Below are 60,948 nucleotides of genomic sequence, written 5' to 3'. Positions count from 1 at the left end.
TTGCTATATAATCAGCGGCGGACTGAGCTACTGTGAATTTACACAATGGTATCACATATAATTAATATTCATCGAGCTGGTACAAAATAATCCAACGTATCTCTATTAAAAATATTATTATAGACAGTACTCTTATACGAGTACATAAGTATAAAAATAATAATATATTAGATTCAATGTTATACAATTTTGATTCCCTGCGTATTACCATTGTTGATAAAAACCACAGTACATCCAAAAATATAAATATATTTTATTTAATTGACGGTTTAAAAATTAAAAAAATAAAGAAGTAAAATGTTTTTGTACGCTAGGGGTTATTGTCAATTTATATTATAAAAGTGTGTTTTTGTTTTAAATAATATTTATAATAATATTACAATGAAAAGTGCAAGTTAGGTTATGATTTTTTTTGGAGATAGTGGCAGTGACTGGACCCCATTAAATGAGATTGAATATGATTTAATATTAGCTTTTGATAGCGATGAAGAAATGTACCAACAATTGAAAAAAATCAAGAATCAAATTTTTATATTATTCTGACCACTTCGTCGTTTCCAGATTTGGAAAAAGTTAACACACCGACTAGAAAACGTAAGCGTTTAACCAAAAAATGGAAGAAAAATATCATGCGTTAAAATAAAAATTTAGGATTACTGTACGAAAATTTACAAAAAGCAACTTATTGATGCTAAATCAATGCGAGGGCCATGTAGTACAAATTGGATAGTTAAATGTACGAGTAAAATAACTAAAGAGCAGAGAAAATGTGTTTTTGAAGATTTTTAGAATCTGGCAGATTTATCAAAACAGCGTGACTTTGTAAGTAGGTATATCGACAAAATTAATCCAAAACATAGATATAGCATAACATAGCAGGTAGTTTAAGATCATTGAACTATGGTTTTTTTATTTTTTAATATTAATTCCACATGAGTGAAAATATGTAAAACTTTTTTTTTTTAATACGTTAAGTATTTCAGATAGAATGATTCGAACTGTTAAAGAAGAAATGAAAATGGTTTTCTAAACGAAGATGATAAACAAAAAGCAATCGATGGTTTTCAGTTTACCGCTTGTTTTGATTTACATATATTGATTGCACCAGACGGTGAAGTATCAAGCTTTTATTACTAAAAACGATTAGCAACTGTAATGATAACACTGTAACATATTATTATTATTATTATTAATTTGATGTTAATTCTATACTTCTTTTCAAAAGAGAACATACCGTTTGCGCGACTGATTTTGGTTCGGCGGCGCGCATCCCCCATCAGTTGATACAAAATAATAGTAATATCAATAAAAATAAATATTACGCGCTGATTTCTATATAACTGTACATGCTACACCACCGCGCCTGTCAGATATGGAGTAACTGAGGTCACTACGACTTAGTTAAAACTATTTTATAGTCCTTTCCATTACTTATTTCCTTGAGCGTGGTCGTAAACAACTATTTACTAACATATTTTTATATTTGGAGACGGGTTTTTAGCTAACAAGATTAAATGGGGTTTAGATAGTAAGAATATTTATATTATTTTTGTTATTAGCTAACTGCTTAGAAAGGAATAGTTGTATAATTTTTAAAAAATTAATATGTGCTTTCAATGTGTTACATAATATAGTTAACACTCTGGTGGTTTTAACAATATATATTATGCATATACATTTGTATTAACGTTGCCATGTACACAAGTTACTTGTGAAAGAACATTTTCAAAATTAAAAAATATCAAAACCAAATTAAGGTCAACATCAAGAAATGATAAATCCAGTTGGAGAAGTTATGGTTGATATGAAATATAAGAATAAGAAGGAGCAATGTAATTTACTAATAGTAGAAAATGGATGTAGAGTTCTATCGGGAAGAGATTTAATGAGTTTATTTGGTATACAGTTGGTGGATGTGTCAAATATTACAGTAAATAATTTAGATTTTGGTGTAAAAAAATGGTTAAAAAAATTTGAGGGATTGTTTAAAAATAAATTAGGAAAGTATAAACAAGAAAAAATTACCTTAAAAATAAAATAAGAAGTAATGCCAGTTTTTTGTAAACCAAGGTCTATTCCATCTGCGTATATTGAAAAAGTTGAAAGTGAACTTGAACGTTTGGAAAAAGAAAATGTGATTGAGAAAGTGGAAAATGTCCAATGGGGTACACCTCTAGTGCCTGTAATAAAGCCAAATGGGACAGTAAGGTTATGTACAGATTATAAGAAAACTATAAATAAGCATTCAAAAGATTATAACTACCCATTACCGAAAATCGAAGAACTGTTTGTAGCTTTGGAAGGAGGAAAATTTTTTAGTAAGTTAGATTTTATAAATGCTTACAATCAATTGGAAATATGTAAAGATACTCAAAAGTTATTAGCATGGAGTACACACAAAGGTATATATAAAGTAAAAAGATTGCCTTTTGGAACAAAACCGGCTTGTTCAATTTTTCAGCAAGTAATCGAAAAAGTCCTACAAGGTTTTAAAGGTGTAAAGAATTTTTTGGATGATACCATTATAACAGGAGTAGACGATGAGTATCATTTGAACAATTTATATACTTATTAATGCCAATAAATACAATTTAGTAATGTTTTTAGTAAATAAAATAGTAAAAAATAAATAAATAAATAGGTACCTTGTATGGCTACGTTTTACCTAATTATAAATAGATATTGATATTAAATGGTTATTTTATTTTTGTGTTATAGATTTTTAAGTAAAATATTATAAGTCAAAAAGTATCTTAAAATGTTTAAATTAGTGGAATCTGATAATAATTAATTTCGTTATATTCGTTGTATTCATACTGTAGTTTTAAGCATATATATACATTAGTATAGTCAGCAATTAATGCTGAGGTGGCACATTCTCTATGTCGAGTGTGGCATATATACGAATATTATAACACAGCTATACGGAGACAATCTGTCGAGATATGCGACCGATTGCCATTGTGTATCATTTTATTATTCACGATATTAAATTGTTTATTAATTTAACCTAAACGTGTCTGTATCTACTCATAAACCGATTCCACTTAACAGGTTATGGGCCCAGTAGCCAGACAGTAAGAAGTTATAGTTTTTCTTAATTAATAATATTTTTTTTTAATATAGTCGAAGTGCGTTCGCGTAGTAATATTGCGTCGATCGTGTTAAACGCAGAAAACGTTTTTTGTTATTACATTTATAGTGTACAGACAGTGTACAGATAATTCGTCATTATTAATAACGAATTTAAAAAATTAACAAATTGACTGGCAATGAAAATTGGGAAATACGGAAATTCCAAATGACAGTGAAATTGAAAGCAGCCGATTTGTTTGACGTTGTGCCTGGTAAATCAAAGAAACATGTTTTTACAAAATTTGGTATAGAAACTGAGGACGATGCAAGAAGGAGTTATAGCGTTGATTTTTCAATATTCAAAAAGGCGTACAATAAGGCTCAAAAGTATATAGTCACGTCAGTGGATGAGCAACCCCTACAATATATAATGAATTGTGACACTGCTAAAGTAATGTGGGACAAATCGCTTAGCGTGTGCGAACAGAAGTCAGACTCGAGTGTAACGCTAATTCAACAAAAGTTCTACAGCTATGTTATGAATCCAGACGACAACATGGCAAGTCATATTTCAAAATTGGAAGGACTAAGCAGAAAATTAAAACAACTTGGAGAACCAATTTCAGACTCAATGCTTAAGACAAAAAATTTGATGACCTTGCCAGAAAACTACAAGCACTTCTACAGTGCATGGGATTCGATACCAGATACAGACAAAACATTGTCTAATTTGTCATATCGACTCATGGTGAAAGAAACTAGGCAAATTCAAGGGCACGAAGCTCAGAGAGATATTGCAGGTAGTAGTGCATTTTCTGCAAAGAAGACGTTTGTATCTTATAAAGAAAAAAATATGAAAACTGGAAATTCTGAAAACCAATGAAATAATGATAAAAAAACCAGGCAAGTGTAATAATTGCAAAAAACTTGGGCATTGGAGACGTGATTGTAGGATTTTCATAAATAACAAAATGAAAAGAATAAGAACTGGTAAAACATAGGTAATGCATTGGTTGGAGTACAATCAAAGGTCATCGAAATCAGCGAGTCAGAAAAATGGTATGTAGATTCAGGCGCAAGGAATCACATGATCAGCCGAAAAGAATGGTTCAGTATTTATGAATCATTTGAAGTTCAATTACCAGTCCGTATCGGTGATGGCAAACATATCATGGCTATTGGTAAAGCTAATATAAATGTTCAAGCGAAAATCGGTAAAAAATAGGTTGACAGTCATTTGTCAAACGTTTTACATGTACCTGATCTTAAGGTAAATTTGTTTTCGTGTGGAGCGTGCCTTGACAAAGGTATAAAAATGATAACAGACAGTGACGGCTGTACGTTTAAAAAGGACAATTGTATAGTTGCTATTGGAGTTTGTGAGAATAAAATGTTTTCAATGGCTCTGAGAACAAAAACATTACAAAATGCTGAACAAGCAAACATTGCAGTTAAAAATCTCACGTTACTACAGTGGCATGAAATGCTAAGTCATCAGAATATCCAACATGTTCGAAGCTACTTGAAACATATGCGGATTCAATTTACAGAAACGAAAAACAAATTTTTCTGAGCTTGCGTTTATGGCAAACAACACAGTAAGCCACTTACACTGAGAAATACTAAAACTACAAAACCAGGTCAGTTAATTCACTGTGATGTATGTGGACCCATGGAGATAAACGGTACTTTGTTATATTTAAGGATGATTTTTCTAATTATACATATGTGTATTTTATGAGAAAAGTCAGAAGTAAAAAATAAATTTGAACTATTTGTAAATACAGTCAAAAATCAGTTAAATATTTCTGTGATTACTTTAAGAAGTGATTGTGGTTTAGAATATAAAAATACTGAAGTCAAAGCCATATTGGATAAATTTGGAATAAAACATGAGACGAGTGTACCATACACACCTCAGCAAAACGATAAAGCGGAAAGGTCAATGTGAACAATTGTAGAAGCGGCCAGAACTATGGTTTACAGCAAAAATTTGTCTAAGATACTTTGGGCAGAAGCAGTGAATACAGCAGTATATACAATAAATTGTACGGGCAACACAGACCAAGAAGGAAAAAAAACTTACGAATTATGATTCAATAAATTACCAGATATAAATAATCTGAAAATATTTGGTACCGAAATCTACGCACATACACCAAAAGAAAAACGAAGAAAATGGGATCAGAAGGGTAGAAAAGGTATTTTCGTTGGATACTCAGAAGAGACAAAAGCATATCGTATATGCTTTAATGGAAGAGAAATTTCATTAAGCAGAGATGTAATATTCAAAGAAGAGTCTCACCCACCTACAGAAGTACATCACAGCTACAGAAGTAAAAATCATAAAGAAGAAGAAATCAATTCAAAAAATGCAGCTGGAAGCGAGGAAGACAGCAATGATGAAGAAGAAAAATTGGACGATGATGAACAGATACCAGTGGGAGTAGAAGAGCAAAAACAGATGATACTCAGGGATAGAAAAAACTCAATAAACCTATAAGGTATACGGATGAATTTTTTCAGTGTGCAATGATCCAGTTACATGTGATGAAGCTATGACAGGAAATAATGCAGACGATTGGAAGGCAGCAATGGACGATGAAATGTTATCATTAAAGAAAAATGAAACTTGGAAGTTAGTAGATCTGCCGTTAAATAAAAAATTAATAAATAACGGGTGGATATATAAAACCAAGTACAAATCTAATGAAGAAATAGATCGATTTAAAGCTAGGCTAATTGTAAAAGGCTGTGTACAAGTTTTTGGAATAGACTACCAAGAAACATTTAGTCCAGTGGTTAAGTATGATTCGATTCGTATGATATTAGCTATAGCAGCAGCAAAGAGACTAGTTCTTAGACAATTCGACATAAAGACAGCATTTCTCTATGATGATCTAGATGAAGAAATATACATGAAACAGCCCATAGAATATGAAGAAGGAAGCACTCGAGTTTGCAAACTCTAGCGGAGTCTGTATGGACTGAAACAAGCACCCAGATTCTGGAATAAGAAGTTCAAAAATATGCTATTAAATTTTGACTTGGACGAAATAAAAGCAAATCCTTGTGTATTTGTGAGTAATAAAAATAAACAATTTCTGATTGTAGCTATTTTTGTAGATGACGGGATCATAGCAGCAACAAGTGATGACATGGGGGACATGATGGTGAGATACCTGAGCAACAACTTTGAAACAAAAGAAAGTAAACTTCCTTGGAATTGAAATCGTTCAGAAACCAGATGGCTCAATCTACATACACCAGTCATCATATTGTAAGCGCATTTTGGAGAGGTTCAATATGGGAGAAACCAATATCTTGCATATTCCTGCAGACCCACAACACTCATTAGATCCAAATCTGTCAGAATCACTACAAGCAGGGGAAGTCCCATATAGAGAAGCAGTTGGAAGCTTGTTATATCTAAGTCAAATTACAAGGCCTGACGTAACATTTTCTGTAAATCTTGTCAGTCAGTATTGAGAAAAACCTTTGACAGTTCATTGGAATACGGTTAAACGAATTTTTAAATATTTAAAGGGAACTGTTAACTATGGTTTAATTTATGATTCTAGTGTGAAACTCAGTTTGCGTGGATATAGCGATGCAGGCTATGCCGGTGACACAACTACGAGACGATCAACATCGGGATCCATTTTTAAGATGAATAGAATCATAGCTTGGTGCTCACAGAGGCAAAAATCAGTAGCACTTTCAACTACAGAGGCAGAATACATAGCAATGAGTCAAGCGGTTCAGGAGCTGACTTGGTTGACACTACTTATCAGTGATCTTCTGGAGACACAGGAAGATACACCTGTTTTGTATGCGGACAACCAAAGTGCAATCAAATTGGTGAAGAACCCAGAATATCACAAGCAAACTAAACATACCGATGTTCGTTATCATTACATTCGTGAGAAGTTCAATACAGGGATGTTTTCACTGGAGTACGTGGCCAGCAAGGAGCAGTTAGCTGACATCTTGACTAAGCTAACAGCACGCACAAGGTTCCAGGAATTAAGGACTATGTTAGGGATTAAAAATGTTAAGGATATATAAATTTTTGTAAGGGTATATTGTTAAGGGGAAGTGTTGAAATTAAATAATACACCCAGTATATTTAGTATATATTAGTTTATATGCATACTGTAGTTTTAAGTATATATATATATATATACATTAGTATAGTCAGCAATAAATGTTGAGATGGCACATTCTCTATGTCGAGTGTGTCATATATACGAATATTATAACATAGCTATACGGAGGCAGTCTGTCGAGATTTGCAACCAGTTGCCTTTGTACGAAGTGCGTTGTGTATCATTTTATTATTCATGATATTAATATATTGTTTATTAATTTAACCTAAACGTGTCTGTATCTACTTATAAACCGATTCCACTCAACAAATATGTTTTCCGGACAAGATATGTGTAACTGGATTAGTATTCATAGTAAAAATACTAATACAAGCTGGTGTGTGAAAACATATTGGAACGAAATAAATTATTATCAAATTCTACTAATTTAAATATTTTAAGAAACTTTTTGACTTATAATATTTTACTTAAAAACCTACCTACAAAAAGTTAAAATTAAAAACCCTTTTGAAGATTATTTATAATCACACTTTATAAAAAAAAAAATAGTAATAAATATGCATTGCAATTTGATAATATTAAATAACACATAATACTAGATAACAGTTTTTAAAAAGAGTGGCAAAACCAAACGACCAATCAGAAAGCTAATATGTGTACCATCTCAATGGGTATCAGTTATTAAGTTGGCAAACCAAAAAAAAAAAAACCTACAACGTAAAAGAAATGTCTACTGAAGACTTTTTAAATTTCAAAAATTTAAGCAAAGATATTGGTACAAATTTTAACATGGATGTAAATGGCAAAAAAATCTGTGGAATGACATTAAAGAAATTCATATCGACAAATCAAATCCATGCACATTGAAACTAAGAACATCATTTAACAATACGGATTACTAAATAGTAAAGGTGATTATAATTTAAATTTAAAATAAATTTATTAATATAATATAATCCGAAGAACTTATTTTTTTTAATTTTATTGTTTATTAGGTGAGGAGGGAAACACGCAATAGCAATTTCAACAGTATGGAACTTAAAAAAGCTTACGACTTTCCACCTGAAATAATTGCAGCGAAAAAATCTGATTTGCTAGAATTGTATAAGCAAAACTTAATACCCTAACTATATCGTAATTATTTTAAAAGTATTTAAACAAGACATTTTATGATTTTTGTATTGTAAAAAAGTACCTGCCGTGCGTGCCGCAATAGACACATTTTTTCTCTATTTAGATATTATAGTTTTATTTTAAGAGTACTGTAACTAATTAATTTCTACTTATGATTTATGACTTAAATTGATATATTTTTAAGCTTACGAAATGTTAAATAAAATTGAACGCAACAATTATATAAATTAATAGTACATGTCCCCTTAGTTATTACAAATAGACCCAAGTCAAAGGTTATGATAAAAAAAATAAAAAGTAAAATAGACATAACTAATTTTAATATTAGACCCCAAAACTTTTTTAAATGTTTAGGATATATTTTTGATAAAGTATATGAATCTGAATATATTGGTGTAAATACCAAGTGTGTAGAATGAAAACTTTAATTTTAATTTTTAGTCATTATGATTTTTACCAGTGCTGTATAATTGTTATATTTGAGTTGTGTCGTTCTTCTTCTGGATGTGCGATATATACTTACAATTAAAAACTGTGTAGACAATGTTTCTTTGTCTCATAGGAAACTTTGCCACTAATCGCGACTGGATATGAAAAAATAAAAGAAGAAATACATTTAGCAAATCGGCCGGTTTTAACAAAGAGGTAATTTATTAATTTTTAATTCAAAATCGATCATAATTATTATGTAATAATGCTCTGGGCTATACATTTATTTATTTATTTATGAGTAGGTACCTATTAAAAATTTGCTAATTTTTAATTTTAATTCAATTGTTTATTGTCTTATTAATTATCAATAGTTATACTCATAGTATTCGTAGTAGCATCGACTTAGTAAGGATCCGCATTGGACAATGAGCTAACATTTTAGGTTTCATTTTCGCGATGACTGCGATTGTCCTCAAAAAACAATAGTAACAAACTTAGAATTTAAACAATACACTTCGACAAAATATTAAATTTAACATTAAAATGAATACTTGTCAATGGTCATTTGAATATCGATTCATTTGATTGGTTTTGACACATAGTAACGGTAGCGTATACTAATTTTAGTCGTCGCTCAAGTGCATTGTAATGTGGTAGAGTAATTAGAGATATTGTTTCGTGTATAACCAACATATTTTGCAATACGTTTGTGAATGTTCCTCCTTTTATAGACTTGAGTCTTTCCCACGTCTTCTGGCGAATTCTGATTATAACATATAAACATTACAATCATCATTTTCATTTTAAAATACTATATATTTATAATTATAGCACTTTACTTACATGCAACACTGATAAAGCGGAGCCAATATATCAGTATGGTCTTTGTAAGGGTTCCCAAAACTGTTAAAAAAGTTTTTTTTTATATTATCAATGGTTATTATTAGTGATGGGAATAATCGAATAATTAGCAATCGAAAAAAAAATAATCGAATAATCGAATGATTAGTAGTCGATATCAAAATAATCGAATGGATTTTTCACTCTAATGATAAAATATTCGACCAGATTTTTTATCCCACTACTTGTACTACTGACTAGTGACTACTTTATAGTCATTGGTTTTATAAGTTTATAAGTATTGATATAGTGTATTGTGTATACCAATAATATAATAAAATTAAGTAACATTCAGTACATTCAGTAGTATTGACTATTTTTTTATAATTTTTCGAATATATCATCAGGAATTATCTATTTCATGTATCTAGATAGAGAATTAAAAATTTAAAATGGAACAAATATTTAATTATAAAATTTAAAATAATCATAATATAAAATGAATACCATAAATATATAGTTTACGCTAGAGAGCCTTAATATCAATTTAATATCAAGGCTCTCTAGTTTACGTCATACGGGTAAGAAAATTGAGATAAGAAAATCATTCAATTATTTGTATCATACGAATGTTTCATTCGAATGATTTTATTCGAATAATTATTTCATTTGATAAATTCGTTCAAATGATTCATTCGATTATTTTATTATTCGAATGATTCAATCGATTATTTTATCATTCAAATGATTTTTAAAATAATCGAATTGATTCGATAATTCAAATAATCGAAGGATTCGATTATTTCATTCGATTATTACCATCACTAGTTATTATGAATTAACTAAATACTCGTAATGGTTAAAAATTAAATAGTTACATGGAAGTTACGTGTTTACTCAAGAGACACAATCTATTTTATGAATTCCTTGGTCTAATATAACAATTTAAATTAAATAATTACAAGTTAAAAGTTTTAATTTTTCTGGATTGTGTACTTATCGTGAAAAATATAAAACATAGTGCAACTGGCAATTAATCAAAATTGTAGGCTTTACATGTAATGGAAAAACAGCTGCTGTATTTTGCCAATATCATATGGAAATTTAAAGTAACGGAAGGAGTTTCTAAATTATTATTTATCATAATATTAGTCATATAAATTTTATTTTACTTTTAAGTATATATTTTAAAACAAAATTGAAAAAAATGTTTCTAAATTAAATATTTAAAAGATTATTTTTAAAGTTAGTTTTAATAAATTTAATAATGTAAAATATGAATTTTAGATATACATCTAAGTCATTTTCAATCATATATGTTAATTATTAAATGTAATTCATATTGAACTAATTATATAAGCTTTCAGTTAATTATAAATCAAACTTAAGTTTCAATAATAATTTATAACCAAAATAACTCAAAATATTATATAGATACTTATTAACTCATATAATTTATCTAGATTAAATATGATATGCAATGTATCTCATTCCATTTTGTTTTACGAATAACCACAAATTACAATATTCAAGTGATATATATACATACATACCTTTTTCCATTATCAATTAAGATAATGGTATTATTAAATTGTTCTATAACTTCATATCGATGTCGATCCCCATTTCCAATAATAAAATCAAATATACAGATATCGATAAAGTCCAAAATTCTTTCAGAATCAAATGTAGCTTTAACATAAGTACAAAAATTATTATCAGTTTCCCATCTGAAAAAAATTGTTTTATTTTAAACATTATGCATATAATGCATTGTATAGTAAACATAATTAATATAATATTAAATTCCCGATTAAAGAAATTTAATTAGATAAACGTTGGTATGATCCATGATTATTTTAATTTAAAATAAACAATTGAGTTTACCCATATAATTAGATAGTTCAAATCAAAATTGTTAACCTTGCTGTCTTATTTTCATTGTAAGTTCTTCTCCAAGGATGTAAACGTTGTTTAAGCTTCATATATGGAGGAAGATGAAAAATAGCTGCACCTTCAAGTCGTTCACTTTTTGTGCATACTGGATCTTCACGTTTACAATAAAAACATTTTCCATATAGACACATTTCTTTGGTTGTTGCTGATTACCATGATAAAATATGTACAGAAAATCAAATTTATTAATTAATTAATTAATAATTATTTTATTTTATTTTATCATCGTGGCAAAATTTCTAACTCTACTAATAACTCTTACAATAAATATATACTATATGTATGTAGGTATATTTGGTGTTTATACGTATATACTATACTAAATATAACCTGAACTAAATTTGTGTATATTTTTAAAATATAGTAGTTTATTTTAAAAAAAAATTAAGTAATATATAACTCACAATTAATATACATTGTTTTCTTTAATCCAATATTTGCTGTTTTGTGTATTTCTGTAGAATCTAAAATTCGTTTCACAACAATGGGTACACGTGGAAATCCAAGAATAAGTGAAATGTAAAATGCCATTATTTCACCATTATAGCGATCTTTGCCAGCGTATACATCTCCATATATTATTTTTGACTCTGAATACCTTAAATAGAAAACAAAGAACCAATTTATGTATCACTCTGATATTAAATAATCTTATAGGTATATAATTAACAATATTTTATATTTTTTATGAGGAAAATAATCTATAAGAATTTATGATATGCACAAAATTGAATTGAAGCTGAAAACACATTTGTAAATAAAAATAAATACATTAATAGATTTTTGAAGATACAATACTTGAACAATTTAAAAAAAAATAATTATAAAATAATGATAATAAAACACTACAATCCTATTTCAAAATTAGAAAATCCAAGAATACAATTTTTTTTAACTATTCAATTATTAATAATATGAGTGCTTAATATAATTTCTAACCACAACAATAAGTTTAGTGTAAAGAAATTACTAATATTAATTACATAAATCTATAAGAAAGAAAGAATAAAAATGTTTTGACTCATATATTAGGTTATCAGCTTAATATAATTTTAAATTTTTCTCTGCCTCAATTTAGCAGTGGCAAAATTTAATTTTTTTAATAACAAACATATTTTATGCAAACCACAAATACAGTATAGAATTTCTCATTACAAATTCAATTAATTAATCCACATATTTTCCAATTTTCCTTATTAATATCATAAAGTAATAAGTAAGTAAGTATATTATTATTAATAAATAAAACATTAAATAATGAAAACAATACAATTTTTTTAAATTTTAAATTTATCTATGTATGGTACAAAAAATATTTGAAGCAGTCCAAACTATCATAAAATTCAATTTTAAATAATTGTTATTAGTATACCCCAAATTATATATTGTATTCTAAGTTATTAAATTATTTTTATTTATAAGTACCTATAATTTATTGAATATGTATTTAAAGAATTTTTCACCATCATAGTTATTATTAATTATTTATATTCAAAATATTTAATGCCCATATTAATAAACTAACTCATAATAATGTAGGTAATAAAATACTTATGATTTACATTTTCCAATTTCAATTTCTGTATGTCTTATGCAAAAAATGAAGTACTTACCATTTAGGTTTAAATAACACTTCCTGGTTATTTTTAAACATAAGTAGTAATTTTAATTGAGTTCCTTTAAGAGCATTATAAGTCTTGATTATTTCTGATGTTTTTAATAAATTTATAGTTGATCCAAGATATGGTGTACCATAAAGAGGCATAAGTCCATCTTTATTCATTATCTATAAAATAGGTATGTATATACTTAATATTTTATTATTAGTAAAAACTTTGAATAAGGGAAAAATTAAATACTTACATTTATAGTAGCATTAAACAAATCAATATCACCATTAAATTTTAATTTTAAATTACTTAAGAGTACTTCAAGTTCTTTTAAAATACTAGATTCTTCAGTTGGTATTGGCAAATCATAATCTTTGTCGAGTTTGCTTAATGAATTTAAAATATTCTGAGTTGCAAAATATGATGCATTATAATTTAATAGAGTTGATTTCTAAAATATAAATCATATTGTTTATAGAAGACTATAAATAAATTGAATAATATTTACTAAATCAAATAATGATTAAGTTAATACAACTATGTAATTGGTACATAAATAATTATAGTTAAACTTATTAATTAATGTAAAACAGCTTATTTTAATAATACTACTAAAAATATTTGAACTAAAATTTTCAAGGGAAATAACATTTAAAAATATAAAAACCTCTATCGCTAATAATAATAATTATTTTGAATAAGTTTCCAAACATTTACTTACTCCTATACTTGTTTCTTCTTTTAAAAAAAAGAATACTAAATAAATATTCAAACATAAAACTAGAAAAATACTTAATAATAATACATAATAATACTTAAAGTAGCATCTTAAATATATCATAATTATTTAAAAAATTAAGTTTTAATTAGTTAAAGATTTCTAACAACTACATTTTCACATTAACACAAAATTTAATTGATGGCATATTAAAGATAATTTGAAAACTGTTATCACTTATCAAACAGGATATTATCAAATAAATGTCAATGAACTCTACGAGCATAATACATAAGTAAAAACACATTAATCAATGAACTGAATTTCATAATATTATTATACAATTCAGTTCATTGATGAATGTGGTTTTTGTGATAACAAATAAATAGGTATTGTTGATAATCAAAGTGAATTTTTTTAATTTTATTAACAATATTATTGCATATGCAGGCATTCCGTACTAGTTTTTTACGCAACGATTTACGACGTACTTACCTAATACAGATAAAATATATTATAAACACTAAATAATTATTTGAGTGTGTAATTCATGTTATTAAACACTAATTAAGGTTTTTTTTCTTAGAAAATGATGTGGTATTAATATGTTAGTAATATTCTGTAATAGAAATATTAAATCTATAATATTTAATTATAAAATTATAAAATAATTATAAAATTTAACTTTAAGATTTTATTTTACTTTATGAAATAAAGGACTACACGTTCGAAATGGTATAACATCTAGTTACTATTACACCTCTAGTACTAGTCTCCTCGTATACCATACGTATTATGCCATTTCGGACATGTAGTCCTTTATTTCATAAAGTATAATAATATCTTAAAGTTAAATTTTTCACTCTACTCGACGTCCGTTCTCGAAGATAGTATTTTTGTAAGTGCCCAAGCACTATGTAAAATATAATAATATAATAAATAAATTTCTATTGATAAATGTAATATATGCATTTAATTTTTCACCTCTCTTTAATTCAAATTAATTTTTTTCCCTGGATTACTTGAACACTTGGTAAATCGAAAACCTTAATAAATTGAATTTTTAGCTTAGTCCCCTGAATTTCGAATTATCGAGTGACTACTGTATATAATTAAAATAAATTGTATTTAAAATTTAAACTAGTTCACATACTCGTAAGATTAAAATACGCTTTAGCAAAAATAATAAAAATTTACTTTCAGAAAAATTCAGATCATTTGGACTTTAAAATGTTACATATATTATATTATACATATTTTATACGTAATAATGTTTACTGGACAGTAGGGCAGCTTTGTAAATAATTTACAATATTTTTATCACTAGTTTTTACAAATTCAATTTCAATATCAATACCTATAGATTTATTTAGAACACAATTATAAATTATTATAAGTAAAAATAAAATATTTCATTAAATAATTTAAATAAGCATTTTAATAGAAAATATATCTATATGTTTAACTTCAATAACACTTGGAATTATTTGAATTACTTTAATTAATATTTGGTTTTTATTTTATAAATATTAATCGTAGACACTCGAACATTTATAGTTGTAATTTTTTAACTTAATATAATTAATTAATATACAGTATTTAATAAATTTATTATGTACCTACCTACCTGGGGAAATATCCATAATAGCTACAGCGTTTGTAGCAGATTGAGTTTTAGTTTTCTTAAAATAATTACTAATACTGCAACTAAAGTTACGAAGAGTTTTTTTTCCTACACATCTTCATGTCGACTCCAATTTTTGTGGAATTCACATTTCCACGCTTCTTTTCACAACCACATATTATATAACTCATTCCTATGATGAAAAATAATAAAATAATTATGAATGAACAACATTACACAAGTACACAGTACACACTAATAAAATTAGTCCCAAATTTAAAACATTACTCAGGAAGAAAAAAGATTTGAACGCTAATCAAGTAATTAACTTGATAATTATGAACATCAATGGTGGTTTTATGAATTTTTTCTGGGAGGAGGGGTCCTTATACATTATCTTATAATATATGAAGACAAAAAATGTTTGACCCACTATTATTTGTATTACTTAAAGTCTTAAAATGTAAATCTTACGTTAGGTAATAAATAAAATATAGTCTAGCATTTTAATTTATATTATAATATAAGATATAATATATAATAATATCAAGTATATAAAATATAATATATCACAACCTAAACGCGTGACCTGGGGGTCAACACCCCCTATACCCCCTCCTCGTTAAAAATCGCCATTGGTGAGCACCGAAGTAGGTACTAAACACACAATTTAGGTACTTTAAAAATTATTTATAATATACAGATTACCGATACCGGAAATTATACCAATGATTAAAATTAAAATAAATAATAATACATGACCGATGAACGGTCGACTTCTTAATTTAGTACCTTAGGGGCAACAGAGGCGGGTTTTATCAATAACCAAGGGAGGGGCTAATGGAGGTTTAAGAATTTAATTAGTTGGTTTTGTAAATCTATATAAAATTTTAAATTACAGAATATGTTTTTGAGTCCCTCATAAGTAAGTCATTTTTTTCACAATAATGACAAAGTTTAAATAATTACATTATTGGTATTAATTTTAATCTGAAACCATTTTAAAATATAGGTAAATACATACAGGTATAATTAACAACAAAAGTGAGCTATTTATTTATAAAAAATATATATAAAATAGGTAACATATTCATCAATGACCATTGACGATATTTTATTATAACTATTAATATATAATAATACTTTGCTTTGTAAAATATATAGCTTAGTCCCAAGGGGGGGATAATGCCCTTTAGCCGCCCCCTTAAACCCACCCGTGATGGGCAATGAGTAAAACAAGCAATTTTTTCGAATGATTCAATTAATTTGCTTTTGATAAATATGTTTGATACCATTATTTGGATTATTAAAATATAAGATTATTTTGATAATCAAAAAATAATCGAATGATTCGATTATTCCCAACACTAATTCCTAGTGTTTCTACGGAGTGAAATTTATACCTAATTATTATAATAATTTAGGTTTTGAGGTATCGATTTCCGTTAATGGTGCTAATGTTTTTCATTTAATAAGATTAACCTCTGCACCGCTGTCGATAAGAAAACTGGCTTCCTACTTGACGGTGTCAAGTACATGTGATATGATCGTTCGTAATTGCCGCGATTAATTTAACGTCTTGTGCTCTTGTAATATATGACCTATTTGAACCCAATGTGTTGGGTTTTGATTAATTATTTTGATTGTAATGTGATGATGCTTCAGTGGCGGCGCCAGGAATTTTTCCTAGGGCGGGCCATAAGGAGGCCTATATATATTAGGGCTTCTTTTTTTTTTTTTTGTTTTAATACCAAAATGTGGAGGACGACGACTAGTGTAATACTTCGTCGCAGCTTTGCCTCGTTTATTGATATATATTAATTGAACTTCAATTTAGCATAATTATTGTTATTAATATTTTATTCGAATAATACATTATACTTTCCCCTTTTTCCTGTCGTTTGGTATTTAATTTTTGTTACCAAGAGTGAATTTTCCATAATTAGATTTTAGAAGAATTTTAATTTCCTCAAAAGTAGTAACTTTGACGATGTCTAAAAATGAGTTGAGCTTTCCCTGTAATTTCAATTAATACTGCTTACAATAACAATGGTTTATTTTCCTCAATAATATTAATAAAAATAAAATTGTATTTAGTTTCGTAAGATGTTTAATTTGATTCAGGGGACCCATTGAATTTAGGAACTATCCGTAAAGCAGCTTCTAAAGTTAACCTGGATGTTTCTATTAGCATTTTTCTAATAATAATTTTGATTTGATTGGATATGCCCTTTAAGAGGATATCGTACGGGAGTTTTTCAGTTATAAAGACATGCTTATTTTGATTAACGATAAGTCATTCCAAAATGATTTTAGGTTTAAAACACCCATTGTAAAAATGAAAGAAAACTACATTTTGGAGGGCTTCATGAAGTTTTGTTTAAAATTAAATTCCCTAAAAGTTAGTCATTTAAAAATGTTGAAAATATTATTTACTCGTACAGGACTTATTGATTGTCGTATTTGGATTAACGAAAAAAGGCTTCGTCGCACCCTCAAAAATGCTGTTCTCTTTAATTTTTATAATAGATATTTTCGTCTCAAAACCATTCTGGATTGACTTACTGTCAATCATTGACGTATTTACTATGCGGAGGGTATGAGGGATAGATCCCCTTAACCTTTTTTTTATAGGTAATTAAGTTATCTTATTTTCTGTGTTTCTCAATAAGATATTACTTTTAAATATGTGTGCTTTCTTAAAAATAAATTTGAAAGTGATTCTGAGATGTAAAAATATTAAGAATCATTTTTCTTAATATTAAGAATATTAAATTTAATATAAAGTAAATAAAATTAATATAAAATAAAGTTATATTAAGTTCTAATCAATAAAAAAAAAGTGCATGATTTAATAATGTTAAATACCATAGCTGAAGTTATTGTAGTTGCCATAGCTGTGACTAGAATAATAGATTAATTTTTAATTGACTCGAATTTTGTATTCATAAAAGGTTTACTATTGTGACCCAGAAATCACCTAAAAAATATTTTATTCAACATTATTAAGTTTAGTACTATAAGTTTTGTTATGACGTAATCAGTGGCGTATTTATGGTGAGGTTCCATGGGGTCTGGACCCTTCCTGTTGACCCCATAAATACCCATTATTTATTTAATTTATTAATTCTTATTAGGTATTTTCGTTTATAAATAAGAAAAAATAAAATACATAAAGTTTGGATATAAAATCTAATATTTTAATAGGATTGAGCATATGTTAATGGTATAGAAATAACCAAAAAATGCACAGCAAGAAAACAATTAGAGTGAATCCTCAAGTGTCTTCTGTAGAAAATTATTATAAAGCAACAGTTTTTATGCCATTTATTGACAATTTTATCAACCAACTATCAACTCGATTCTTAAATCATAAATCCGTTTTTGTTGGTATAGCTTTTGATTTATCTATGTTAAAATAAAAACCGGTACCTATTAAATATCATGTTTTGTATATATTTTGAATAGTTATTTCGTTATACATTTACAGATGTAGAAAGGTTATCATTTAAGAATTTGGTTGAGTTTAATTTACTACCAGTTAAAAATGATAATGCTTTTTTTTTAATTAAAAATATGGAAAATGAAAATAACCAGTCAAAATATTAGTAACAAAAGTGGATTAGAAGCGCTTTTAAGTAGCCCAAAAACTGATTTTCCTAATAAACATTTTTTAATTCAAATATTTTATACATTATCAGTGTCAATAATACCTGAAAAATCTGTTTCAACTTTGACAAGGCTGAAAACATATCTTAGAATTGATGAAATTATCATCATGCACGATTTCATACATGATGAAATTATTGGAGCTGTTAGAAAAATACAAGTTAGCTTTTATTGAAGCTCATAAAATCGTATAAATCATTACAACTATTCCAGTTCCAAGTGCTGGGTGTGAGAAAACATTTTCTTGTTCAAGAAGGCTTAAAAATTATATGAAATCTCTTATGACAAATAAAATGTTAATATAGTAAGACATTAATATTTAAATACCTATGTAAAATAATATATCTAATAAGCTCAAATAATTATACACTTCTACAAAATATATTTTATTCCATACTTTTTAAAATGTTATTATATATAATATAATTATCTAATTCATTCATAAATTCAAAAAATATCCCTTTGAAAAACAATCAAGCTGGGAATTTTTTTTTATAAATTATAAGCATCTCAATTAATTAAAATTTAATACTACTTATGTGATGATAATTTTTTTTAATTTATTTTGTTGTAGGTTGAATAATTTGGCTCTGTTATCAATTAAAAAACATATTTCAAAATTATCAGATTTAGATGAAATTTACCTTTAAAAACAACCCATAAAAAATTTAATTAGAGTATATAATAAAGTAGTTTTATTTAATTAATTTATAATTATAATTTGAATCAAAACAATATTTAACATTTTTTACAGTAAAATATACGTTTTTAATTCTTATAATTTTTCATGTCATTTTTTGAACATTTTTTTTATTTTATGGATTTTTTTCGTGCATTTTTATATATTTTTAGATCATCAATTTTTGGGCTTTACTCACACAATTAACTATTATATCATAAATTCAGTAAAATATGCTAATAAGCTAAAATAAAATGCACCATTTTGTGGCTTCCATTCTAATACATTTTTATAGACTTCTACTACATGTAATATATTATGAACATTTTTATAATTATATAATTCATAAATATTACAATACTAGCCATGACAATGCAATATCTCAATAATATTGATAATATTTTTATAAGTATTTGAAAACAAACATAATAATCATTGAAATTATAACTAATGGTATACCCTACATCCATATATATTTATACTTATATACATATATATTTATACACTTATACCCAGTCATATAAATAAATTGTTACATAATCATAACAAAAATATATAAAAATATTTAATTATTCTATTTTCATAACAACTGTAGTTTTAAAAATTTAATATTTTAATACAAACACCTCAGAGTATGATTTGAAAATATGTAGATAGATATAACCATTTCCATAAAATTGTATAGACGTTTATGATAAGTATTTAGAGTCTTGATTGCATACCACCAGAAATTGCTATAGTTTCACCAGTTATAAAGGAAGAAGAAGACGAACAAAGAAACGATATAACAGATGCAACTTCTTTTGGGACACCAAATCTAAAAATAATACATTTTTAATAAAATATATTTATTTTGATTTGTAACAAGTAATATTCATTACCGTTTCATTGGCTTCATTTGTAATAAATATTCACTAAGAGCATCATTTTCAGTAAGCTAAAAATATTAATTTAAAATATATATTGATATAAGTTCATTGAAAGTGCTATTATTATAAAAATAATTGAATATTATTTATTTTATATAACAGGTCATTATTGTCACATAATACTATTTAAATAACTAACAATTCACAAACAATTTTAAAAATAAATAATAATATCTAAATTTAAAAAAATAATTTAAAAATTAAAAACTTACTGATGATGCAAATTTTGTTTTTATGACACCAGGAGCTACACAATTAACTCTTATATTATTTGCTGCCAAATCATTTGCTACTACTTTAGTCAGTCCAAGAAGAGCAGTTTTACTCACAGAATATGCTCCCAATAGCTATAAATCATGAAAATTATTTAACAAATATAAAACAATTGTACTTAAAATATTTTAAAGATTATCTTATGCTAAATCATAAAATATATTTAAAATAATAAGTACATTCAGTATAATCTTTAGTTTTCTAAATTATATTCGAACGAATTAATTATTTTAGGATTTACCGTATTAATTTTAAAATTGAATATTTTTATTTACCGACATAGGATTGAGACCAGTTATTGAAGAAACATAAACAATAGAACCTCCTCCTCGAGAAATTAGATGTGGAACTACTTCTTTTGTAATTAAAAATGCACTTTTAACATTTACTTCAAATATTTTATCCCATATTTCTTCTTCGCACTAAATTTCAAATTATAATTAGTATTAATTTATTATTAAATAAGCAATTTAAATAACAGTTGATTAAAACCATACATCTAGTACTGAACCTGATGTAGGATTTGTTGCAGCATTTGATACAAGAATATCAATTCCACCAAAGATTTTAATGGTCTAAAAAAATAGTTTGTAATACATTTTATGCACTAATACAAAAAGAAATAATATAATATATGAATTAACTCTAGCCAGTAAAAATAGTATACATATAATTGAAATGAAGTATTATACCTCTTGGATTAAATTAAATCTATCATCTTTTTTTGAAACATGACATACAACTCCATGAACTTTAGTAACACCATATTCTTTTTGAAGTTCTGCTAATGCACGTTCAACATTATTTTGTTTACGACTGCTAATCATGACTGATGCTCCATGACTAGCTAATTGTTTAGCAGTAGCAAAACCAATTCTAAAGAATGTGAAAATCCATTTTTTTATAAATATAATGTTTGGACCAGGGATGCCCGAAGACGGTGGTCTGCTGTGGGGTTATCGCCCCTTCTAAGATTTTTCCTGTCAGTTACAACATTTTTACCTATTTTATACAGTACATAGGTGTAAAATGGGGGGCAAGAGGGGGCAATAGCCCCTAGAATAAATTAAGAGGAGCAGTGCCCCCTCTGATATTTAAAATATCTTGTTTTAAAATAAGTACAAAACAGCTGGTTATAGCTATTACTATACATTTTTTTTTTTTTTAATCTTAATTTTAAATTTTCGCTTATTTAACATAATGTTAGAAAATGAATAATTTTATATAATAATATGTAGGTAGTAAAGTGGTGTTTAGCCTCGGACACCCTTTTCGTTAGATATGTAATAATATTTTACAATGACTTTTTTATTATATTTCAGCACCTTACACCATTTAAAGACATGAACTAGAAATAGGATGGGAAAATTAACGACTGAGTAGCTTGAAGTTAATTAATATACATTGCAAAAGGTATGATAATATGTATTATTTATTATTTTTTAATCAACAAATTGATGATTCAATCAATTTATTTGCTTTAAATAACAAACAACAAAGTGAAGATTATCATTACTTTTTGAATAAAATAATTAAATATGATGTAATTTGATCAAATAAAGTTGTTTTTTAAACTTTATTATGTTCTTTCTTATAAATATTTGAACTAAGAGTGTAATTTTAAATTAACTTAAATTAGTTTAGGTTTTTAGAATGTTATTAATGATAATATTACAAAATATGAGCATATGAAAGAAGTCGTGGTAAATCTTCCCGTAGATTATATTTACTTATAATTTTTTTTTTTTGCTTTCCCTGAGATACATTTCTATGGGCGTCCCTGATTTGGACAAAAAGATTCAAGTATAATATTTACCCGTCAGTAGATGCAGTGATTATTGCTACTTTGCCATCCAGTGGCTTTGCTATGTTCGAAGACATTTTTTTTAACTGTGTTCTAAATGAAATTGTAAACGGACTACTAAATTTAGAAATACAATGCATTGAAATTGAGTTATATTACGAGTTCAGTTAGGAACGTTGGTTCACTAAAGCAAAATCGTTTAAGTGTTTACGTTTCGATTATTTAATTGACAATAAAAAATAGTGCTGAAAAAACACAGGAGATAACGAGTGTATAGTCTATAGATAACCGTGATCATTTGAACGTAATCATTTCTTATCCTTTAGCTTATAAAATTTAATTGTTTATCATTAGATTAATTATAATTATTACAACCAGTTCACGCATTATATTAGTAATTCCATTTTTTCTATCGTTTATTAATCATTCGATTATTCCCATAACTAATTGCAAAGTTATTTATTATCATATCATTATCATGTCTAATCTGTGATATGTTGACCAGTTGATAGACCATTCAATGATTTGTGTCAGCATTGACACAGACCGAAGTGATTGACAACTATTTTATTTTTCTACTTCTTTCCACAGATTAATAAAATAAATTATATAATAATAGAGCTATTATCAGATATTTATGTGATATATTACTGGTTATCACCTAATTGATGGTTATTGTCGTCTGATTATTTTCAAAAAAATAATTATAAATTACAAATATAATAAGTTTACAGTATAATATAATTCTTAATGAAATACTACATTTACGAAAATGATTATTGGACTTTTATTGCAAATGCCAATTTCTAGTTCTGTGAAATGCATATTAATAAATATAATCTTTTGAAAATGATAATTCGAAATAAAACTTTGATTAAATTATTTTTTTTATTAGTTTTTTGTATTACAATTCTATATGTTAGTAAGTTTAGTGTTAACAATAGTTATGAATTTGTGAAAGGTAAAGATCTGTTACAACAAGCGATCGAAGCTGCTCGATTGGGTGGTGTTCAAGTAGCTTCTATTCATAATGAACATCTGGTTAGTGCCAAATCCAAAGGAAAAACCGCTGAAGGTGCAAATGATCCGGTTACTAATGCTGATTACACCTCTCATTGTGCTATGTATTATTCGCTGAAAAAAAATTTACCAAATGTAAAAGTATGTATAGTAAATACCTTAAAAATATTAATATTATTCAATTACAATTTAAGTAAAGAAGAAATATTTCTTTAACACTTGCTTATAAGAATTTTACATTACAAATATATTCATAATTTAAATAATCAACTTAAGTGTAGTTGAGTTTATACTTTAGAACAATGGTTCTCAAACTGTATTCCACAAAAGAAGTTTAAGGGCTCCGTGGACATACCTGTATTAAATAAATTTAAATATTTTTTTTTTTTATTTTTTTAGTTATATTTTTATATTAATATTAAATATTATTTGGATCGTACCAATGTATGATTTGAAAACTTTTAAATGTTTAACAACTTCTATTAATTTAGATAAAATATTATAATAGGTTATATCAGAAGAAGAATTATCTGAAAAAGACTGTAATAAGTTAAATATTAGAGAATTAAAAGATTATAAAAATGAACTTGTAATACACAATGAAGAAGAATTTGAAAGGAAATATTTAACTATATGGATAGATCCACTAGATGCAACACAAGAATTCACTGGTAATGACATTTTGATAAATATATAGTTTGATATTATTTCCTTTATTATTTTAAATGTGTTTATTAAATATTATGTTCATACATTTTCATTGTATTATTTATATTATGTTAGTATGTATATGTCCAATTTTATGTTTAGAAAGTTTGACACAGTATGTAACTACTATGGTTTGTGTTGCGTACAAAGGTAAACCTATTATGGGTGTTATACATGAACCATTTACATCTAAAACAACATGGGCTTGGTCTTCCAAATCAAGATCAGATAATTTCAACAATATCAAAGTAAATAAATTAACTTTAAATAAAAAAAATAAATAAATATTTTTATTATTAATAATATTTACTATAAATATTATTATTTTTAAATACTATTTATTGGTTTAAATTGGGTCATAAAAACATAAACATTTTAAATATAATATAAAATAACAGAATAAAAATTGTTGTTGATTTTTTAAAATTTTAAAATACACGTTTTAAAATGTTGATATTAATTTGAACTGATTGAAATGTCATAATATAATATTTCAAATATTAATTGAATAATATTTTAAAAAACAGATACAGTTATTATTCTAAAATAGTTTATTATTTAGTTTTTTCGGCATTCTGTGATTTACTGCAACAAATATCTACCATACATATCTTATGTTCTACTGTATGTTATATATATTTTACAAACTAATATTTTAATAAATAATTAAAATTTAGTTGTAAAATATTAAATGGTTATTACATAATATAAATGCAAATTTTTATTAAGTTGCATTATTAAAGCAGTATAACTTAATAAACAGGTATAATTTTGTTACGTTTTCTGAATATCCTTCATGATATTGATGAAGATATCTTCAAAGTTATGTATTGATCTGTATAAAAGGCTTCAGTTAAATTACCATTTAAGATATGATGAGTTGTCTCATTAATTTTCTTTGGCATTTTCGTTTCTAAAATTGACAAAAACATTCAATTGGCTGAGTATTTATTAATGAAAAGTTTAATAAACATTATTTATTTAGTTAATAAGAAATTTCAATACACTGAATAAAGTATTATTAGTAAAATATTTTTTTTTTTTTTTGTTCTGGTATTACATCATATAAAATTTAGAACAATTTAGAAAAATACCAGCAATTAAAATTACAATTTGGTTGTGTCATGTAGATTGTACATAACATTTTAAATTATGTGGTAAATCATACATTGATATTACATAGTACCTATTTTTATAATGTTTTGTTTGTATAAATTCAACATTGGCACATTATTTAACGTAGATTTTATAATTATAAAATGTAAATATTTTTTACTCTGTTATTTCAGATTTAAATGTATTGTGTATATTTAAGAACAACATTTTTATTTTATTAGATTTCGAAAAAAAGATCAATTATAGTATCAAGATCACATAAAGGAGACATAATGAGTTTATTGGATCGACGTTTATATGGTATACCAGTTGTTACTGCTGGAGGTGCAGGGTTCAAAGTTTTACAAGTTTTATTTGGGAATTCATCTGCTTATATACACACAACCAACATTAAAAAATGGGATATATGTGCTGGACATGCATTATTAAAGAGTATAGGAGGTGATATTACATCCCTAGAAAACAAAGATATTACATATGAAAAATATACAAGTATGATACATGTTGGAGGAATACTTGCTACTGCCCGTGACCATCTATATTTTATTAATTCCCTAAAAAACGTACGAGGTGTTTGAAGGCTTTTAATATTAGATATTATTCAAATGAAAAATTGTTAATGTGTTTCTTACTTATGTAAGCACTTTCAACTTAATAGAAAATAATAATAAATTTGGTGGAGTTAAATTTGTGAAGTTTACAACAATTCACTTTTATGCTCAATGTAAAATAATTATTTTATTATATGTTTTGTGATTTATTTAGCAGCTTAATTATAATAATATTATGTTTATGATATATTCAATAAATTTGATTTAGTAGTTGTATTGTTATATTGTTTAAATTATATTTTACATTCATATATAAATAAACAAAAAAAATATTCAAGGATCGACTCTAGGGTTAGCAGTCTAAAAAAAAATGTTAGCTGCCTTAAAATAAGTACATAAGGAAAACTAAAAAAATTTAAATTATGTATAATTTTGTTCTACTAGAGTTGTTTTCACTTCTTTTTCTAAGTTTACAAAGTATACTATATTAATTAATTGAATAATTTTACTCAGTATTTTTTTTATACATGGATATATTCAACACTTATACTTAATATCAACAATTGATCAAAATTATTCTTACTGTTTCCAAATAAATATTTTTGTTTTAATAAATATCACTAATATAACAAATTACATACACATATCATGTAATTGATTTCATATAAGCTTTTACAGTTGTTCATAAAATCCAATATTTGGAAATTTCTAAAATTTCTAAAATCTACAGAAAATTTTCAAATTTCTCTAGTACAGGGTCATCTGTAATATAATATAGTTAGTAGTTATATTATCTGTTGAATATATTTTTGAAAATGTACCTAAGTTTTGAAATATGGTAGAAAATACTGGATACAAAATATATAAATGAGTTTAAATTAAACATATTTATATAAAAATATCAACTATATAGGTCTTACCGTATCAATTTTATACTACAATATTACATAAGTAGTAAAATAATGTACAAAAAAATGAATATAATATATATAAAAAATATGTAGACATATATTGAATCATATAACTTTTATGTTAATGTAATATAATTAAATATTATATTATTTACTTACTTTCTACTTATTCATTAAATTAGCTAGACAGGTACATTTTTCTTACTAAAATTAAATTATTTTTTTTATAATAAACATTATTACAACTATAAGAGGGAATAAAAAATGTTATCACTTGTATTAAAAGTGGCTACATTTTATTTTAATTAAAAAATTAAAGATCTTTTAAGAACTGTTTATTTATTATATACACCTATTGTTGTTTATATTAATTAAAATTTTTTTTCCAATAATAATATTAATAAGTATAATGAAATTATTTGTTTTGAATAAATATTGCTTATATATGTTTAATATATTCTAATTTATAATATATTGGTATATCATACAAGTTTTGTATAAAATTAAAACAGTAATTTTTGAGGAACACTTGTCTAAAAAAAAAATATTCTACATATTAAATAAATTGTAGTCATTTATAAAATAAGATCAATAACAAATGTTGAAAAATATAAAAACTAGCTACTACTCATATTAATCCAAATATCTTATTCATTATTGGTTTTTTTTCATTGAATTGAATTCATTTTTTCTATCCAGCCATATTAAAATATATTGTTTTTAAACAGGTTTGGTACTCATAAGTCACAAGAAAATAATTTAATCTTTTTACAAAAACAAGACTGAAGTTTAAATAATGTATATATATATATATATATTATAAATACGATTTAAAATTAATTTTTCGTGATTATCATTACCTAAAGGTTAATTACTATTATCAAGAAATACACATTCGTTGCACCTTAATTGGAAAATGTACTACAATCTGTCTACGAAATAGTTATTTTTAAATGTACAAGATGGAATTGGTAATATGGTATGATTAATCTAATTAATTAGTAGTTATTATATATATAAATATTTAATTTACACATTTTATGTAGGTACCTAACAAGATATTTTTTTTATCATCAATTATTGATGGTTTCCTATGCTTCATAAAAATCAAAATTATAAAGTTAAATTAATGCATTATACATTTTTAAAAATTATTTGAATTTTATATAAATCACAATCATAATTATTCTATAAGTAAATCAATATATACCTGAAACAATATACTCGTAGATCTAATATTTACATTTTATCTCTAAAATATTATAAATTATTAAACATTTTTAGATTGTAGTATACAAAGCGATAACTAAAACGATATACAAAGAACGACATCTAATAGGTACATTTGTTTGTATGACCTATACGAGAGGGGGATATTGCTCGATGTTTTTATTTTGTTATTACCATTTCAGGCTACAACTGCTTAATTATAGTTAGTTGATACTTATCACTCGAGTCTGTTTTATTTGTCACATGTGTTTGTTGTTTAAAAGGTGAACCAAATAAAATTTTATAACAATGTGGTAAATATTCTTTGTTTAATTGTTGTTTAAATATATTTTTGTCTAATAAAATACCTACGTACAAGTAAGTTAATTTTAATTATTAATTATTTAAATTATATTGTTCTATTAATTAGGTAGGTAACACGTGAAAATACGAATATATTATCTGATTCATTTTGTAGAATATAATTCTGTTATTTTTATTTTTAACAAATAAATTTATTTTTATATTTTATATATTTTTAATTATATACATAATTTATTCATGTATATTTTTCTTTTGGTTTAATTTGCTTTTATTAAAAAAAAAAAACACACTAAAGCAAGGCAATTAAATACGATAACTAAATAAATAAACAACTAAATACAAATAAAGAAATTTTTTTTATTAAAAAAAAGAAAATAGGTAATTTATATTACCTATTTAGGTAATATTACACATAAATATAATACATATTATATTATATATTTTTAAATGAACCGACTATTACACATAAATATTTAAATATAAATTTCTGTTTCTATATTTTGAATGGTTATTTTCGAGTATAAAATAATAATATTAACTTCTCGAAATGTAATCTTTTTTTATTTCGTATATAATTTTAACGTACGTATTGTTGATAGGTACCTACCTACTTGAAAACGCATACGGTTCTGACCTAACTAGTTTTCGTTGAAATTTTTAATCTTTTTTTTTTTTATATTAATTATTTATTCCTACTACTGAGCTGTTCAGAATATATTGCAATTCTATATCTTTTAATAATATGTATTTAAACAATAAATATTTTGATAAGAACGTATATTTTACCAGTGGATTCTAGTAAGGTCAGTAAGTTAAATAGTTTGAAACAAATGAATGTATAAACATAAATCTTGTACCTACCTTTTTTGAACGACTTGTAGCCTGATTCCGGTGGTTCTATAAATAGATAGATATAAGTCTATACGTATAAACTACTATTTCAAGTAGATATTTGAAACAAATCGGATCGTATATCATATGATGTGCCAATAATTTTATTAGAGAAAGTAAAAATGACAACTAATGATTGAACATATATGTAATTTAATACTGAATAGTCATTAAAACATGGTTAGGTTTTGTAAGTATTGAGTTGTCACAGTTGTGTAATACCTAGTGGTTTCTTTGATAAAAAAAAAAAAAAAAGATTGTAATAATATAGGTACTTTTTTCGACTATTGGTTCATTATTCAAAACTTGTTAGTTTTCTTTAAAATAAATAACTATATAACAACTAATTGTTCAAATAAAAATAGAAGCTATTACATAGTTTATGAGTTTAATGGGATTTTAAAATTTAACCTATTACTATCTATATTACTATTATTTACTGTTTGGAATGACATAAATTGCTTGTAGGGCAAATTTTGGACTTATTGTTAGTGGCAACATTTTTGGGACCGTTAAGACTTAGAAATGAAATATTGAGACTTCACGATAGATACATAAAATAACCACACAAAATTGTATCAGGTCACATACAAATTCCAAAATCAGCACTATCTATAATTTTTTTAAATTATTTATTTATGTATAAACAAAAATTCAATTTTTTCAGATAATAAATTATCGTTTTCAAAATGAAAATTATTGTATGCGTATTTTGGTGTTGTGTTTGGTGGAGTTCACCCGTTTATAGTTTGAAAAAAATACTCGTGGGTGTAGGTGAACCAAATACGCCAGAAAATAAAAATGTCAATGATGTCAAAGACAAATGGTTTATACAGAAATTAGATCACTTTAATCCAACGGATGGTAGAACATGGAAACAAGTATTTTATTTATGTTACAATAATAGTTAACTTTATATACCTAGAAAATACAATATTATACTAATATGAATATTAAAAAAAGAAGTAAGGAGAAGACGAATATAAAAAAAAAAAAAACATAAAAGGGTAAACGTACAGGTTATTATAATATTATGTATCATATTGGTTTCGAGATATATGATGAGCATAGGAAAACGGGTGACCGGTCTCTAATTCTTAACCAAAAAATAATTTACTATACCTAATATATTAAAATTATAAATACCTTATAGTTTCATCATAAGCTAGTTAACCAATTTTTATGAAAAAAATATATAGAATTTAAAAGTAAAAGTATAACTTATATGAATTTAGATTTAATGAATTTAATGTTAACAGTTAAAATTAGTATTATAATACAAATATGTACGCACCTAATGTTAATACAGTAGAATGTCGATTATCCGCACGTAAATTATGTAGCTCGTCAACTATTCGCTCTACAAAATGTTTGAACAAATTTATTTTTAGTTTAATTTAATTTAATCATTCATTATGTTCGTTTTATCGTGTACATAATTTGAAATGCGAGATTATTGTATTATATGTTAACGGTTCATTATAATGTAGATAATATGTTTATACATAATCATAAATTGAGTTGGTTCATAAACATGATCAAATATTCAGTTTACACGTTTGAATTTAAATAGGTTCCAAAATAAAATAGTAAATATAGGATTACTGCGATGTTTTGCGCAAATGCTAGTGGAGATCACACCTTACTATTATTAGTAATATTTAAAAATGTTAATCGTCTTCCAGTGATACATAAGACACAACCAAGTGCATGGATAAACTCTAAATTGTTTTATGAGTGATACTCTAATGAATTCATACCTGAAATCAAATGTAAATAATAATGTAAAGGAAGAAAATAAAAAGTTACTCTTTTGTTAGGTAATGCACCATCACATCCTTTTGCTGAGAAATTGAATATGGTAGACCCAAATTTTAATGTTATTTTTTCCCGTAAATACTACTTCATTGGAAGTACAAAATAAAAGTATTATTATTATAAATAAATACATAATATACTTTTATATTATGTATAAATATTATATTTTTAAATTTTAAATTTCAATTAATACTACGGACATACGTACTTTTAATAATATATCAATATAAAACTATGAATAATGAATAATATAACAATATAATATACTATATTATATTATAGTTGTGATATGCGCACTGTAAATTAGTTTTTAACTTTATTATATTTATATAATATATAAGTTTATATAAATTTATATTTAAGTCTTTATAGTTTTAATATTTTGAGACAATAAAATACCTATTCTAGTTTTATTGATATTCGGATAGTTCAACGAATTTTGTTGAAACATTAAAATATCTAATATTATCAAAATTACATTTTCTAACACAAACTTTTTTTACAAATTTCCCCTCAATTTTTTTTTTTTATTTGTTATTTATAATCAAGGGCGCAATTTCAATGAAAAATCTGAGGATGCTGAAGCCCTTCTATCTTTTTCTTGTTCCTTAATGGTTATATACAACCGCAAACCGTACAATTCAATAGTTACTAAAATATTTGGTAAATAGTTATGTACCTAAATATTTCTAAATTTCTAAATCCAGGCCTGGTTCTATGAGTTAAAAGTTTGAATAACGTTTTAGCTTATTATGTTCTTCGTGTAATTGTTAAAAGAACTTAATAAGTTATAACGTTTTTCGTGAAAAAGGTCAGTAAATTTAATTTAAGTTTATACCATAGGTTCCCAAAGTGTGCGCCGCGATGTATGTATAAGGGCGCCGCGCCATCATGAAATACTATTAGGTCTAACATTTTCCTTATGATTAGTCATGTTATGACTTAGAGAAGGACGCCCAGAAAAAACCTTGGATCAAAAAGGACGTCTTGAGTTGAAAAAGTTTGGGAAGCACTGGTTTATACTGTTATTTCATATGAAAGACCAATAAACTAAATTAAATAATTGGTTTCGCTCCATTATATTTTGGTTTATGAACAATAATAATATTCTTTATCCGTTTTTTTACATTCCGTTCGGATACCCTGGTTCAAACATTATTCATACCTCATTAACTAAATTAATACAATACTTTTAATCGCCGTATATTATGTTATCTGTAACTTGTTCATTTCGTGGATCTTCGATTCATATTTATCTCTAACACTATTTTATATTATCTAAAATATGATGTTCACTATTATTATTTTGTAATGTATTCTATTTATATTATTATCAATATATATTGAATAATTTTTGAGTTATAATAGTTACATTAGAAGCTAATACAATTTTTTTTTAAAAAAAATTGTATATTTTTTAGTAAATAATTGAATAAATTGTATTTATTGTTTTAGAGATATCAAGTTAATTTTAAATATTATAAGGCGAACGGCCCAGTGTTTTTAATGATAGGAGGAGAAGGTGAAATGTCAGCCAAATGGATGTACAGTGGGGCTTGGATTGAATATGCTAAAGAAATGAATGCATTATGTTTGCAATTGGAACACCGGTATTATGGCAAAAGTCATCCTACTGAGTAAGAAATTTAAATAACTAAATAAATTAAATAAAAAACATTCAATTGACAGCGATTATTACGACAGAAAATATTTAGATCTGTATCCAATACATAATTTACGAATTAAATTAATAACTTTGTCAGTTACTTATTTATTAATTAAAATAATTGATGTTATTTTATATTCGTATTAACGTTTTAGGGATATGAGTACTAAAAATTTAGTGTACTTAAGCAGTGAACAAGCACTAGCTGACTTAGCAGAATTTATTGTCAATATTAAAAATACGTACTCAATTCCGAATTCAGCTAAATGGGTTGCATTCGGAGGTTCTTATCCAGGATCTTTGGCGGCCTGGTTGAGAATGAAATACCCACATCTCTTGCACGCGGCAGTGTCTTCAAGTGGTCCATTGTTGGCCAAAATTGATTTTAAAGGTGTGTAAAATGGGAATATGGATTGAAAAAATTAATTTTTTATAGGTACTTAATTTATTTATTTACAAAATATTGTATTATGCAATATTATACAATATGCATAGCTTAAAAAAAATTATTTATTTAAGACTATACTTATTTTAGGTAAATTATTTAAACTTTTAATTTAATATTGATTTTAAAACATGAAAAAGAAAAAATATTTTATGGCTTATATAGTATATTATTAAAAAATATAGATGGCAAGTTTGCTTGCATAGCGCATAGTATATAGTATATAGGTACATAATAATATTATATTATATAATGTTATATTATATTATACTCGTAAAATAAATTTATTATATTTTTAAAAATATACATAAAAAGTTTGAAATTTCTAATTATTATTATACAAAAACTGATGTAATAATACATATTGTAAAATAGTAAAATACACTTTTCAATAATTTTATTTTGCTATATTCAATATTCATTGTTATAAATTATAATAAGATGATTTTTATTTTCCTAGAATATTTTGAAGTGGTTGAAAATGCTTTAGCAACATATAAGCCGGAATGTGTATCGCAAATAAAGCTAGCAAACCAAATGATTAATGATTTTCTTCAAAGCGACGAAAAATTAAAAATTATTGAACAAAAATTTAAGTAATGATTAATTGACTTGTATAGAATTAATTTTTTTTAGATATAAGCGTAACTTATTTAATGTAGTGCCGTAACTACACCAATTTGGACCAGTGTGTAAATAAAATTAAGGCTCTATAAATTAATGCCCTCTCCCGCATTTGGACGTTGTAGGGGAACCGTGCCTTTAATCAGTTGTAACCAAACTACTTTTTATTTCATACATACAGATAGCAAAAGAAACGTTGATGTACGATAATGTGTAACAAAAAATAATATGTAAAGAAAATTGATCAACTATTATTCAATATCCATTAATAATTATTACCGATAGCAAAATGGTTTTATTTTCTTTCTTTCTATATTTTTTCAATATTTATTAATGGGCACCATTATAAGCTGGATCTTGGGTCCGTATGTTAAATACACGCAACACATTTTTATGTATTTTTATTTTCAACACGGCTATTGCCATACTGTTTTTATTTTACTGTTAAAACTATATTATAGATTATGCAAGCCTTTAGACAAATATAATAAAAAAGACGTGTCAAATTTGTTTGAGACTTTGGCTGGAAATTTTGCTGATATTGTGCAGTACAATAAAGATAACAGATTCTATTTAAATTCTGAACGATCATCGATCACACTCGAAACCTTATGTGATATTATGGTTGATAATTCGATTACATCTTCAGTAAGTATTTTATTTATTTAAGAACAATTTTATAATAGATACTTCGATTTATTTTACACTGTAAATATCACAAAATATCTGTAACTTAATAATCATAATAATTAGGATCGGGAACTTCAAGGTTGACACTTAGAGCTTTGATATTTAAATTATTTATAAAAAATTAGTTTTATAGAAGTTGGAAAAATTCGATGGATATTTTAATATTTTGATTATAATTGTTACCTTGTGTTTACATGTTTTATGTTAGTGGTTTTATATATGATACACATAAAACTAAACTATATCATAATATTTAGATACTTATTTATTTTAATATTAATATTATATTTATAATCGTTGAATTTTATATTTAAATTTTACTATGTTTTATCAAAATAAATTCAGATTAAACTAATTTAATATATTGTTCCGCAAGCCTATGTTTTAAATTATATAACAAAATATTAATTTAATATGTAGGCATATAATATAATAAAATTTTACTACCAATGTCTGAAAAAAAGTTAAGAGTGTTATAAACACTCTTCTAATAAAATATAATTAAATATCTTGTTTTAAAATACCACATAGAGCCATCTGTTCACCCACAACTTGACAGAAAAAAACACCAAATGAGCCTGCATGTTAAAAAATTTACTTTTCAAATAAGAACATGCATACTCTTGACTTTAGCTAACTCTGCTAACAAGAAGACTTGTTGTATCAAATATGTGATTAATTCTTATTTGTTTTAACTAAACATATTATAACGTACTTGCATAACTTCAGTTTAAATGTAAAATTGTAGATTGATTTTTCTTAGTTCATATTAGTATTACAACTGTGTATATTTTAATAAACAAATATCAACATTTTATTGTTTAATTGTGTACCTACAAACTATTACAATTAGCTATAGTATACCAATGTAATGGTTAAAAATATGTGTAAATTTTGTATAGTATAATTAGATATAAGATTGTATAATCAAAATGTATACCTATTATTAATATTAAATAATTGTATTTTTTAGTTAGATAGGTATGCATTAGTTAACAACAAATTATTATCTGTCAATAATTTAAGTTGTACAGAACATACCTACTCCAGTGTAATTAATTCCTATTCAAATACATCTTGGAATAGTGAAGCAGCAGCTGGAGGTTAGTAGTTTTATAGACATAAATTATATATACCTATTAATTTTATAATGCAATTGACAATTTCTAAAATAGTTAAAAAAAATGTATCGGTCTGCGAGCGTAGCGAGCGGCTTTGTAAAGCATGTTTTGTGAAAAGGGCCCATATAAAATTTCAGTCCCGGGGCCCAATAGGTGCTTAATCCGGCCTTTAGTATAACAATTAAGTTTTTTAACGATGTATGTAACTGTAATAGCATTTTAAACATTATGTGTTGCAGTTTAACAATGAAAACACGAATGTATAAGGTATTATACTGAATTACCATTAATATTTAAAGTCCTAACAAATGTTGAGAAAATAGAAAAATTATTTTGCTGTAAATTTGTCATATGCCCATTGTATTTATTACTATTTTAGGAGCACATATAGTTATTTTATAGATAACCGACAGTAATCAGTTAACGTGTAGTTACACTACAGTATGTAAATAAATTGGAAAGTCAATAGTTATTACTCCTAATATAATGCAGATATTGAAGTTCCGTTTTTTTAAACATAATATGTGATTATAGCCCATCTTTTACCACAGTCAAAATTCAAAACTGCCAAAAATTTTTTTGAAAAATTTCGAAAATAGTCATTTTGTAAAATTTATAAGTTACTCGGAAAAAAAATTAAAATCGGTTGAACTTTGAATGAATGAAAGCATTTTATATTATCAAAAAACACAGCAAATTGTAAAATTGTATGGTTTTTAAACTTTTAAATAGATAACTAATAATATGATATTAGGTAATGAAGTATACACAACTCAAAAATATTTTTTGTAATACTTTTGTTTTTTGTGGATTGTTTTTGAGCTCTCATTCATTCAAAATTCAACCGATTTCAGTTTTTTTTTCTCTGAGTAACTTAAAAGTAATTCTACAAAGTGGCTATTTTCGAAATTTTTGGTAGTTTTAAATTTTGGATTTTTTTTTACCAAGGTAAAAGATGGGCTATAAGTTTCATATTATGTTAAAAAAAAAACGGAAACTCAATATCTGCATTACATTAGGAGTAATAACTACTGACTTTCCAATTAATATACATACGGTATACAAAATTATAACGAAACCTTGTTTAAGAAAATATTCTTACAGGTCGACAGTGGACGTACCAAACGTGTACAGAGTTTGGATTTTATCAAACATCCAGCCAAAATGATCATACGTTTGGCAATCAGTTTCCCGTAAATTTTTTCATTGATATGTGCACTGATATTTTTGGAGACTTGTAAGTTTATTTATTGAAATGTTTTAAATAATTTATAATAATATAGTACATGAACAATTTGACAACACGATTATGTAACCCACTTCATATAATTATTATATTTCATAACAATTATATGAAATTGAAAAATATAACATATTTAAATCCAAATAAAATGAATACAATTTAAAAAATTGATACCATATAGGTAAAAAATAATTTTACTTTCTCAATAGTTACATGATAAAATATTAGATATTTAAATGTATAATAATTTATTTAAAAAATAACCCGAATCATAAAAATTTTTATTAACCATTTAATAAAATATGAAAAAAATGTCAAAAATATCCAAATTGTATAATTATTAATTTTTTAACTATAAAAATAATAATTAATAAACTTATATGAACCATATATATATACATTATATTGCTACCAATGACTAAAGTATTTCATTATTTCTAATTTAATTATGCAGCTATTCAAATTAATAATTATTGATACTACAATTTTAAATTATCAAACACTTTTTAAAGCTGATAAAATGTTTATGTAGGTAATATTATAGGTTTTATAAAACGTATACGTATGTATACATACAGATGCGTTATTATATTGTTATAATTGGTATCGGGTAATATGGACGCAGTCACTATATATCCCTGTAATCATATTCATTCAATGTGATGGAAATATGTATTTATTTATTTATTTTTTTTTTTTATAATAGAAACAGAATAGAAAATTTTCTATTATTAAAAACATGATTTTGGCAAGTTGAATACCAACGATTACATTGATATCTAGTGTTTGCTTACTTGCGTCTACCTAGATGCTACTGATTTCAATAATAAGATAGCGTATATATTTTTTTAAAAATTCAATGATACTTTTAAATATAATATATATATATAAGTAATGCATTGAAAAAAAAATGAATACATTAGTACAATTAGTTTTCTTTTAGAGCACTAAATGAACTAATGATAAAAAATAAGTAATAACAGTCATTATTATTATTAAAATTATCTAAATTTTCAATTATATTTATATTAAAATAATATTATTAATTAATAATATTTGATATTTTAGTCTCAAATTTTGGATTTAACCGTAAATAGACTACAAGAAATAATCAAATTTGCAGTGCCCACTTACTTTAACCATATGTGTATTTAAATATGTTCGTAGATTTTATAAGGAAAATAAAATAATTAAATATAAATTATTTTTAAATTCAGTCCTTTTATTTCTATTTTTATTCAATCTTCAATTAACAACCTTAGTATATTTTATATAATCAATTTGTAATAAATCAATACTCGGAACTAATCAAAGTAATTTATTTAAAATTAATTAAATTAATTTATGTAGGCTTAAAAGAATAATATGAGTAATATGATTTATATAATATAAATTAAAGGCCTACACTTAATAATTTACACATTACTGTTATGAATATTATTGAAATTCCTCATATTCTCGACATAATTATATATGATTACATTTTTTTATCTGTGATGTTTAAAATAACATAATTTCTTTGTTGGTTGAATCAATAGTTATATAATATATTTTTTTAAAAAAATATTAGTTTTGGAATTGAAGTTTATGTAGGTTTTTAGTTTTAAATTTGGGATTTAATTAGTCATTATCGGTTATCGCATAGAATACGTTAACCTTTAATAAATCGAGAGTAACCTTTTCCATTATAATATTATGTATACACATTAATCTGTTTTACACTTATTTATTACCTCCTAATAATTTATTGTAGTCTCTCTTTAATATAATACAGACAATATATGTTTTAATAAAGATATTAACACGGTTTTCTTTGAAAATGAATGTAAAACAATTTTAAATCTCCTGTTACACGCAGATGGAAATCACTTAAATTAACTAAATTATGTGATTAATCGACAAATTAAATGATAAGATACCTTCGTATTGAATATATATAATTTTTCATAGCGATTTATACATTAATCTAGGTTTGAAACATATGATACAACTAGATTTAGAATTTTGTAACTTTATAAACCTCTAAAATAAAATACTTACCTACATTATTTAAAAAAAATTTAAAAAGTAACAACATTTTTTTGTCTTATTATTGAATAACCGGATGAGCCACGCTAAACAATTAAAACATATAAAAAAAAATAATTGTCGAAGTTTGAAATATGTACACCTAGAAGAAATTTTACAAAAATATATTAATAATACCAAAAAAAAAAACAACTCAAAATTAAAACCCTAAAAAAACTCCTTTAAAAGAAAATAGATAAAAAAGCAAAATAAATTGTCAATTATTTTATTCTAAATGTATCAATCAAATTTACAGCTAAAGCTCATATGCAAAAAAAAAAAATAGCTAAAAATGTCAATTCTTTCAAAATTTGAACTATAAATATGATTTATATGAATAATATATACAGTAATAGAATCAGCTTATAGACATTAATTTATTTCATCTATAAACTAGAATTTTTGAAACAAACAGATATATATTATCACTGACAGATTAATAATGTTTATAAGTATAATATAGGTACTACTTTATAATGTTTATATATTTATTTATATTTTTATCTTTCAAATTCTCATTTTTCTGCATTTTTTTACTTTTATTGCTATAACTACTCCCTTGTTCTACAAATATATTAGAGTATTTAGTTTAGGCGACGCGCGACGTAGCGAGAATGAACGCTCAAAACTTCGTAATCCCATCGAAAAGGAAACCATTATAATTGTATATAATTGTAGCTTGTTCTGTAATATTATTTTATAGTTTCTAGGTATTCGAGTATTCCGATATCATTACCTAGACATTTCGATATCATCATTCTCAGATTATTTTGCAGATTATTTTTCATTAACAATTTGCAGTCGTTTCCGATTTTTCGTACTGTGTGCATACTAGTTCGTTTCGTGAATTCAGTATCTAAATTTTTTTTTTTTTATTAATAGAAGCTAAAATAATAAAATAATATAATAAATAATAATAATAAAATAATAATTTTTGTATACAAACGTTTTTTTGCATATTTAAGCGCTTATATGAATACTTTTTAAAGCATATTTAAGCAATTATAACAACATTTTTTAGAACTATAAGTTATGAGCCCTGATAATAACTTCACCTTTTTTCTAACTATTTGGTGTAAAATAGAAAAAATAAAATAATATAATAAATTAAATAATTAATTAATAAATATAATTTTTAATAATTATGTATTAATAGGAGAATTACTTATAAAATTCCTAGTTAACGATTTTGTATTATTTATAAGTAATTATAAAACATATTTTGTAATTATATCAAATAATTTATATACATTGATTTTATAACAATGATAGGCAATTAGTAATTTTAAAAATTACTTTAATTACTGTAAATTAATTTACATTTCAATATTATTATTTAGGTATGGATCAGAGCTGCTGTCTAATGCAGTTAATAGAACTAATATGATGTATGGAGAATTAAACATTAGAGAAGGCCGTGTGATTTATGTTCATGGATCCGTTGATCCATGGCATGCTTTAGGTATTACTCATACAAAAGTTAAAGACAACGTTGCAATTTTTATTCAAGGTAAATTTTTATATTGTATAAACAGTAGAGTATTTAAGAAGTTTTACAGAAGTACAAGTACTTCATAAGCTGTACATTTTAAATTGCTTCACATTTATGAAATCTTTTTGTTTAATTTATTAACATTATTACTAATGGTTATACAAAAATAGTAAAACTATACAGTGAGTTCACGCTAAGAGGTACCACTAAATATTTTCGATCCAATGACTTTGTATTGAAATGGGATTTTCACTGAATTATACAAATTAAGTAAATATTGTATTAATTTTAAATGGTTATTTTGAATGTTTGTTATAGAAAAAAAAAGGTACCTACAAAAAGGTTGTATTCATTCGTAACAATAAATAAATATATACTTGGGGAAATAAAATTCTAATTATGCTATAGTATAGTGTGTAATACATCTCATATCTTAAAAGTAAAATAAAAACATACACTTATATATATTTATTTTAAATTTTTTTTAGGTACTGCTCATTGTGCAAATATGTATCCACCTGCAAGTACAGATCTCCCACAGCTAAAGAAAGCTCGTACACTAATTAGAGCATTTTTAAATGAATGGTTGATAGAAAATGATAATGATGATTCAAGTCAAACCGATAACATACTTATAAACTAATAAATATATTTACAATTCTATATTTTATTCGTTACTCACATTAGTTTATCGATCATTATTCGTGTATAGAACATATGCATTTAATAATACGTCTGAATATTTTTTAAGTAAACGTAATAGATAATTGTAATAAAATAAAACTAATTAGTTTTTTTCGTTTTATTATTAAGTATCAAATAAAACCATAGCTATAGAGTAGAAATAAAATGATATTGAGTTTATTAATTTATGAGCACACCCTTTTCTCGTAGAATCTACTAGGGTAAAAAATCTGTGGGGAGGGCTACAGCCCTCCTATCAAAACTTGCTATAACCTGTAGATGTGACTTTTTTTGTATGTGACACTATTGTGAGTTAAGTATGCTATGTGCAGTATGCCATGTATGACATGGAATATTTATGGGGGGCTAAGCCCCCTCCCTAGCCCCCCTAGTTACGCCTATGCCCGTTCTGCTATACAGTGAAACTTTTTTTATTGAACACCTATCAATAGTGGATACTTTTAAATTTCCTGTCAAAAATGTATGTACATAATCGGGGTTTAATATCTTAATAGTCGACACTCCTAATACTGGACGTGTACACTAAAAACTGGTATCAAAATTAAAAATGATTTCTCATAAATAGACACAACACATGTACATGTCTTGATACATTAAATTTAAAAAATATTAAGCTAATTTCCCTACCACCAAATACAACTTGCCAATCACCTGATTAAGGAATAATTCAAAATTTTAAAGTTCATTATCGTCAATGATTTCTTCATCATATTTTATCTAGATTTTATAAAAATGTAGAAAACTTATCTCTAAACATTTTAAATGCAATTATTTGGATAAAATCTGCATTAAAAAATTTTAAACCAGAGACAGCCAAAAACTTTTTTAAAAAATCGGGATTTTTTTTCATTTGATACTGTAGAATACGTAATTGAACATGAAAATTATGCATATTTTAACATATTCTCATAACTTGTACTGAGTACTGTTAAAACTGAGGACTAAATTTCTATAGATGACAATTTTCTTACAGAAGACAATACATTAATAATATCAGATAAATTAAATTTTAATGTGGACAATTTAAGTGCAGAAGAAACCGAACAACCTGAAGAAGAAGAAGAAGAAGAAGAATATGAGTTGTTATACAACCCAACTTTTAAAGAAGTTTGGAAAACAATAAACAATGTAAAAATATATTTTAAAAATAAAGAAAATGAGATCAGATTGTCAATGGTAACGAATTTGCAAATCCAATTTAAAGAGAGAAAATGTTTATACAATAAAAGATAACAGATATTTTTAGATGTATATAAACATTTAACATTCTTACACTCACTTCTTAATAAATAATAAATAACAAATAGTAAATTTTAATATATTTTTATAAATCATAATTAATACATTTATGTGACGAATAACACCATTTTGAATGTGTATAATATGTATATGTATAACCAATTCTCTATAATACCTCCCTATGGTGGACATTTTGTAATTTTTTGCAAATGTCCACTATGTAGATTAGTGGTTCTCAACCAGTGTGCCGCAAGATCGACTAGGTGTGCCATAAAAAATGTCTGATATTTGAAAACACCTATTGATGAAACTATGACAGTTAAATGTTAATTAATTGTGTAGATAAGACGATACATACCGAGGTGGCCAAAAGTCGTGCAACGCCTACCGCGTTACGGCGCAAATACTCCCTTCCACGTCGTCTCCGTTACGTCATATTACAACTTTGGTCACGTTATCGCGTTTACAACCAAACCTAACAAAATAACCCACTTTTTAAACGCAATTTCATGTTTATTTTTGTTCGTAACACTGCCGAAATGCCTGCTCCAAAATTTTCAATTGTTGAACGCACTTTGTTAATAAACATGGTTCAGATTTTATTGTATTTGCTACTTATTATAAGATATAGATAAAGAATGCAGAGTGAGTTATTAATTTGTGTTATTAACCAGGGACTCCAATTTAGAAATTTTATTTTGTTATTTTTTGCATATTTAAAGTATTTTAGATTTTTAATGGTATTTTTGAAGTTTTAGTGATATTTTTTGCTAATATACATGATTTTATGCTTTATTTTGTATTTTTCAAAAATCTCGTTTATATTGAATGAAAAATAGTATTTATTTATGTAAATCTAAAAAATTCCTACATTTTCTTTTCATATTGATAATTGATAAATAATATGGTATTTACTATTTAATATATTACTAGAATCTATTTTTAAGTAGCCTAGCGATATCAAATATATTTATACATTTATACTCTCTTATCTGTTTTATTTATTTTAATTTTATTATTGTTCTACATTATATTGTCGTCTATTGTACGTATTTCATGCTTTCAGTGTCAGTTCTCTGTATTGTTTGATTTCGTTTCATATTCGTTTTTTTGAAATTGTTAACAGAAGATGGTAATTTTAGTTTTTTTTATTAATGTATTACTTCATAAAATAATATAATGCATTTAATAACATTTTGACTTACATTTTTTTTTCTATTTTTGTTGTTTTTAGGGCATATTTATAGAACATATTTTAAGGTTTTTTTGGTCATATTATAGAACATATTTTAGTATTTTCGGTGCTATTAAATCCGAACCCTGTTAATAAAATTGTGGTACAGAAACGAAGGTTCTTTTAAAGATATATTTGAATAGTTCGCCATTGAATCGCCCGGTTCTTCTGCTCCAATTCGTACTACCATTTGGAAATTAGTAAAACGTTTCGAAGAATTTGGAACGGTTGCCGATAAACCACGTTCTGGTCGACCGAAAACATTAATGACATAAAAAAATTTGTAATTAATTTCTCAAATGTTCGTCGAAAACTCGAATCAATCAGCCAAACGCGTTTCACTCCAGCTAGAAATTCCTCGCACGTCCTTGAGATGCATGATGAAAATTTTTATATCAATTTTTTTTATTTGAAGAAATAAACGATTTTTTTTACTATTACATATTGTGTTGCGCGACTTTTAGCCATCCCTCTATATAAGTAAACTGTACAGTTTTAACCCAACTTGATATCTTAGCGCGTAGCCAAAGATTTTATTGTCAAATGCATGAGTGTGCCGCGAAAACTTGTGATGTATAATGGTGTGCCGTGAACAAAAAAAATTGAGAACCACTGATTTAGAGGTTTTCTCAATATTTGTCAATTTCCTATAATGCATAATTCTTCATTTCCCATGGCTGTCCACTACATAGAGGTTTCACTGTACAAATATTCATTAAATATTTCACTTTGTTATGTAAAGCAGTGGCATAATTCGGAATAATTATCAGGGGTTGTAAAAGTTTCTCAGGATGCACAAACATTATAAAACAATGTTTTAATATAATCATATTATTATATTCTATTAATATGAAGTACATTATAAATCTATATAATTAAACTACAAATTAAAACTTTTTATAATTAAAGGCACAAACATTACTTTTATTTAAATTTTAAATCACATATCTTTTATAATTATAATATAATGACAACCGATAGGAATTATATCTAATATTATATAATTTATTTTTAGATTAAAACTTCCATGTCGTCGTATTGTTATCGATATTATTATCGTCTCAATTTCCTCATTCTTCAACTTTTTTTATTTCATAATTATTTAATTAAATAATTACTTATTTAAATTTTTTATTATATAATGATAAACCATAAATATGAAATTTTTAGGGGTTGCAAAATAATACTTTTGCAACCCATACATTATATTTGGGATCGCAAGTGCGACCCCTCGCGACCCCTAATTATGCCACTAATGTAAAGGTACCTACCATCTACTAACAGGGTCGGCTTTAGGTCTTTCAGCGCTCAGTGAAAGAATTATTTTAGCAATTCTTCATCTTAAACGACAAACATATAACTTAAACAGTCAGAATTTTGGGAGCTGGAGTGGCTTCATTAAACATATTATAACTTAATATTTAGCATGCATTATCATCAGTGGCGTACCGATAAAGTGGCAGGCGGGCAATGGGCCACGGGCCACGACTCTAGAGGGCCCATCAAGAATAATTATAGCAAATTCAAAAACAAATCACCATTATAGTTATATACAGGGCTCGGGAATTAAAGCGTTTGCTTATTTTTATGGATTGACTTAAAATGTAGCAGAGTGCTATAGAAGTGTATGTCAAGTTATAACACGTACAATTATGAAATTTGAAAGTGCCTTTTTTTGCTTTTTTCAGAATTTTTTAAAAAAAAATGCTTATTTCTTGTTTTTCTGATTATTCTTGATTATTTGACCAGTTTTTTATTTTTACGTTTTCATAGTTTTCTCCTGCAAAGTCGTTTTTGATAGAATTAAAAATAAAAATAATTCTTCTTATCTACGTTGTCGCGTAGTTTGCCGCCGTCCGAAGCATTGTTGTAGGGTTAACAAAGATATTCCAACGCTGAAAATAGAACTGAGTGTCAAACGTCAGAATGATCAAAAACAGAAAGAACAGTTTAAATTTTATTTTTCACAAAAATCACTTAGAAAATCCAAGAAATCCTTAAAGTCTTGAAAGTGAAGATTTATTTTTATTTTATTTGATTTTTTAGTTAGAATTTTATAGTTTTTTTTTTTTTTTGAATAAATATTTTTGCTTGATTTTAAAATTTTTAAATGCTTATTTTATTGCTCATAATTATGTTTTTAAGCGCTTATTTTAATGAGTTTAAGTGCTATAAGTCCCGAGCACTGGTTTTATATATAGTTGGTCGTTATGATGCAGTTTTTGCATTTAAAATTAGATTTGCTGAAACTCAAAAAGCTTTAACAAAATGTATGCTTTGCCGCTCGAAGTTAGATGAACGAAATGAAGCTGAAGGGATTAAAAAACAAATTGAAAATTATAATTTTATTTGCACTTTAGTTTTCAATGTAAAGTATTTAAAATTATAAAAATAATATTACACTAAACATATTTTTAAACGTTTGTAACTTTAAAGGGCAGAATTTTGTAGGTGGTTATTTTTTGTAGGCAATTCATTATAACTCCTTTTTCCAAATTTGTAAAACTAGTGGCCTGTTAGATTATTTAGCCACGGGCATTAAAAGTTCTGGTTACACCACTGATAATCATAAATGCTCAAAATAATTGTTCAAACGTGCATATTTGCCACATATTTGTAAATCATTCAGAGAACAAACATAATAATACTTGTAATAATGTAAGAATAGTTTATAGAACTGTAATTGTACCTAAAAGCGTGACCAATCCTTTCATGTCGATGAATAATAAATAATGATAATTATAATAATAATCAAATCTATATTGAATCACTTAATGAATTTTTTTTCTATCCATAGTAGATAATTTGCGTCGCCAACGATTGATTAAATTTAATTCTGATGTTAAGGCCTCTCACGCGCCCTTCCGATTTTGGCGTCCTGTACCGTCGAACGCGTCGATCGTATCTAAAGCCTTGTCTACTAATAACACTGTTCGTGCATAAAAAATAATTAAATAACAATTAATATAACATAATTAATTTAGTATTTTCTATTAGGTATTAGATTATCATAAAAATACAATATACTTAAAAACCACATCAAATAACTTATAGAAATAGGTATATCGATATTAAGTAAACTAGTTATACAACTATGAACAAATAATTAATATAGAATAGTTGTATTGCAGTAATTTGCTTAATTGTTGGCCATTTATGTAGGTAGGTATATAATAATTTAACTCGAAATACTTCCAGGTATTTAATTTGAATTAATTTTTTTTAATTGTATTGTACACAATTTTTTTAACTTTGCATTACATTATTGTATAAAATTATTCGTTGACTGAATATTTTTTTTAAAATTCTTTTGATTTTTTTTTCAATGCTTGTGTAACATGCATATTTTTGATTTGACGGTACAAAGAAGCTGCAGTTTTAGACGCAAATAATTAAAGATATTGGTACCTACATGAGCTGTTTGAACTATATCTATGTTACATATATTATTTTATTTTTATTTTTACGCAATTATTGCTTCAAGCGTATTAATAAAGAACTAATATTTCATCCGGGTTGTCGACTTGAAATGTGAATAAATGCCCTTATACAAAACGCCTTGGAAACAACCGTATTCGAATTCTACCGTTTAACTACACCTATTCCAACTGTAGGTAAGTTAAATAACTTAATAAAATTATATGTTATACTAATGTTTGTATTAATTTTTTATTATCATACAAAAAAAAATATCTGCCCAAACTTTCATGACTGTCCCATAATTTGAGCGGACCACCGAGATTTTCTCGGTAGCTCGTCAGTCCAATCCCCGGACATGGAAGTACCTACCTTGTATAAAAAATATTTGACAACAAAACTTTTTTTTAGAGTTCGGCGCCACTGGCTATCAATACTTGTGAATGCAAAGTCTTAAAACGAATATTATGTTATTATTATTATTATTATTATTATTATTATTATTAACATAATATTAATATAAAAATGTTATTATTATTATTGTTCGCAGACGCAAGATATCGTTTGCTTTGTATCCGTGACACATCGATAACATGTTATCACCGTTTTTAATCATTATGATTACGAAGAAAAATAAAAACACCGAGTATTGATCGAGCCGGCTTTAAACATATTTGTTTTTCCCTTCTACACGTTTTCATATTCATCAGTAAATGATTCATCTTATTCCGACACACATGCCAGTCAGTACATACACACGACAATATACTATTTTCTAATTAACATTTCGTTTTTGAATCATACCTCGGAGATTTTTATTCTTGAATATTAATAACATTTATATTTAAAATGTAAGTTTGTACTGACTTAGAAATTAATAGACATAATTTAATTATGTAAATTATGACATTTTAAATGTTATTTGATTCTGTTTGCTTGGTTATAATTTGTTAAAATAAAAATAAATTACTAAATAATAAAATTTCAACTAAAAATGAACTGATTATTTCTAACCTAACCTATTTTTATGTGCACCACGAATGTACAAGTGTGCACTACGGTCTACAAAACAAATTAAATAATAAGCCAACTACTAGGAAATATGAGTATTATTGAATATTTTAAATTATGTATGTAATATATTCCTTTTTCTAAGACAGTAGCGAAACTAAATTTTCATTTAAAGCAGTAAAATCAAGTGCGCAGTTCGAAATTGTACAAATAATTGGGCCTGGATTATTTTAAATTAAAACAAATAAATAATCGATTAAGATGAACAAATAATATAAAATCATATTTTTGTTATTTTTAATTTTATTTTAAGTAAGCCTTGATAATCAAATTAGCTATATATATTTGACTTTTATAACTTTTTATAATTCTTCTTGGCTTTATGACCCTCCAAGAGTCTTTGCTACTACCGTTATAGCCTTGCAGCTATTGAAACTTATTACTATTTATTACTAATATATTTTCAACCTATTATTGTAATTGATTGTGGCCTATAGGGACAATTCAATTAAGACTTTGGAACAAAATTTATTTGTAAATATTTTAACATCTTTAAAAACTACAAGTGATATAAAATGGGTATTGAAGTCTTTGAATACAGAACAATTATCCTTTACATCTGGATATAAATATTTATCGAATTATCAGAAAAGAAAATTACTTGAAAAAAACATAAAATTAACAATTCAAGAGGTAATTATCATAAAATTTATTATTTAAGAATTTCATATTTCTTATTTTGTTTTTGTTAGATAATAATAAGATCGTTAAACATTTATTTTTAAATTTCTAAATTAGTATTATTTATACATTTTAATTACTGAAATATTTTACTCAATTCTTTATAAGAATTTCTGCACCTGATGTAGAAAAACATATTTACTAATATATATTCATAAATTGTTTAAAAAAAGTTTTGATTAATTGTGTATATTAACTAGATTTTATTAGGTCGTTGGATTTCTGTAGTTATATATCTCACTATCATCTATTCATACATTTCATTACATTGATTTTGACTAATCTTTATGTAGTATTAAAAAAAAAATTAATTTACTACCATATAATTTAACTATGATTATTCATTTTCAGGTAATACCATCAAACAGTATTAATTTAGATTTTGCTACAAACAAAGCATTGGAAATACTTAATGATCTTCAAAGTATCAAAAAAAATATAACCATTAGAATGATGGGATACATTTTAATTAAAATTCTGAAATCAAAACTTCAAGGCTTATATGTAAATGAACGAACATTGATGATGGTAATATGATAGATTTACTACAAATACATTATAACCATAACCATATATACTCTACTAAATATGAATTTCATGTATTTAAATTAGGTGTCATTAAATATTTCTTTACTATCAAAATATTATTTAACTTTTTATTAACAAAATATGTAAATTACTAAGTATATACATTTTTGTATTGAAAATATTTATTTCCCTAATTTGTTATACCGTATAAATGTATTTTATTCAGTAAACATTTTTTTAGTTTATTTTCTTCTTTATTTATGAATGAGACTAATACCAAGTTTTAATCAAAGTCATCTTTTATTTCTACTTATATAATTACTGTTTTTGAAACAATAGATAAAATCTAATTTTAACAATACTCCAGTGATATTTGTTCCAAGTCACAGGAGTTACCAAGATTTTATTTTAATGGCATTCATTTGCTTCAATTACAACATTGAAATTCCATATGTTGCAGCTGCAATGGGTACTTTTATAATTATTAATATATGCATGATGCAGTAGAAAAAATAGTAACAGTTGGTTGTTATAATATTGTGTTATTTTTTATTAAATTTTATTAATTATATATTTTTATTTTTAATTATGTTATTTTATTAGTTGATACAATATTAGATATTCAAAGATTTTGTATTATATTTTGCTAAACCTGCTAACCTGTGTCTTATTTTTTGAAATGATACATATTTTTTAATATATTTTAAATAACAAAAAAATTAGAATATTAATGTTTTATTTTAGAGACTTTTGAAACTTGATTTATAATTTTTAAATACATTTAAAATAAAAAAATAATAACAATTTTAATGTTTTATTTTAGAGATGATTCATTATAATCTCCAGTAACTTGTATTACTGTGTTGTTATTACTATTATTACATTTTTTTGTTTGTCTCATTGTGTTATATTATTTTTTGTAGATAATTAAAACTTGTTCCTGTTATTGATTTGATTAATTGATTACTCCTGCATAATTAAAAACAAAGCAACTCTTAAATAGTTAATTGTAATCTAAAAACTAATTCTGAAAAACACATTTTTGTAGATTTTAAAAATATGAAAGTAATGGGAAATTTATTGAAACAATGTGGTGCTTTTTTTTTACATCGAGGAGAAAGTGCTCAAGATGTTATATACCGATCAGTATTATATACTTATGTCAAATATTTAGTAACTACTGAAAGTTCACCGTTACAGTTTTTTATTGAAGGTACACGCAGTCGATCTAATAAATCAATTCATCCAAAGTTAGGTAATTTCTTACTATATTATTTAAATTTTAAAGAATATTTTTAATGTGTTAGAAAAATAAAATTGGTTAATTTTGATAATGATTAAAGTGATTTTTATTATAATAATTTTCAGGAATACTTAAGTGTATTATAAATATGTTATTAAAAAGTGAAGTTCAAGATATAATTATCATTCCAATTTCTATTAATTATGATCACCTTCTTGAAGATAAATTATTTTGTTATGAACTTCTTGGAATTCCCAAACCAAAAGAAACTACTTTGGTTAGTCTAATTCCTTATATAATTTATTTATATATATATTATTTACTTTTATATTTATAAATATTTAAAATCAGACCAAGGGATTATTTTAATTTATTTTAAAATGTCTAATACCTATTTAAAATAAGATTTTTTAATCCAAATTTAACAAGTGGCTGTTAGCATGTATATATTTGAAAATTTAAATGATTGTTTTTAAATTCTTTTAGTGAATAATTAATCTTTTAATTAAAAACAAATTACTATTTATTATTTAGGGATTGATAAATAGCATTAAAAGCATGGACGATCATTATGGCAATATTTATATTAACTTTGCTACTCCTATTTCACTTCAAAAATACATAAATGATATAAATATTAATGAAGACAATAATGAAACTCGTATAATATCAACAATTGCTCATGAAATTATTTATAGGTAAATTACAAGTGTGATTATTGATATTCAAGTTATAATATAGTTCGGACATAATATAATCAAATACATATTTGTAGGCAACAACATAGTATGGTTTTATCATACTTTAATATTTTAGCTGTTGCGTTGCTTTACAACATATCTAAAAATAACACCAATGATATTCCCTTAGATAAAATAATTGATCAAATAAGTTGGATAAGTTTATTATTTAAAAAATGTGGGGCTCAAATTGAAGCAAAAGGTAACTGTCAATAATATTAATAATTAGTTCCTATCTGTTAAAGTATAATATGCATAGATACTTGTTTTTTGACTATTAATTACAAATATTATTATTGTTGGTACTAATGAGATAATATTTGTAAAATAAAAAAAGTAAAATATAATTGAAAAATTTGGTTAAAAAAAAATAAAACATTATATATTTCAGAGTATGATATTAAAAGTAGAATTATTGATACCATTCAACTTCATCAAAACTTTGTTATGTTAAAGGATAATGTAATAACATTTAAGAAGAACTATTCTATGAATAATAATATTTATCCGATAAATTTACCAGGTACACTATGTATGTTCAATTATTTGAAAATGTAAGATGGTTTTTATTTAGTGTTTTTTATCTTACTCGTTGACTGACTATTCCTCATTATCATGAGGATTGTAATTCTCATTATAATTTTCACTTGAGAAAAATGTATATTCACAAGAAAAAAATAAGTATTTCATATTTGGGATAATATACATCACTTATATTCTTGTGTTAAGAATTTAATTTGTAAGTTTAGAGTCAATGCTATATTAAAATTTACTCATTTCGTTAGTTTTTCATTAAGTTTAAGCTTTTAATTTTAATATTGTTTAGTTATTTTTAATTATTATCTGCACAACTATGGGGAAAAAAAATTATTGATGTAATTATCAGACTGTCTTTTAGTATTTCTGACTTGTATCAAAAACAAAAATAGTATGAATAATCAAAGATATTATATATTTATGAATAATTTATATAATATTATTATATATTTTGTATTTATAATGTATATATTAGTAAATATTTAACATTAAAATTAGTGCATATTACTACATCTTTGTCATAAAGATAAAAAAAAATTAACATTAGTATTATTATAAATTAGAAATAATTGTTTTATAATTGTAGGAAATTTAAATCTAAAAGCTGAAATGTTTGATTATGCTTTTCCATTGATCTTAAATCAGCTTTATGTTAATCCATCATTACATTTTATTATAAATATTGGATTTATACTTATAGTATCAAAATGTCAGATAATTTGGAAAAATGGTAAGTTATATTTATTTTAAAGATCTAGGTACCTATTTTTATTATTTTTTACCCTTTTTAATAAAATTATAATAGTGGTGTATTAATTATGAAGAAATGAAGAAATACTTAGCATTTAATAAGACTCTAGCATAATTTTAACTATTGCTCGAAAACCTCTCTATATGTAAACATAATTCACTAGACATTTTATTAAATTATGTTCAGCTATTCAAAAATATAATATTTTTTAGTCATTAGATTATATTCATTGGTACTGAACAGTATAAACCATAAAATTCCACAATATGTGATGCACTAGCATACTTGTTAGTTATCTTTTAAGGATAAACATTTATTTCACATGTATAAACCTATATATTCACAAAATAAAAATAGTTGAGTTCTATTTGTATTGAGTATTATTAATTTAAATATAATTTAATAATTTTATTAATTTAATTGTATTAAAATTAATTAATAATTTTAAAAATATTTTAATTTTAGAAATCTTGGATTTAGAAAGAAAGTTTATTTTATTAAGAAAACTATTTGAGTTTGAATTTGTATTTTTCGATGGCTGTGAAAAGCAAGTATGTATAGTAATTACATATAGCATATTATATTATGATGTATCTTGAGTATTTAAAATCTTTTACCGCTTAACAATATTTCGTACTAATTATTATAATTTATTATTTAAGAACACGTCATATATTTAGTTGCCTTGGTCAATAATCCTTTAACATTTTCTGTATTTAATATTGTCCTCAGCTTACCGGTTATAAATTTACCTAATAAATAATATTTTGTTTAAGTATATAATATACATTTTCCAATTTCTATTCTGAAAAAATATTTATTTATTAATAATTAATCATCTTGCATTATTGTCTATTATAATTTTTAAATAATATATCCCATGATTTATCGCGAAAAATTTCAATTTGCAAATCAGATGAATAGTTTTGGAAACATCTAAGTATAGTGTAAGCTATCCATCACTAATTGAGACAGTATTTGATACCACAAAGTGTTACAGGCAAATTATATAAGGTATGAAAGGTATATATTTTTTGTATTTTATCACCTAATACCTCTAATACTTTTTTTAATAATATAAATAAGAAAAACCTACAAAATTTTACCTAAAAGTGTCTATTTTAGAAGTTTTTTTATCTTGAAGACAAAGTCTAGATCCATCATCTTAGAAATAGGTATGCTTAAAAAAATAATTCATCAATCTAAAGAAAATTTGAATTGGTTCATAAAACAGTATCAGCAATGCATGTTTAAAAATCGAGACTTATGTTTTATATTTTTTTAGGTTTTAATAAAATCATCTATTTTTTTTAAAAAACTTCTTATTATTTGCAATTGATACTCATTGATGTTTGTATCAGTGTGTAATTTTTAGGTGCTAGAATGTGTATCACAATATTAATTTATTCTATTTTTATTATAGGATTTTAAATACAGTCTTTTAATTTATCTACACATACAAGAAAAAGAAAAAGAATTGCTTCGTTGTTTAATTATTAATCCTTATGTATCATGTTACCGACTCATCTATAATTGTATGATAAATGTAAGTAATTTATACTATTGTGATCAATTGTTATGTTTTCAATATTGATGAATTATGTATTCATATATTTCATTTCCAGACACAACAAAATATAATTTCAGAAGAATATATTCATGAATCAATTTACTTAAAAATTGAAGAATTACACATACATCCTTATGGTTTAACTAAAGACTTAATCAAATCTGCATTAGATGCTCTATGTAAAATAGAAATAATTAAAAAAATTAAAAAGTAAGTCATTTTAAATTTATATACATTTTTTTCTATTCTACTTTCACTTAATTTTAATGTTTTATTTTTAAGTTGTATTGTATATATATTTTTTATATATTATACTGCAATAAATTATGTAAAATAGTAGGTAAAGTACAATATATATTTACTAGGTATTTATTACTTATCAGTTACATTATTTACAACTACAAATGTTTAATCATTTTTTGTAAGTAGGTACTGTTTTTTATAGATTGTATTTTGCTTTTTTAGTTTTACAATGTGGTTTATTTTTTTGTGTTTTAACTTAAGAGTAGAAAATTTGCAATAAAATTTTTGCACTGATCACAGTATTTTTGATTAAAAATTTGACATAATAATTAGGTACTGTAATACTTTTAGCAGATGACATTTCTATCTTTTCATTGGTTTTCTGACATGTTTGGAAAAAATGAAAAAAAAACAGAAAATGAAATTTTGTTGAGCAATCGTTTGTATTTTTTTTCAAATAACAAATTTTATGCAGAACTAATCCTAAGCTACTTCATTGATAATATTAAAAAAGTAGACTATTAAACTCACTATGTTTTTTTTACCCCCAATTAAAGTTAATAATATCATTGATTATAAATAATATACTATTGTAATCAATAATAATACTTCATTATTCAGATTTAGAGTGAGTGAAGCGAGATACATAAATCACATACCTACCATCCTGTTTTATTGCTATTTTCTTAAATATTTTTTTTTTTTTTTTTACAGAAATGAAACAATTATGTTTAACATAAATAGAGTGGCTGTCTCGGAGTTAGTTAACATATTTGGTAAGATTTACAATAATATTCTTTTAAATTTAAATTTCAAGAAGTAACTTCAGATAATTTTCATAAATATAATACATAAATTGAAGGATTTAAATATTAAATATATTAAATTAAATATAATATATATATACTCGTATATATTCTTTTCAATGTCAATACATTTTTTTGATTAAAATTTAAAAAATATGTATATTACCTAATATACGTCAACTTACCACACTCATAATTCATGTAATATTTTGTCTCTATTTAAAAGTAGATAGAGATGAAAAATGAATTAATCTCCCAAGATCCATTTCAATTATTTACTTTAAATTAATTTTATTACAGGATGATTTTGTATAATACTTACTGTATGAAAATATGTCTAAATAACTCAAATATTTTATTTAATATGTTTATAGATAATCTTATACTAAATGGGAAAAATCTATTAAAATCTAGTATTTAAATGAAGATGCATTTTTAATTAAAAAGTGAATTATGATTTATTAATATTGTTTATTATTACTATTAAATTATTTTGAATGCTCTCAAATGTATATGTTTTTCTGTACAACTAATAAATTTCATTGTTGAGCAAAATAAAATCCTAATTGATGGCTTAAGTATTATTATGTAAATAAAGTTTTTATTTTTCCTATTTAATTCCTACCATATAACAAATAAATATCTACCTATAATAATTATTTTAGATTCTAAGTGAATTGAAAAATGTTTTGGTTTTACAGTGATTATTTTTTTATTTAAAAACTTTTTTGGATAGAAATTCTGATCCAAAAATTTCATCTAGCAACAAATGAGAAAACATGAGAAAAACTGATGAAAAAATTAGTTAAAACGGTAAAATCACGCTGTAAACAAAACTTTCACTTTTTAGATTTTAGTTATTTAGTTACGATTCACAAAAATAATGTGGTTAGAACCTTAAAACTTTTATTGTACATCAAAGACATTTCTTTTTTATACTTGATAGCATTTTCAAAACAAGTTAAGCAAAAAATTCATGTAAGTTTGAAAATATCTCATTTTTTGAAAGTTTAAACGTGGTAATATTTTTATTTTTGGATAATAAAACTTGAAAATTTAAAATCACTTTATTCAAGTATTTACCTAATGATAATAAAAATCAATACATTTTTTTATAAGTGTTAATTCAATTTGTATACAATTATTACAAAATTAACCATTTGTACATACATTTTCAACTTCAAATCTTTTTTAAAAATAATTGGTCCGTCAGATCAGAATTATACTTCGGATACAGTGTAATATTAATAACAATAAATTCAGGTCACAGAAAGTATAAGAAAAATTAATAAAACTATATTAATTTTGCATTAGGAAATAGTTTAACATAAAATTTAAGAATATGAAAAAAACTATTGTTAAATATTCAACAATGTTATTGAGCTTGTAAGCAATAATTGTTAGATTAAACGAATTTATAAATGACAGAAGACACGTAAATAAAAGGTCTTTTGTGGTGATTATGTGACGACTACTAAGGAAAACAAATGCGTAATTTTAAATCTTACAAGTTGTGTGTTTGTATCTATACGTATAATTTGATCAGAGTATACGATAACAGAATATGTTTTGAATATTTGTTTAAAAAAATATCTTTTGTCAAACAAGAAAATTTTAAACAGATTGAAAAAAAAACCAAAATGAATCTACAGACTAAAAATAGTAAAATATATAAATGGTAGGGTTGTCATACGTCCCGAAAAAATTTTCGGGACGTTCATATGTACCGGCTTAGACGTTTAGAGAAAATGTAGTATTATTTAATTTTTAATTTCGACCATTTTATCTTAAAGTATATTTTTAATCGTAATCGATTAACAACACATATAATATGTAATATATTTTATTTTACAACATTTTTTTTAAATATTATATTGCCGGCCATTTATGGTCTTCTTCAGTGGCGTAGGTATACATAACTTTTGTTCATAAACTTGGATCATTTGTAAACAAATCGTTATTTTTTTTTTTTTTTTTTACGTTACTAACGCCCTTACACTAAGAATATTATTTTATGACATTTAAAAAAAGGCCTAGGGAGGATCAGATCTCTATATTCAGGACCATCCTGATGATTTGCGGGGTTCGGGGCAGAGTAAAATGGCGGGACCTTAAATATCGAAAATGTCACTATTGGAACTCAAATGTGCGCAAATAGTCTTAACAAATATAGTACATTGCACTTACAACAATATGAATAAGTTAATTAATTAATTAATTATATAATAATAATTTTACATGGAAAAAAATGATATGTACATTTTTTTTTGTTTATCAATTTAACTTTTTTTTATTATATCTATAATCTACGAAAACAAGGCCTGTCCTAACTGTGGTGAGAGCGCGGGACCCGGAGCGAGGGCCCCATTCGCCCTGCCCTAGGGACGGACCTGTCCATACCCCCTTGTATACACCACTAGTCATCTCAATATATTAAAAGTTATATAAAAATTATATTATCAGTGGCGACTTGTGAGTGCTGGTGGAGGGGGTAAGACCTTAAATTTAATATCACTAGTTATAAGTATAACAAGGTGTCAAATTAAATAGAATAAAATGAAACACAATATACATATTATTATTTTAAAACTTAATATTTTATTCATACAATTGTCATAGTATATTAATATATTATTATAGCATTGCACGATTATATAACTTGAAAATAATTAATTTATAGTGTTATTTTATGAACAAAATCTGTCCGTCTGTTTTTTGTTAATAAAAAATTATTCGATGGCCTTTTTATTGAATTCTATATCTTCTGCAATCATTTCACTTTCAATACTAAAAATAGATAAAGCGTTCAGTCTGTCTTCTCCCATGGTACTTCACAAACAGGTTTTAATTCTTTTTAACGTTAAAAATCCGCGTTCAATTTTCGACGATATCATCGGAATGACGATTAATAGTTTAAGTAATTTAAGTACTTCCTTAAATAAATCATTCATATTATTTGATATTATATAGTCAATTGTAGGAATAATTCCTTTTAAAAAACGAAAATCATCACGGCTATAAATAACCTCAAGTTCAGTTCTTAAACGTTCTTTTGTGAAGAAAAAATAGCAATTTATAGTTTTTTGTAAATAATCAATTGGGAATTTTTTGTTAAATTTTGGGTAATATTAATTTTGAAAAAGCAACGCTGTAGTTAGATGTTCGTTAAAATTAAAACTACTTTTTGCTTGAGTTATTAAATCATCACTTACTTCTAAAGCAATAATTATTTTCATAATACTTGGGTCTTCGCTAGTTTTTTTTTTATTTGAATGTATTTTGTTTGTTTGGTTTAAAACTGTTGAACAAACTGATGAAATATTATCACGAATTTTATTTATTTCATTTATAAATAATTTTACTGAGTTATTTACTTGAACGGGATCTGTTTTTCTTGCTTGAACAGAACTATATAAACAGTCAACATGTGGCATAATTTTATGTAAAATATTCAGCCAAAATATAAAATCAGTATCTTCTAAACGCCTTTTGATACCAGTGGCTTGATTAATTGTTTTACCTAGCTTGTAAAGACGTTTCAATTATTTTATCCATACAAATTATCAAGTCTTCTTTGTGTTCAAAAACAATATTAACGGTTCTTTTATTAAAGTTCCATCGAGTCTGTACTGCTCTTGGGAAACGAACACCGACTACTTCATCTAACACTAATACTTTATGTGGTGAATAAGAAAAAAACACTGGTTTTTCAGATAAATTTGAAAAAAATATATGAACTTGCTTATTTTTTTAAATTGCTTGTATCATTATGAGATTCAATTGGTAAGCATAACAGTGAATAAAAAATGCGAATGGGTACTTTTATTTTATCTTCACATTAACACCAGATTTTTGGTCACTCATAACCGCTGCACCATCGTATGACTGAGTCTAAATTAGTATAAAGGTCTAGAATTCCACGAAAAACGTCCTGAATGTTTTGAAGATATATTTTTTCATCATGACCTCGTAGTGGTAATTCGTGTTTATCACAAAATTTAATACAATTTAGAATTTTATCTAGAACATAGCGATAAGATCTAGAATATACCTAATCTAACGCCACTCGTTATGGCGTTGGATACTTATTTTAAAACCAATTATCAATTTGATGTCTTATATCAACTTTGCCTAACAAATTCAAGTTTGTCGCATTTTGAATATGTTTGAATGAATTTTCATGCTTAACAATTTTTACATTTATATTTTGCAAATCAGTGACTCATATTTTAGTCCAAGCTGTTTCACCACCAAAAGTAAACAAGAAAAACAGAAAAGAGCTTGTTTCATTTCACATCCATATAACCATTCATTTTTGATATATAATGCTGGATTATAATTCCGAAAATATTCAGTTTTTCCTTTTTTTATATTTGGTCTTTAAATCTTTTAACTGTAGTAAAGGTCTGCCATCATTTTTCAAGGTTAATTTTTTTTCAAACGATAGTGAAGAAAATTAAATATTTATTAAATTATGAACAGAATTTGACATGTTTAACTATTTAAAATTAAAAACAATATATTTTATACTTACAAGACGTACCTATGACCAGTGGCGACATTCAATCTTACTCTGGGGGGGGGGGGGGGAAACAAAAATAATCGTTATATTTTTTTTTTCGTTGCACAGATAAATAAGATAAATAACTGCTATAAATAGATATTATTTTAAATAACTTTTTTACCAATGTACAGTTTACTTTTACATTACAGTAAATTAATAGCTATTGGAATATAAAAACAGCATAGTTAACAAAACTTTTCAAACACCTATCAATATAATTATTTAATTATCATAATATTTGTATAGTTGTATATTTTAAGTTCAAAGCGTAATAATGAAACTACGAATATATTATATGTCATCAATAATAAAATAATTTTTTTTTTTTGGCTCTGGGGGGTTAACCCCCCCACCGTATGTACGCCACTGCCTATGACAACAATATACGTCGTATTAGTCGCAGGTTGCAGTAGAAAATAGAAATTAAAGTAATAATCGCGATAAGCAATCGACAACGCTGTTAATTTTAAAAATAGATTACTCCGTATAGTATTAATATTTTAAAGTATGGACGATGCTGCCGGTCGTCCAAACCCAAATATAACATTACAACTTAAACGTACCCGCACGCACATGATTCCAGGCCTCACTTATACATAGGTAAGTACATATTCAAAATATTGCTCGGACAACGTTGCCGGTCGTCCAAACACTGGTCGTGTGTACGTGTGTACGTGTATGTACATAAGCGTGCACACGGGGTAGTCAGGGTAAGTACTTGACTATTCAGTGAAACTTCCCACCCTCACCAAAATATTCAATATGATCACAATAATAAATAAACATATTATTTTCAACCACTTCGAAACATTAGTTAACGTTAAAAAAATGTAAGAATACTGGAGAAATATAGTTATTAAGTTAAATGAAG

General features: G+C 25.1%; 6 protein-coding genes and 1 long non-coding RNA gene across 12 annotated transcripts; 4 read left to right on the top strand and 3 right to left on the bottom strand.

Annotated features, from left to right (window-relative positions):
• Nucleotides 1–341: 341 nt before the first annotated feature.
• Nucleotides 342–13,997, bottom strand: LOC112692982 (glycosaminoglycan xylosylkinase). Of its 4 annotated transcripts, none has more exons than XM_025567829.1 (9): nt 13,878–13,997; nt 13,410–13,607; nt 13,160–13,332; nt 11,951–12,144; nt 11,514–11,691; nt 11,144–11,320; nt 9,594–9,653; nt 9,302–9,513; nt 342–2,180 (listed from the first exon to the last, which is right to left on the bottom strand). In XM_025567829.1, exons 1-8 carry the CDS (start codon nt 13,995–13,997, stop codon nt 9,312–9,314), a joined length of 1,302 nt encoding a protein of 433 aa, XP_025423614.1. In that variant the 3' UTR covers nt 342–2,180; nt 9,302–9,311. The 4 variants fall into 4 exon arrangements, 3 of the variants coding, with proteins under 3 accessions (XP_025423614.1, XP_025423613.1, XP_025423612.1); XR_003149445.1 differs by lacking the exon at nt 342–2,180 and adding an exon at nt 7,751–8,902 and having other exon boundaries at nt 9,128–9,513; XM_025567828.1 differs by lacking the exon at nt 342–2,180 and adding an exon at nt 9,075–9,221.
• Nucleotides 2,048–2,575, top strand: LOC112692926 (uncharacterized protein K02A2.6-like). The gene has a single exon (XM_025567749.1). The coding sequence runs from the start codon at nt 2,048–2,050 to the stop codon at nt 2,573–2,575; it is 528 nt and encodes a 175-aa protein (XP_025423534.1).
• A 6,431-nt stretch (nt 13,998–20,428) lies between the features above and the next one.
• On the bottom strand, nt 20,429–23,092 carry LOC112692972 (dehydrogenase/reductase SDR family member 4-like). Its single transcript, XM_025567818.1, has 7 exons — nt 22,865–23,092; nt 21,741–21,924; nt 21,546–21,623; nt 21,324–21,470; nt 20,988–21,122; nt 20,728–20,783; nt 20,429–20,663 (listed from the first exon to the last, which is right to left on the bottom strand). Exons 1-7 carry the CDS (start codon nt 22,990–22,992, stop codon nt 20,549–20,551), a joined length of 843 nt encoding a protein of 280 aa, XP_025423603.1. The 5' UTR covers nt 22,993–23,092; the 3' UTR covers nt 20,429–20,548.
• Nucleotides 23,093–23,278: 186 nt separating this feature from the next.
• Nucleotides 23,279–26,461, top strand: LOC112692971 (putative inositol monophosphatase 3). 2 transcript variants are annotated; one of them, XM_025567817.1, is made up of 5 exons: nt 23,279–23,403; nt 23,814–24,013; nt 24,381–24,543; nt 24,683–24,828; nt 25,918–26,461. In XM_025567817.1, the coding sequence occupies exons 1-5, from the start codon at nt 23,373–23,375 to the stop codon at nt 26,272–26,274; spliced, it is 897 nt and encodes a 298-aa protein (XP_025423602.1). In that variant the 5' UTR covers nt 23,279–23,372; the 3' UTR covers nt 26,275–26,461. The 2 variants fall into 2 exon arrangements, with proteins under 2 accessions (XP_025423602.1, XP_025423601.1); XM_025567816.1 differs by lacking the exon at nt 23,279–23,403 and having other exon boundaries at nt 23,564–24,013.
• Nucleotides 23,898–28,455, bottom strand: LOC112692974. The gene is made up of 3 exons (XR_003149443.1): nt 28,369–28,455; nt 25,443–25,493; nt 23,898–23,986 (listed from the first exon to the last, which is right to left on the bottom strand). It is a non-coding gene; the product is annotated as an uncharacterized LOC112692974 (long non-coding RNA).
• Nucleotides 28,456–28,589: 134 nt separating this feature from the next.
• LOC112692970 (putative serine protease K12H4.7) lies at nt 28,590–41,411 on the top strand. 2 transcript variants are annotated; one of them, XM_025567815.1, is made up of 10 exons: nt 28,590–28,681; nt 30,250–30,463; nt 32,856–33,037; nt 33,222–33,457; nt 33,972–34,107; nt 34,597–34,783; nt 35,799–35,928; nt 37,051–37,183; nt 40,597–40,766; nt 41,237–41,411. In XM_025567815.1, exons 2-10 carry the CDS (start codon nt 30,272–30,274, stop codon nt 41,389–41,391), a joined length of 1,521 nt encoding a protein of 506 aa, XP_025423600.1. In that variant the 5' UTR covers nt 28,590–28,681; nt 30,250–30,271; the 3' UTR covers nt 41,392–41,411. The 2 variants fall into 2 exon arrangements, with proteins under 2 accessions (XP_025423600.1, XP_025423599.1); XM_025567814.1 differs by lacking the exon at nt 28,590–28,681 and adding an exon at nt 28,706–28,745.
• A 1,659-nt stretch (nt 41,412–43,070) lies between these two features.
• On the top strand, nt 43,071–55,970 carry LOC112692969 (dihydroxyacetone phosphate acyltransferase). Its single transcript, XM_025567813.1, has 16 exons — nt 43,071–43,337; nt 47,894–48,194; nt 48,852–49,047; nt 49,447–49,623; nt 49,963–50,092; nt 50,672–50,878; nt 50,992–51,143; nt 51,401–51,564; nt 51,642–51,808; nt 51,998–52,129; nt 52,730–52,873; nt 53,360–53,445; nt 54,318–54,440; nt 54,520–54,674; nt 55,422–55,483; nt 55,888–55,970. Coding segments are annotated over exons 2-16 (1,944 nt in total). The 5' UTR covers nt 43,071–43,337; nt 47,894–48,192; the 3' UTR covers nt 55,935–55,970.
• The last annotated feature ends 4,978 nt before the right edge of the window (nt 55,971–60,948 follow it).

Source organism: Sipha flava, unplaced genomic scaffold, assembly GCF_003268045.1.
Source record: "Sipha flava isolate LNK unplaced genomic scaffold, YSA_version1 79_pilon_pilon, whole genome shotgun sequence".
Lineage (NCBI taxonomy): Eukaryota > Metazoa > Arthropoda > Insecta > Hemiptera > Aphididae > Sipha > Sipha flava.
Note: the sequence above shows the minus strand (reverse complement) of the source record. Positions and strands in the feature narration are given on the sequence as shown.

Coding starts and splice junctions, on each gene's coding strand:
- LOC112692969 (XM_025567813.1), top strand. Junction 50,879..50,991: donor ATCAATTCATCCAAAGTTAG/GTAATTTCTTAC, acceptor AATAATTTTCAG/GAATACTTAAGTGTATTATA. Junction 53,446..54,317: donor TCGATGGCTGTGAAAAGCAA/GTATGTATAGTA, acceptor TTTTTATTATAG/GATTTTAAATACAGTCTTTT.
- LOC112692970 (XM_025567815.1), top strand. CDS start 30,272: ATGAAAATTATTGTATGCGTATTTTGGTGTTGTGTTTGGTGGAGTTCA. Junction 30,464..32,855: donor ATGGTAGAACATGGAAACAA/GTATTTTATTTA, acceptor TTATTGTTTTAG/AGATATCAAGTTAATTTTAA. Junction 40,767..41,236: donor CGTTGCAATTTTTATTCAAG/GTAAATTTTTAT, acceptor AATTTTTTTTAG/GTACTGCTCATTGTGCAAAT.
- LOC112692982 (XM_025567829.1), bottom strand. CDS start 13,997: ATGATATATTTAAGATGCTACTTTAAGTATTATTATGTATTATTATTA. Junction 13,608..13,877: donor AAGAAGAAACAAGTATAGGA/GTAAGTAAATGT, acceptor TTTATATTTTAG/AAATCAACTCTATTAAATTA. Junction 9,514..9,593: donor CCGCTTTATCAGTGTTGCAT/GTAAGTAAAGTG, acceptor TGTTATAATCAG/AATTCGCCAGAAGACGTGGG.
- LOC112692972 (XM_025567818.1), bottom strand. CDS start 22,992: ATGCATTGTATTTCTAAATTTAGTAGTCCGTTTACAATTTCATTTAGA. Junction 21,624..21,740: donor GATTTAATTTAATCCAAGAG/GTATAATACTTC, acceptor CTATTTTTTTAG/ACCATTAAAATCTTTGGTGG. Junction 21,471..21,545: donor CATCAGGTTCAGTACTAGAT/GTATGGTTTTAA, acceptor TTTGAAATTTAG/TGCGAAGAAGAAATATGGGA.
- LOC112692926 (XM_025567749.1), top strand. CDS start 2,048: ATGCCAGTTTTTTGTAAACCAAGGTCTATTCCATCTGCGTATATTGAA.
- LOC112692971 (XM_025567816.1), top strand. CDS start 23,672: ATGCATATTAATAAATATAATCTTTTGAAAATGATAATTCGAAATAAA. Junction 24,014..24,380: donor AAAATTTACCAAATGTAAAA/GTATGTATAGTA, acceptor ATATTATAATAG/GTTATATCAGAAGAAGAATT. Junction 24,829..25,917: donor ATAATTTCAACAATATCAAA/GTAAATAAATTA, acceptor TTATTTTATTAG/ATTTCGAAAAAAAGATCAAT.